At 36.0% G+C, this 60,948-nt stretch overlaps 1 protein-coding gene across 1 annotated transcript; it reads left to right on the forward strand.

Annotated features, from left to right (window-relative positions):
- The first annotated feature begins 7,342 nt into the window (after positions 1-7,342).
- On the forward strand, positions 7,343-60,594 carry LOC133534825 (acyl-CoA Delta-9 desaturase). The gene is made up of 7 exons (XM_061874114.1): positions 7,343-7,501; positions 30,387-30,703; positions 38,193-38,323; positions 44,455-44,666; positions 54,977-55,162; positions 55,981-56,150; positions 57,885-60,594. Exons 2-7 carry the CDS (start codon positions 30,388-30,390, stop codon positions 57,995-57,997), a joined length of 1,128 nt encoding a protein of 375 aa, XP_061730098.1. The 5' UTR covers positions 7,343-7,501; position 30,387; the 3' UTR covers positions 57,998-60,594.
- Positions 60,595-60,948: the final 354 nt, after the last annotated feature.

Below are 60,948 nucleotides of genomic sequence, written 5' to 3' on the forward strand. Positions count from 1 at the left end.
TAATATCATTAAATTTTATTTTATTTCATTCAATTCAATTTCGTTTAATTTAGTTTAGTTTAGTATCGTTTCGTTTCGTGTCATGTCGTGTCGTGTCGTGTCGTGTCGTGTCATTTCATTTTATTTTATTTATTCATTTTAGGCATAATAAACAACTATACAATACCTATAATATTACATTTACGAGTAGTAGTGCAATTAAAATTAACGTAATGCATAGCCAACGACATTATCCACGATATACAACAATAATATGCAATGGTTGGCACAAAAAGAACAGTTAATTATTTGATGTAGGTGCTTATTTAAACAGGGGAAAAAGTATTATATGTGTATATATAAGTTATGTATATATTAATTACGTCATGCCTTATATAACAAACAGGTAATGAAAAGAAATTAAGTGTTTGCTGAGATAAGTATGTGCATTCGTGGAACATTCTTGCCAAATTCAGATGCAGATTCAATCTTTAACTTAAGCTCATTTGCTGTTTAAAAAATTAAAATTACCAATTAACTTAACCTGAATTTCTATTAGGGGTTTTTAAAGGAATCTAAGACACTATATAACATATTTTATTGACAAGCTGTGCACAGTCCAATTTATTGTCACAAAGTCCGTGGAAGATTGCTTGAAGGAAATAGCGTCTATTTTTTAAAGAGATTAATCCATATTTGGATGTTAAGTTACTGTACTGTACGTTAATTCGCTGTTTCGGAACAGTTTATAATTGTCATTTTTATAGAACTTATATTGTATTCTTTCAATAGCTTCTATATATTTATTGTAAAAGGGATCCCAGATGGTGCTTGCATATTCAAGCTGAGGGCGAACTAGGCTGTTAAACAAATAATTATATGTAGCGGCATTTTTAAAGTCTGTAGCTGCCCTTATAACAAAGTGGAACATTTTGTAACCTTTGGAGATGATCACATCAACATGTTGGTCTAAGTGTAACTTAGAGTCGATTATATGACTTAACTTGGACTACTTACATTACTTGACTTAATGATTAACTTAGAGTGCTGTATATTTGCTAATATATTATTTGTTAATTGGGCTGGAAGGTCAGATGGCTGTCGTTTTCGTAAAAACTAGTGCCTACGCCAATTCTTGGGATTAGTTGCCAAGCGGACCCCAGACTCCCATGAGCCGTGGAAAAATGCCGGGACAACGCGATGAATAAGAAGTATTATTTGTTAATATTGTATATCATGCAGGAAAATCCTTAAACTATACAATTTACAAATCACAAAATAGTTGTTTACCTATTTTGTGATTTGTAAATTGTATAGTAACATAAATATTAATCACACTTTTAAGCTTCGTGTCACAAATTTTAACAAAACGGGAATTGATTACATACCTACATTTAGGTACTTACTTATCCTTACGTTTTGCGTAGCAGGAAAAATAACTAGTTTTTTCTGTGTATCTATTTGACAATATTAGAGTCATGCGTAAATTTTTTCTGTTTAAATTATTAAACCAACTAATCGAGTCGCAATATCTTATTAGCAATATTTCATATAATTCCCGAACTAGATCAAAAGCGTTATTCGCGATTCCACTCTGTCGTAAAAGTATAGTACATTTCACGAGTACCGAGATATCGGGACGAGTGAAGAGTGACATTTCCGCACGTGTGTCGAACGACGTTTTTTAATACAGTTGCGAAAAAATAAGAAAAATAACAAGTATTTTTTATGTATGTTCTATAAGACAGAAACAATTGTAAATATAAAATATTATACTATGATTACCTAAGTGTGCCTAAGTATTGTTATTTACGATTATTTGTTTATCGTATATTTAAATTGTGTGAAAACAATATCGAATGTTGCCTTTGGAAACTTAAAACATTCTTGCAGTAAGATAAAGCGCCTCTGCTTTGCCAGGCGTTTCGGCAGCTATTCCGTTCCATTCAGGCAACTTATTAAGAACAGTTTTTCAATATTAAAAAAAAACGTGTTATAATGATGAAGAGGTAAGTAATAAAATATGATTATATTTATTATTTTTAAATTAACAGTAAGTTTTTATGTTGATTACGAGTTTTAAAGGAAACTAACATTAACACTCATTAATAAGTAGTCATGAATTGGAACAAGTGGAAAAGTAAAAAGCACTAGTTCGCGAAATCGTACTTTCCGCACGCTAAACAGCTACGTAAAGTAGCAGTTTTTGAGCAACTGTATTAAAAAAACTCATATCTAGTTAGAGCATGCTCAATGTATAAGTCTAAATATGCCAATTTTGATATGTTCAGTATGAAGCTCGGTAAATGATTTAGCTGAATTAAAAAAAAACCGGCCAAGTGCGAGTCGGACTCGCACAGGAAGGGTTCCGTACCATTATCTATAAAAACGGTCACCCATCCAAGTACTGACCCCGCCCGACGTTGCTTAACTTCGGTGAGATTGTGATCTGTTTGTTTTCCAATAAAAAAATAAATTTAAAAAAAAAATGTTTCCGTAAATCATTACGTATTTGATGTGCGATTCCATATTTTTTATATATGTATGTGTCAAGTTCAAGGTTTAAAGTATAACTCCTTCATTCATCACATAAAACTTTACAAAACTAAATTAGTTAATTTATCTTTTAACCCTTCTTACATATACACAAGTAAAAATGACGGATTAAGCCTAATAATAATTTAATATCGATTAGATCGTGTCATTCACAAAGACTCATGCCTTGTCTGGTATCGTAATGTTATTAAAGGTTAGATTTGTCAAATCTGCGCGTCATCGTGGATGACACGTTAGCTAGTTTAGTCTTGTAGTGCGTTTATAAATAACGCCATAAAAATAGGCATATTTATACTTTATTAAGTTATTGAAAATTCGAAACGTAGCAAAACTTTCTTGTTTATAATTAAGTTTTAACTATTGTGATTTTGTATCCTATTTTGCAATTATATGCCATAGACTAGGTGCAGAATTTTGTTTGGTCCCAAAACAATAGACTGTTTCACCTGTGTCTTATTTGAGTGGTTTCAGCCTTTAACTAATATTAATCTGTATATTAATCTAAAACTCTACTAACTCATTAACTAATAGAGTAAAACATAAACAACAGGTTACATAAAACAGCAAGTGCCGTTTTTGGTAAGCAATTGGGAGTTTACCCTATTTTCTCTTGCCGGTGAACCTCGTTTAAAGTGTTTTGTCACGGTACGGTAGAACGGCAGAATAAGCCATTAAATTGAATTTTGAGGCCAATTCTAAAGTAAGTACACTGACATCAAAATTCATGACTATCATATACCTAGGCAGTCAAACAATTATATTGGTCAAATGTGAATGTATACGTATATATATACATGTATATAAGTTATATATAGCCACTTAGCCTAGTCGGTAGTTTGACTAGTTACCCTGCCGACGAAGCAGGAGGTCACCGGACTTGCAATATTCAGATAAGATTAGTGTATACAATTACCTTCCCTGGTATTATTTATTTATAACTCTAATAGTTGACAACAAAAGTGATTATACGTAATATAAATATCAGACATATCAGTATGAGTAATATGAATAGACATCGGTACCCCTAGTGTAAATTTATTCGATAGCGAAACGTGACGTACGCGTTTCTGTTGTCTCAAAACGTCCCGCTTGGCGCGCTGTTTCTAAATCCTATACAATATGAGACAACGCAAACGCGTATGTCACGACACGCTTTCGAATAAATTTACACAAGGGGTACCGATGACTGTTGATATTACTCATAATGATATGACTGATAATGATATTATGCATAATCACTTTTGTTGTCAACTATTAGAGTTATAAATAATTAATACCAGGGAAGGTAATTGTAGGTATAAACTAATCTTATCTGAATATTGTAAGTCCGCGGCGACCTCCTGCTTCGTAGGCAGGGTCACTGCCGACTAGGCTAAGTGGCTGTATATAACTTATATACATGTTTGTATACATTCACATTAGGGGTTCGGATCTTTGGAGGTGAAAGTAAATGACAGGGAGTTCATATATCAATAGGTACCTACTAGGTGTGGCTCTCATCTTTATTTATTTATAACTCTAATAGTCAAAACAAAAGTGATTATGCGTAATATCAATATCAGACATATCAGTATGAGTAATATGAACAGACAGGGAGTTCATATATCAATAAGTACCTATTAGTTGTCGCTCTCATCTTTGTTTGGAAGTTTTTTTTTGTAAATAGTGAGAATATGCAATGAAACTGGTGCGTTATGAAACGGACACTATAGATATTTTTAACATTTCTGAAGATAAATATTAATGTATTTTGGTTGTTAATAGCAATATGTCCCTTATTTTGCATTCTTATTTAAATTTAACAATGCATACCCCCTAAATATAAAGATACTACGTCAAAACACCCTGAAAAAAAAAATCAGGGCATTCCTGTTACAGGAACCCGTGCCGACTTGCAATTGCAACTGAAATTCCCATACAACTTACTATGGAGAAATTTGGTCAGACATTCATTTGACAAATTTTCATTGGTTTTGTATTCACACCGAGAATTTTTGTTAAATAACGTTTATATGACAGTATTATACAAGGTCGATATGAAAGAAGAAATCAAAAGAAAAAATAAGATTTATACATTATATGGGAGAATCGCATGAAAGTCGGCACGGGTTACAGTTATAGGAATGACCTGAAATTTATTTTTAGTATTTTGGGATAAAAGAAACTGATTTAGGGGGTATGCGTTATTAATTTCTGAAAATCGTATCCATGGTTTATCTTTCGGACCGATAATTTCCGAAAATGTTAACTTTTTCAAAAGTGGTTGTCGAAGACTCCAATTCGTTTTGAAAGACCTATCCAACGTCACTCCTCACCATAGGGTTGAAAAGAAATGACGGGGGTATCTTATCCCAGTACCGCACTAAAGTTGAAAAACTACGGGGCTTAGCAAGCTCCGTAACGACACACCTTATTTATATCGATAAATGTCTATATCTTTATCGTACTCATAAAAAAATACAACTTCCGTACCAGCGAGTAATCACGTTTTTTATCCCCCCGCATTGAATGTTGACATCGTACGGGGCTCAGAAGCCAGTGAACGTGTTAAATTCACCCCAAAAAATTCGATGTCTGCATTCGTCTAAGGGCGTTAGACGAGTGCCTCGATTGCCCGCTCATTAGGTACTGGAGAGAAGTGGTTATTAGTAGGTCTAAGTCAGGTCTAAGTAGACATACTACCTCAGTTAAGGCTAAAATGTTACTAATAAAAAGTGGATCGCGTTTGATCTGAAATAGAGATGTATTTTTTCATTAGGTACTCATGTCCTTTATTCATTTTAAATCTTAGATTTATTTTTACGTTTTAATTTTTTGGGTGTCACGAAGAGCCTGACAGCTAACTGCAGGTCCAAAGAGCCGCATGCGGCTATCGACCCGCGGCTTACCGATCCCTAGAATTATATATAGGTATAGACAAGAAATTGATATACAGACCAATTCGAGCATACTGACATCAGAATGATAACTAAATAATGTCATTTAGTTATCGTTCTTTTCGCTCGTACTTGTCTGTACATGTATTGGCGTTAGAGAGACGCACAATAACTAAATTCCATTATTTAACTGTCTGATGTCAGTGTACGCCCAAATTGGCCTGATACTCATACGTAAACTTACATTAGGAAATCGGGAACGTAAATTTTGTAGTAACTTTACTTTCCAAGCATGTACAACATTAACATTATGCATTTCTTAAGGCTTGAGCGGCGTCGAAGTTAAAAACTATGTTAATTTTAATGTATGGTGTGAAGTGTGTCAAACACGTGTGGTGTTACGTGGTCAGGCAGTGATGTTATAGTAGAGCTCGCGTGGGCCGGCCGCGCCTCGCCGCCGCCGCCTGGTGACGATGACGCATCGCCCTGCATGGAACCGTTATCCCTGGATACGTCCCGAGACACGGTCAAGGTCACGTGTTACCTGTTTGTATATATACAAGCTTTACTATTAATATTAATTATACATTAATTAAGCGTTATTTGGGATTACTATAACTTGCTGCTGTTTATATAGTAAGAAATAAATCTTTTATTGCAGACTAATACTTTGTTGTTTGTGATTTTAGTACATAAAAAACAAACTTTAAGAAATAATTAATAGTTGTGGTAATTGAAATTTTGCATGGACCGTAATTTGTGTATAATTTTTAATGTGTTAAGAATTCATAGTAATATATTTTATAGTCTCATGTGTTGCTTATGCCTGCATAATTTAATAGTATGGTCATAATTTTATAGTATGGTATAGCATGGCAAAATAAAACTTGCGTAATAAAATGGTCAAGTTAATATAATGTTGAGGAGTATTTGTAAGACGTGCGCGTCTTAATAACATGTTTAGAGGCAGTGGTGCTCAGCAGTAGGAAATTAGAGATGTGTCGCGTGGGCCGCGCCCCGCCGCCGCCGCCGCCGTGGTGACGCAAGCCTCTGACTTGGAACGGTTTTTCTAAGATACGTCCTGAGATATGTTTAAGGCCGATTTAAATTATCAATCGAAATAAATCTTGATGACTATTGTTTTACGTTTTGCTAATCTAGCGTGTTTTTGTAAAGACGAAATGTCTTTATGGAACCAGTTGTATTTAAGTAGGTACAGAAGTCAAAATAAGAATTAAGTAGGTACTTATTTGTACGCTTTACATTCGTACCCACCTTTCGTAGTAATTACTTTGTTTGAGAGAAACAAGATAATTGATGTTTAAATTTAAATATTTAACGCTGTTAGGTACCTACACGATTCATGAGAAATCAAACTTAGGCACTAGGTAGGTACTTAATATATTTTTGACGTAATGAGAAGGCACATTCAAATATTGATAACATCAATATGATATTGATCTATTTTCGGCGCATTGTGAGTTTAATGTCAAATCAATGTCATGTTTTCAATGTCTGAAATCGTCTTGCGGTCGAATTATGTCCGGCGAAAAATTCAAGGCCGCGGCGCTATTTCTAGACAGCTCTACAATTTACATGTTTTGTTTCAGTGAATTGGGAATGTTAATTAGGTTAGCCAAGTATTCTGTGGTATAAAATACTAAAACTGTGATAAGATAACAACGTCGTATTTAAAATTTATTTTTGTCACCGAGTGAAGACGTTGTATTTTTACAATGCATACATTTTAAACCTAAAGAAGATCACATCGATCGATGATTTAAATTTGATCGTTATACCTGGGTAAATTCACCGCATATCCGAAGACGTATCCGTGATTTAGAGTCGCGTGCCGTAGGTTGAATAGCTAGGTTTATCGCATAGTGATGTTTGTACGGCTCCGACCCCATCCCATCAGTTCGACGCTGCACGGCCCGAGCAGCCGATTCAGTCCACCATAGTACGTCGCGAGCGCTGGTTCGACCACCACGCCGCCCCGCCGAAACCCCACCGCGCGAGCTGTGCAAACAGATACACCACAGTGAATGTCACACGACTCGTCTAGTGTATTCCGCCTGTAAAAATATTTCGTAAGTAAACCATGAGGATTTCCTAACTCGTTGCTTATAATATGTTGTACTGTGTGTCAGGTTGACATTCGGCATTTCTAAATTTTGTTTATGCCGGCTCCAAGGCTAGGTAAACAACGATGGTGTCATAGGTACTTACGTCAGAATGCGAAGATACTTCCTTTTTAATGATATTATAAGTAGCAAATACTTAGTAAATTTGGTGTTTATTTTACTAACTACGTTGTTTTCGAAGCTTTTTACTTAAAATGTAGGAAATGAAATTTGTAACACGTATAAAACTGATGATGTTTGTACGGCTATAAGAGTTCCTGAGTATGTTTTATTTTAGTAAGTAGGCAACCTACCTAAACGAATATAAGGTAGGTATAGATTATGCCTTTTTTTTTGTGCCAATCCTATATTTTTCTATGTTTCGCACCTCAACTTACTACCTATTTTAATCTGAAAACCACTAAGGCTTTTTTATGGATTCAAGCATATCGGTCAACACCTAGAAGTTTAGACTGGAGTCGAGTCGTTTCCAGAAGATTTTACCAGTACATTTGACTATATTTGGGCCAACTAACAATTACTATTTATTAAATAAACTTTCTTATACACACTTACATGCTCCTTACGTCCGCTGTCTCTTTCTGACAGTCATTGGATTTTAATATGATTCTGTAAAAGATTAAAGATGTAAATAGTGCACACGGTTTCTGTACAAAGTCCGTAGTAATGTGATGTCATTTAAAATAGAGCTTCAACCGATTTCAATTAGACCAGATTGAGATCCATTTCGAAATAAATTGATAGCAGTGTCGTATTTTGCGTCACCAGAGGGCCTAATGGGGCACTATTTGGTGTTTAATACGTGCCATCACCATGATATCGTTAGTTCTAGAATCTAGACTATCACTCCGCCCGTACCGCGCTTGGAAAATTTTCCGTGAAATATACCTAGGTACACCTGCCATGTTTTGGTAATTAAGTTGTTTTAGCCCAGTTATTTTACGGACCGCAAAAGTGGTGAATTGGAAATAATTTACAATACTTCGCAGATATTTTTAATGTTAAAGTATTAGATTGTAGTATTATGTACAAACAAAAATCGAACAAAATATTGTTATGCTTATTGGTATATTGCACATATTACAAACGTTGTTTTGTGTAGGATCTTTATGAAAATATATATTTTTAGGATGTTTAGTTGGTATCTAAACTTATTACTATTTGTTTCTAGCAAATTAATACATGTATCAACCGCGCCATACATTTGTAGATCAAGTGACAATAATATAACCCAATTTTTGTCAAAAAATTGACAGTAAATCTGAAAAGCTTGCAGTAAAGCAATAATTATTATGACATAAAACTATTTTAACGGATAATATCGCATGTAATATCGAAATATCGCTGTAACGGATAAATGTAAAATACATCACGTCATTTCGAAACCTTTACCGAACGCTGGTCGAAGGGAGACTGAGAAAAAAAACAACGGGTTGCACTGTGCCTGTGCTGGAGTGCCGGCAGAAGTGAAAACTTGAATATTAACGTTGTGCATTTTTGATATTTTGGAGAAATTGAGTAGCAGTTTTAAAAAAAGAAATAATTCTCTATTATACCTACGTAATAAATTTGAGTGTGGAAGATATTTTGAAATGCGAATTTTAGTGTTAATATATAACATATACAGAGTAATTCATGAGACGTGAGCAGGAGCAGGAGGAGGACAACAGCCTACACAATCAGTAAATGTTAATGAATCGTTCACCATCATATTAAGTAAAACAATCACGCTTCTTTTCTGTTTTTTAACTTTTTGGTAAGGAAAAATTTGAGTATCTAGAATCATGGACACCCAACAACACAAAGATATAATACAACACAATTAACCTCTTTAACCGTTATGACAGCACTTTGATTATGAAGAAATTAAAATGTCACGCTTGAATGAGATACGATTTTCCAAAAGTAACCAGGCTTCGATGACATTCAATTTGTACGTCACCATGATGTCTCGTGTCCGTCTTACGAATTTTCAATCTGACGGTCACGTGACCTGACGCGAGTTTAACATTTTTTCCCCATCACAAAAAGTGCACAGCGCCGCTAAAGAAGTTTTCACTTCAAAAATAATATAATTATATATACTAATAAACGTAATACACTTCTTTGCGTAGCGCAGTAGGGTAAATAGGACCGACGTTGTTTTTATTTGCTCTCTTTGAAAACCGGTCTGGCCTAGTGGGTAATGAATGATTCTATGAAGCCAATGGTCCTGGGTTCGCGTCCCGATAAGGGCATAATTTATGTGATGAGCACAGATATTTGTTCCTGAGTCAGGGGTGTTTCCTATATATATAAATAAGTATTTGTATATTATATACATGTCTGAGTATCCACAACATAAGCCTTCTTGTGCTTATTGTGAGGCTTAGTCAATTTGCGTACAAACCTCCTTTAAAATTTTTATTTTACTTATTTATTCTCTACATAATTTTGAACTACCATGTTTGCGCTTATGTGCCTATTAATATGTTGCAAAAACATATTTCCAGAAATATATTCTCGTACATATACTAGAGAATGTAAAAAAATAAACTTCGAAGTTAGATAAAGCTTATGTAGCTAAGTACAGAAGTACCTAACCAAGATTCTACAATTCTAATGAAAATACCCCTCCAACAAAAAGAGCTGAGCCAATTCTATGGCTCACGATACCTATTGCAAAAAACTCTGTCCTGTTACTTCAAGTAGCTTAAAAAAGTGATAAGTCACTTAGTATCAGTAAACATCTATTAAATTTATACTTTGATTTAAGTAAATAGTACAATTCCTCGTTTCAAATAACACCATCAACTCAAATGGAGCGGTCGGCCCTAAATCGTCATAGCGTAAATAAAACTCCGTAAAAATTTGATGATGGCGTGCCACTGACGTACTCAATTACTTTTATGACATTTATGTGGAATTTCCCCGCATTTGGAATTCATGGTTTTCTTTCAAAGGTACCGAAAGGAAACGATTTTTCACGATGGGCGTGTAAAGTGCACAAGTAAATGTCAAGTGTATCAAGAAAGTCATGGTTAGATTGGATAGCTCTAAGATTGGGCGTTTAACATTAATTGATTGATAGGCCATAATTATTCACTTATTATTCGTTATGAAACGTAAATAAAAATTCATTAAATAGCATACATTGTTGTTCCTGTTTCCAGACAAGTTCAGCAGTTTATAAAATATATTTTCTGGCGTTTAAAATGACGTACTTATGCTTAAATTACCCTTGCGTTACCACTGTATATAATTATGCTGTCCACAAAAAAAAATACCATCGCTTTATCACAAATGCGGATTCATCGTTATCTGTTATAGTTTGTTTGTTGTGTACGAAAAATTGTAGCACTAAGAGCTATATATATTATTATATATTCGTCAATTTTAATCATTCGGAGAAGTGATTTAAATCATTTGCGCATTAGCAAATCGCAGCAAACACCCAGTCAGTTTTGGGACTGGGAACAACTTGCTACGCAGTAGAACAATTTATGGAGTAGGTATTCCTGCACAAACAGCGCGCAGCGCTCAGAGCGGGCTAAACTAGTATCCTGAATTAGATATAGTTAACAAACAACAAATAAAAAAAATTGGCCAAGCCTGAGTCACGACTCCGATGATAAGTGCTCCGTACCATCATACGTATCTTTATGACTGGTCTAATTTTAGGAATTTGCCTGGCTGGAGGTAGCCGAAGCAAAACTCGCAAAGACAAATCAAATAGGTACTCATTGGTACTAAAGAATCAAAACACAATGAAATTGTTTACGAAAACACAGGTTTAGCAAAAACAAGCTAATGTTCGGAACAAAACAATGTAAGGTATATTGGGGTTATTCTGTAAATAGAGTTATTACCAATACGTGTCGTTGACAAGTTTCTTCTGGTCTTCATCAGCAGTTTCACATCAATAAGTGGCCTATTTTGAATGCAAATATTGTTTTTGGTTAATAACAGTAACTCTATATAAATATCAGTAACAATATATAAAAATCTCTGTAAAATAAAATTTAAAGTGTCCTCGATTCTTCATGGATCTCACCATCACAACTGGATTTTCACAAAACTGAAAGTACTTATGAATACTCGTATATTCATTTAAACAAAAAAAAAAAACGATTCAAAAATGACCAGAGTTTTAAGGTAACAAATATTAAAAACTAGCTGCTGCCCACGACTTCATTTCCAAAGTTTCAACTCTCTCAATCTTATAAAAATCGGTCTCTATACAAACTGTCGATGCCCTCTCAACCCCCTTACAGAATTCACTTCTTTCTCGATACAAAGTTTCAACACCTTTTTGTAACGATGTGACTTTCTTCGAAGTTTCAAGTCCCTCAAAAAATGTTTTGTCCCCGATATAAATTTTCAACCTCTTTTTAGCCCTATTAGAGGACGAATTTTAATAAGTACTGAAATTGCTTTCCTTGCATTGTAATATTCTCTTTCTACGAATTTCAAGTCCCTCACCTACCTACTCAAATCGTTGCCGTTACAAACTTACAACACACTTTTAACCCCCTTAGGGGAAAAAGTTCGAAACACTGAAGTAACTTTTCTTGTATTATAATGTTGTGTCTTCCTACGAAGTTTCAAGTTCCTCACAAAAATGTTCGTTCCCGGTACAGATTTTTAACCCCTTTTTCACCGCCTTAGGAGATGAATTTTCAAAGACGCTGAAATCACTTTTCTTGTATTTTATTAAAATGTATTTTCACAAAGTTTCAAGTTCATAACAAAAATAAAACTTAAACCCCATAGAAAATTTCATCCCCTTTTTAACCCTCTTAGGGGTTGAATTTCTCAAAATCGCTTCTTATTTCTTGTACACAATATAATAGAATGAACACGATGTGCTAATTTCAACTTTCTAGCTTTTGTAGCTTCGGCTCTGCGTTGATGACGTTGATGTGTCAGTCAGTCAGTCAGGACACACGCATTTAAATATTACTACTTAGATAATATATATAAAAAAAAAATTAAGAACCGCCTCCTTTTGAAGTAAGTTATAGTTAAAAATAACCACATCCGTCAAATATAGACCTGTTTCTTAAAAAAATAGTCAGGTAGGTAATAAAGCGGTAATATAACCTCGTCAAATACACACACACGAACGTCAGTTTACTCTTTCTAATTCTGCGAGATAATTCGTTTAGTATAAGTTTTGCCTACCTAAATCGTTCAGTCACGAATAATTTAAGAGCCCGCAGCAAGCTTGGCCGAATTTCACCTTCCCATACAAACTGAGTTTCGTTCTCATTTTAAAACTACGTGTTGAATTGTAATGAAACTTTGCACTTATAATGACATGAGGTCTATCTATGCCTGTAATTAGTTTAAATAGCTCCACCTTATAAAAAAACGAAGTACTTAGAGCAAACGAGTTTTGTACGAAAAACCTCGCCGTATATCTTTTAACTATGGTATCTGAAGCTACATAATCTAATTACTTACAGGCATAGCGTAACTACGAGTATGTTTATATGAAGAACTGAGTTTGCTGCGACGAGTAAAGACAGGATAATTATGAATTTAAAGTTATTTTTATGAGTCTTATTGCGACGATGCATGTGTCAATTATAAAGATGACAATAAAGTTAATTTTAAACGACGCAACTTATGCTTCCACGCGTGTATAAGGATAATAGGTACCTATTATTAATGGGGACTGTAAGGGAGTCCCCACTGAAAAATACCTATTATCCGTATGCATCTTGGAGACCCATGGAGAAGTCGATTTCGCTAATACCTAATTAATATTTATAATAACAAAATAATAAATATATGGGAAACTAAGGGTCAAGCGGGATAACTTTAGACAGCTAAAAGTAGTTCAAGATGCACAGGTTATAAACGGTATGGTGTTGTCAGAAAATTTCCTAATATTCAGCAGTATTTGCTATAAAGTATATTTTGTAGAAATGTAAAATTGTAACGGGATTGATTCCATATTATATTATTTTGAATCTAAAATCATGTTTATATTTTTAATAATTGTTTTCATTGAAAATATTCTACTGCATCTGTACATAACCATAAAAACCCTGAAGAAATTAAAAACATTTTTTTAAGTTATGGAAACCACTGATTTTCTATAATGAAAGGATAGCGACCCCTAAAACTTTTCAAAATTAACGCTGCATGACAACAATATTGACAAACCGGCCATTGATTGACTGATCGATAGCGTATTACAATATGCCAATTATACTTTATTTTAGGACTTTATTTTATAAATATTTATACATATACAATATAGGTATTATAAATAAACTGTCCATGCAAAATTTATAAAGAGCGCAAATTAGCAGACCTTGACGACTTGACGACTCCAGTACCTACCGCCGTATTGTTTTAAAATGATGTCACGAGCACGAACGGGCGGCGTACATAGCACCAACTGTGTGCACTTTACTTTCATTTTAGTTAAAAACTAGGTATTTTATATTCCTTGTAATCAATTTATCTGCCCCAGCGGCGGCGTCATGGTTCCACTTTTATCACTATGCATACATACTTGTTAGAACGTGACAGGCATGGTGACAAATGATAAAGAGCCAACCATCTTAGCCCTACTGTAGGGCTGTCACTATGTCTGTCACGTTCTAACAAGTCTATCTATGCTCTCCTGACCGTTTTCGGCCACGGCGACTGCTTCAACTCCTTTTTTGGCGTTCATGTGCTCTCGTGTGGCTGTCGTAGCCGATCTTGTTGGCAAAGACCCGTGCGCACAACGGGCACGAGAGGACACCATCAATATAATTATAGCTGATCACCGCTGGTGGTCGGGCTTCCAGCTCATCCCTCTTGTCCTCCAGATCTGTTTGACGACGGGATTCAAAAATATCCGTATGTTTCTTAATCAAAGTATGTAAGCCCAAAACTGACGGGCATAGTGACAAGTGATAAAAATGGAACCATGATGCCACCGCTGATTTTACAAACTGTGAAATACGCAGACAGATGTATTCAAAAAAAGGTTCACCAAATATCATTTGCACTATTTTCTCGTCTTGTTGTGCAATATAATATACGTCATCAGCGATATCTAAGGTAGAATCAAATCGTTTTTTTCAGAACGCTTTGAAATTTTCGTTTTTATCCGTATTTTTCAGTTTTTTTGGGAAAGAAATGAAACTTTAATACTAATTATTACATTTATTAATCACTGTCACTGCCATCATCTAAATCTATCATACCCGAATCAATAACCTCGTCGACAGTGGAACTGTTAATTTGCAAGTGCAAATTAGATTGAATATAAATAAGTTTATTCAGCCGTTCTGGCAAAAGCCGGTTCCTATCCTTGGTGTGGGTGCGACCAAACAACGACCAGTTCCTCTCTGATGCAGCAGATGACGGAGAGATACTAAGTAACCTTACGGCAATAGTTGACAGAAGTTTTGTTCCACACAATCCTTTCCACCAATTCAGAGGACTAATGGTCATTGCAGGCTGCCATATGAATTCGTTGGCCCAGAAACCGCCTTTTGCTTCGTATTCAGCAAACTGACCCATTAAGTCACAGGTATTAATGTGCATTACAAAACACACGACTAAGCAGGTGTAAACTATGGATTAAATATAAATGGAAAAATTGACAAGTTCTTTTCAAAATGCGTTTTTTTCCGTTTATTTACGATTTTTTTGTTTTTTTCGGAAAAATACATAAACTAAGTGACATTGTTTTTTTCCCAATAAAACTTAAAAAACATGGCTTTTAGAAAAAAACGGGAATTTTTCCGGGTTTTTTCAACCCTACCGCTCACAGGCACAACAATAGACGGGTGTCATGAACCAGAAATCGCAGCAGAAATTGGGACTATTCTAAAAAAAAAGTGAACAGCATAACGGTCTATGGATTGAAGTTTGGGGGGACAATGAGACTGGGTTATTGCAAAGACATCCGAACACCTGCCATAACAATGTGTTCTCTAGTTATCGAGGCAGGCGGTGACTTGCCACCCACTAGATGGGCCCCTGAAATTGCCGTCGTGAAAACGACCAGAAACAACACTGGTGAGTGGTGAGCAGCTCAGGGGTGTCGAGAGGTGTACGCCGCTTTCCACCCAGTGGCTGATAACAGCCATTGTGCCAACTCGCGTCTTATGTATGTTTCACTTCCACCCCTGAAGTATATACCTCTAACGCTCCTCTCTAGACGGCCAATGAAGGCAAGCCAGATCTGTGAGTCCTGCGGGTCTCTTTGGGGTCCACTCCGAACGACGAAGACACGCCGGAGACGAAGACCCTGATCGACTCTCGGGAGTACTCGGGTCCGTCGGGTTGTTACTCCCCAATAGCTCGCCATAAGCTGCCCTGCCATCATAATTATTATTAAAGTTATAAAAACATCACACAAAGTTTCAAATGGATTAGAAAATTGTGCAACTATATCAAGTCGGCCTTGTGACGATTGGTCGAACACCGCAAGATTTCTCTTGATAGTGTTTTCCACTATGACCCTTCGGTCAATGACAATAATTTATTTAGTACATTCATATTGAGGCCACCGATGTCATAATATTATGTCAATGAGACAATAATACAGTCATGCAAAGGTACAATTAAAACATAACAATAACATGCGACGTTCAAACACGGGACAGATATATCGAGGTGTGGGTGGTCAAACCCGATAACTCAAGCAAAATGGTGTTTGAAATTGGAACTATATGTGACATACATGGAATTCTATTTTGACTGAAAAAATATTTTCCCAGCCTTCGATATTATTTCATGCGGTGTAGGAAATCATTGGTGATTAACTACTACACAGTTGATGTCCGATGAACGATGATGTCAATTTTGGAAGTTGTCAACAACGAACTAGAGTCTGACTAGAAGTCATAAATGACTTTACGAGTCTCACGACCCATGTGTATTGTGCCGCGAGCGACTCAACTGTAGGCACTGCGCGCAGCTTGACAACATCAAATGTGTCCGTCCGCATCAAAACGTCCCACTTTGTCGCTTGCAATAAAGACACCTTAACAGGTTATTAGTATAAAGATACAAGCAAATCTCGTCCTTATGGTAAGCGACAAAATGGAACCTTTGACTAGATTACGACACGAAAGTATTATAATGCCGTGCTAGATGTTTGACATATAGAATTTTGTTTTAACCAATCAATACTTCTAGTGACCATTTGACCACTCACATTTTTTTAACAGCGGGAAATTCTGTATTGGGTTATATTCAAAGCTGGCGGGATGTATTTATGGAGAAGAGATAATTGTCAGTTATATATTTACGCCAATGAATCTTAGTCTTGAGGACCATGTTTTGAAATCAAAAATGTACTAAGAGCTTTGTCAATATATATTAGGGCGTGAATCTGACTCGTGCTTGGGCGTATTTTTAGGTAGGTACCTTTTCTGCCGTGTCTATAAAACGCCGATTAATTAAATAGTTGACTCGGTTGCCGGTTCTCTAAAACGCCAGTAAAGCCTCACTTTTTGGTTAATTATGTCGTTAGAGTAGTAGTTAAATAGTGGTTTATGGTTCAATAAAATTAGTCTCATGTTGTTGATCCACTGTTGATCGAGTAAATTCAACGCTAACAGATAATGGGGTCGTCACCAGCAGCAACTTTATTGCGGGACCCGACTGGCATATAAAGGATTATTACATCTATCCTTTCGCCGGATACTCTCTGATACCATAGAGAAATAAGTAATCATAGAGTGCTCACTCCATCCATACATGAGTTTTCGTACCAAATCATTTATTATTTTCGTAGTCGACACCTTGCGTCAATTAGCGGTTTTATCGACCCGCGTAGCCAACATGCCTATCGTTCACGCTCCGTGGCGAACGAAACGTAACTGTCACAGTCGCACTAATATGGAAGAGTGATAGAGAGAGATGACTATGCCAGGGATCGGAAACCGGTATTTTTTGTATGGGAACGAAAACGGTATTTTTTCGTTCTTCGTTAATTACTTCATTTCTAATTAGGCAATCTAATAATACGAAGTCGTTATCTGAAAACACAACTGAGTCCTACATTTGGAGTATAAAATAAACCAAAATATAAAATATTTCGAAGTTCACAAAAAACCGGTTCAGATCCTTGGACTATGCTACGTCACGGAGCGTTAACGTTGGCTACGCGGCTACTTCACAATAGATGTCACGACAAACGAAAAGTCTAATGCTCCACAATTTTCAGCCAAGTTCTTTAATAAATAATTACAGTACATATGGTGCTACTTTACCGCACTAGTGCGAAAATTAGCATATTACGTTACTGTGTCGAACATTTAAACAGCCATATGTACTGTAAAACGTTGTACGATACATGTGCGAATAGGTAATTCGCAACTCGTGTCGATTTAAAACACTCCCTTTGGTCGTGTTTTAATTTATCGCCACTCGTTTCGAATTTCCTATTTTTCGCACTTGTATCGTAATGTACTATTATATGTCGATTAGTATTTCAGTAAACTTTCTTAAGTGATCAAAAATATTAAAACCGGTGCACGTACAATAAATAAATATTCAAGGAGAATTTAAAGTTTGGATGAAATTATTAATTATAAACTCAATTAATTGTGACGTTATCTATGAAACCTGGATTTTTTTATGGAGGGCGCTTACGCGGCATTGCGTAGCTCAGCGTTGTATTTATATAGGAGCATCGTTGATAATGGCTTAAGCGCCGTCAACAACAATGTACCTTTCAATAAATAACGTGAAATAATGTCACAATTATACGAACGAACAAAGAAATGAGTCAAAGACTGACTATTTTTGATCACTTTTAATTAATTATTGTTTTAAACTATATACTGTTTTTATTAGTATTGAACGCTAATCAAATTTTGGTGGTAAGTAACTACTGGGAAAAAAATTGCCAGTAGTTTTCACCAAACTAAGTTGGTGTAGTAGGATTTTTTCTCCCCGTACCTACACTGGGAAAAGGTGAAAAAATTTTTTGTCAAGTAGCGGTACTGATAAATCCGCCGCCGAACGTGTCCTAAAAAGGATAGTATAACTCCTAAACACGGTTTAATAAATCGAAAATATCGCATTTTAGGCTGCTGTTTACGTACATCATCCGTGAACCGACTATTGATGTTTTACTGTTGCAGTTTTTTTTTTCACTTCAGGCCATTTTATTTATTCATGTATTCATTTAAAGATATTTATTATTACTTTAGGTAAGTATACAACGTGTCTCATTTCTCTGGATATTGACCGAGATCCCGAGTAGAGTCCCTTCTCAGGAATGTTTGTGGAATTTTGATTTTATTTCAATGAATCAAATTTGAAATTTAAATGACATAATCGGTCGGGAGTCGACGGCCTTCCAAGGGTTAATACTGTGGCGGTTGGAATGAGACTTTGTACATTGGTTAGAAATACCCTAATTGACACGTCCTATTTATCTTTGTCCAGAGGGTAGAGACACGTTGTAGATTTTAATTACTTTTTATTTAGCTGGAAGAGATCCCTTATACTTTCGCTTAGGAGTTTTCCTTATACTTAGGGATAAGTTCGGCTTTGTACTTTCAATTACACATCTGCTGTAACCTTTCCTTGTTAGAATAAAGCGTTTATTACTTACGTACTTGTTTACTGCTATAGCTTGTTAAATAAATTAAACAGGATAGATTAACTTTACCTATTACGGAGCTACCTAACTGCCTACGTGATTGGTTTTTTTACTCTATTAGTCATAAAGTACTTTATGCCTAACGATTCAAGGTGAAAAACATTGATTTAGTACTCTCTAAACAAAAACAAGTGCCTTCTTAAGTTTATAAGAATAATTGCATTTGAATATTTTAAAGATCTTTAAAATAAATTTGGAGTAGCGATAATGCATAATCGTCAGCCCAATCTTAACATGGGTCCAAGAAGAAGTTTAAAAATGTTGTAGCATGTGGCTGTTACCTAAATGAAAAATAAATTAGGAAGCATTAAATTAAAAAGTTCTTGTGAATACGACACGAGAGATAAACATAAATAAATAAATAAATATTATAGGACATTATTACACAAATTGACTAAGTCCCACAGTAAGCTCAATAAGGCTTGTGTTGAGGGTACTTAGACAACGATATATATAATGTATAAATATTTATAAATACTTAAATACTTACATAGAAAACACCCATGACTCAGGAACAAATATCCATGCTCATCACACGAATAAATGCCCTTACCAGGATTTGAACCCGGGACCAGCAGCTTCGTAGGCAGGGTCACTACGCACTAGGCCAAACCGGTCGTCAATAACATTATAATATCACCAATTGGTGTACGTGCATCTTACTGTCTCTTATTTAGTGTTTCTTAATCAGACGCTGTTTGTTCTCGACACAGACTGGTGGTCTGTGGTCCTCAATGAAATGCCAACGGCATGACATAAAGATATTATTGCGATTTGCGTGTGTCACCGTAAAATTATAAACACTCGTCAGTTAACAATCTCGCTAAGTAGTTACCTATGCAAAATACCATTTAGGGTCGGCAACGCGCATGTGACTCCTCTGGAGTTGCAGGCGTACATAGGCTACGGAGACTGCTTACCATCAGGCGGGCCGTATGCTTGTTTGCCTCCGACGTAGTATAAAAAAAAATCTACGTTAGATTGTAAACTAACAGGTGCACAATCTTACCGTGTCACATGCTGAATACAGGATGTTTATTTAGTCACCTGCAATAATTTACGTGGTGAATATATAGGTCATACTGAGCAACTTTTACTATGGGACCAACCCCGAAATCGCGAAAAAAAAATTTAACTCTCCTATAGAAAATGTCAAGATCAGACAGCCAAAATGTATGACACAGCCAATATTTTTTTCGCGATTTCGGGGTTGGTCCCATAATAAAAGTTGATTAGTATGACCTATATATTCACCACGTAAATTATTGCAGGTGACTAAATAAACATCCAGTATTCAGCATGTGACACGGTAAGATTGTGCACCCGTTAGTTTACAATCTAACGTAGTTTTTTTTTTATACTACGTGGAGGTAGGTGGTAGAGGTGACTAAATAAACAGACTGTATAACACAATTCCATGATAAAATTTCAAGAAATAGGTAATGAGACTAATGAGTAACTATATTTCGTTTTCTCGTTTAAATCACAATAGGTAGTTTAAGAAAGATTGATTGCCTACACATCAAATTAATCATTGACTCACTAGCAGATGTTGGCTGGTGTGTTTTATGACCCAAGAGATGGCGCAAAGATAATGAATAGTGAAGTGTTAAATACAAAATTACCAACCCAGTAACCCGAAATGGCTGATGATATCATGTATTACGTAATTACTTCCCCTTATAATCTTGCTTCAGATAGATATGTATTAAAGTAGGTACCTAAATTATAGACGTGTGAACTTAGTGTCTTCTATGTATAAAAAGCAAACGTGTTCTTAGCTACTATTAAGGTATATACATTTCATTTAGGATAGAGTTCAATTAAACTAAGAGACAATTGTCAAACCGATTGACCCATATCAAACGGGGCCATCCCAAAAAGTTCCGCTTCGACGCCACTTGACGTTTATGGGGTTCCATTTATTTCTCAACTATAGTTAAGATATATATAAATGCTTACCTCCTTATAGTTCGTGTCATCCGCGATGACGCGCAGATTTGTCAAATCTAAACTTTAATGCCATAACAATACGAGTCAAGGCACGCGTCATCGTGAATGACATGATCTATATTCATAAAACTTTACAGGCCTTAGTTACTTTATGTTTTATTCTTTCTTACGAGTACATACACATTATTCAAAATGGCAGATTACTACCTAATTGAGCCTTGTACTATGTTTATGAAAAACGCTATTAGTCTGCAACTATCTACTATGATTTTTGATGTACAACAGTTAAAACGGCCAATTCGAGATTTAAAAAATCCATTTTAATCGGTTATTATCGAACCACGATTGGAATGAGGTTGAGAACATTATATGTCGCTTTTGAACAATAATGTGTGCCTTGTCGTATCCTCATGCCTGAGGGACGTGACGACTGTGGACACTTCACCAGTGCTCTCCAAACCGCTCTATCTAGGGTCCGGTGCATGCTACCCTGAAATGTGGTCTTTGTCTCTGAAGTTATTCTGTCCGCCCAACGCATGGCCATACGTCCATCCCTACGCTTCCTTGGCAAGCGTCCAGTGATTATGAGCTTTTTCAAACTATCTGGACCTGTCCTGCTCAGATGGCCGAAGAAACAAAGTACACGTTGGGTGTAAACAGTGGAGAGCCTCGTTTTAATGTTACGGTGTTCAATCAACGAGATCCGGAGCATTCTCCGCCACCACCACATCTCGAACGCATCTTTCCTACGACGGGTTTCGATTTTAATGGTCCAGGTTTCGGACGCGTACAGATAGATCGAGAAAACAAGGGTCCACATTAGTCTGATCTTTGTTTTGCGGTGTATGGTTCTGTTCTCCCATATTTTCTCGTGTCCTGCACCGCAACTTTGGCCATCTGGGCTCTTCTAACCACCTCTTGGTCGCAGTCACCATCGTTGCGTATTTGAGATCCCAAGTACACAAACTTGTGTACCACCTTATGATCGTGCAACTCGTTGGTTCTATCCATTTTACCAGGACGATCGATAAACATTAACTTCATCTTGCTTCTGTTGCTCTAAAGACCATATTCATCGCTGTAGTCAAAGTAGGTACCTACAGGATAATAATTAAATCGTCATAATTTCTGAATATTATTCGGAAATACCATGGAAAATCAATCGCCTATAATCAATAAATAATAATAACATCCTCTTATAATATTTTACCACAATAAATATTTTCTAAAAAGATATTTTACCTATTTTAATGGCACAACGACTTGATAACGTGAAAAATGTGTGTCAGATTTATTTCATAAATACTCGTATAACAACTGACACATTATTTGCCTTTGCGATAAGATTGATTAAGAAGAAGAGTTGAAATAAGTACTGGTTGTTTTTGGTGAATCATGTTTTCTAAATCGATTAGATTTACATTTCTGCAGTATCGGCACTTAAAGAGATATCATTGTCTGACTAGTGAATATCAAAACGTCATCGATAAATTCAAGTACTGGCTAACTACTTTTTCGTATACAAATTATGGACTTGTAAATAAGTGCTCCCAGGACGTTCCGAAAGGTGTGCATACAAGTTTTAATATTTTTCAGTTTTTTTACTTGTAGATGGAAAACGGTACGTCTGACGGCAAATTTGTTCTAATCACATGAATTCTTGGTCGAAGTTGTAAAAAATGGCCGCCATTTTGAATTTCTTTAATTTTGGTATGCTTATGTTAAAAACCCGAAAACGCAATTTCACCAGTGTTTGATCCACCAAACCTTAACTAGTGCTATTGTAATTGATGGTGGTTTCCTTCTACATCGAGTGGTTTGGCAATCCAAGGAAAAATGTATTCCCTAAGGTTCCAAAATTTATGGACACATCCTGGGATTGCGCAAACTCGGAGTTAGGACCAAATGAAGGTATTTAAACGATTTCCAGCTAGTTGGGAATTAATTCCTCAAAACACTTTTTCTGGAACTTATTTGAGTGGCTTATAAGATCAAGTAGATAATCTTCAAAAAATCAAACTAAATCAGAATTTAAAAGTGCACCTGTGGCAATATGCAATTTTTAACTAGCGACATTTCCTCGTTGGTTTGTCAGGTTGATGCATTGAGCGAGGAAGCTGCCAGTCCTTCAGTATTTTGTGGCGTCTCCGAGTGTCTTGAACCATAGCGACGCTGAATGGAAAAAGTATTCGTCGCCGAAACCACTGTATTTTCCATTTGTTAGTAAATTGCTATCACTCAACGTGGGTTATTACTATGGGGTATCACTATGGGTTAGTATCTGTCGTTGAATATCTGCCACCATCAAAATATAAGTAGGTAGCCATATACGCGCGGCGGGCTTGAGCCCCTGTACCCGGCTATTTTCTACCGAGCCGCTGTTCCCTCTTTGACCTTACTTACCTATAAGTGTGGGCGACATGCTTAGATATCTATAAAATAAGATTTTTAATGGTCAAAAGGGCCTCCAGATAACTAAAATTAACCATGACCAGAGACCAGTAAATATTAAAGACGAACAACTTCTTTCACTGGCGGACACTATGTTCATCGCGTGCCTTTTTACTATTTTTACGTATTAGTTTTATAGTATAATGTCACCTACTGCTATTTATTACTTCTAGTAAAATCCGAATTCTCTGGCCGCTGTTACAAAAGTACAATTGAGGAAAAATAAAAGCATTTTAGGCAAACTCAAACTTGTAATGAAATGTTGACATGACTTACTTCAAATTAGGTCCGGAAATACCACATATCAGGTGCGATGAGTGAAGATGATATGTAAAGAAATTTTATACAGCCTTACACACACCTAGGCCTGTAAGGCAACCTTCTTTTGTTTTTAAACGTCAAATTGTGACACGTCTTGGCATTCAACCATAAAAAACCTATAAGCAAAATTCTGCCATTATGCTTTTTTTTGTCTTATTGCGTTTTATTTTCTTTCTTGTGATTGTTTAATATTACTTCGTGGTTTCAAAGGGGAGCAAAACTTTTATTATTTTTGCGTTTTGCGTGACATTTTTACCTTGTTGCCACAAATGGATTTTTGTGAAAAAAATATATTTCATACAATATTGTATTGTGCATTAAATACCTAAAAATTGAGGTTGTCGCCCTCTTGTAAATAATATAAAAAAAAAATTATAACAAAAAAAAATTTTTAGGCCTTTGTAAATAAGTTATAACCTTGATTTTTTTTTGAAAATGTATTGCTATTAGTGCCATGTAAAATCCGAATTTCAAAGAAATCTAGCTATTAGTTTAGCTTAGAAAAATTAAAAAAGATTTTTATATATATTTTTTTTATCCAAACCAAAGGGATTCCAGGCTTGAAATATTGTAAAATGATATGACGGCTAGACCCTTTAAATTGAAAAGAATATGTATATTGTTTTAATATTACATTCCACATCTCTCTTGCCCTTACATTATTTAATGACGCCATCTAGTTTTAAGATTTTTAAACCATTTCTAAGGACTCAGAATCATTTATTTATGCTTAAAACTACTTTTGTAACTATAACTGTCGTCAGTCGATTTTTAAAATTTACGTATTAAATTATTAAAGGCCCATAAAATAAAAGCATATTTTTATTTGTGTGTGTGATGTTTATACGTTATCTATATGAAATCTGCATAGTATTTATTGTTTCGTATTAATATCTCTTACCACGTACAAGAAATTTTAATATTAAAGTTAAGATAAAGGCCCATGTACAATTTTACGTTTTTAATTACAGTAGGATGGCAATTTCCGTACGCAAATAACTAAGACGAAAAATAATATTTAATGGCATCTAAACTGGTCCAAACCAGAAACTGTAAAAACAAGTAGCAATTAAAACATTGAATGATTTTACATACACATAATAGTATGTGTATGTAAAATCATTGTATAGGTGAGACAGCTCTGGTAAGAAATCACATCAAATATTTTTGTAGGTATAGCAATCTGTCAGATTTATATAATGTATATTCTCATTTCTTTATTAATTTTATTTTTCTTTTCCTTTTGTAAGAATTCGATATGTTTTCTGAAAGAACTATGTATTTGTAAGATTTGATATGATATCTATATTTTTTATCAAATTTCTAAAAAGAAAAGTTGCTACTGTATGTAATTGCATGATTTCTATAGTACCTAATCTAAATTGTATTTTTTTCCTTATTTAATGCATGTTAATTATAAGATGTAAACTGAAAAAAATAGATAGCCGAACTGGTTTTGTAACTTTACTAAATAACTAAACTACGGTTATAAGAAAATAAACTTTGCATAAATTTACAAACTTATTTTGTAGTGTATACCCAGTACCTGAACACTGGTAGCCAAACACGGTTTTGTAACATATAACACATAGTTCGCAAGTCCCAATTTTTGTGTAAACAGTAACCAAAATTTTGTTACAGTTATGCAAACATTTCTTTCAGTGTAATGTTTTGAAAAGATATGTCCCACCGAGTTTCTTGCCGGTCCTTATATTGGGATACCCTCATTCAATTGGGCGGGGAGGAAGGGGGGAATTATTGTGAATGTTCGGTAATATTTATTATTATCATAGCGAATCTGCTGTAGTTTTTTTTGTAATCTGTTATTGCGGGGTGTTATGTTTGACCGCTGATGCCGAAAATTTGGAACAGTTGTAGCAATTACCACTATTAACATTGAATAAATCATAACCGCTTATTTCCTTTGACCACATCCCGCAGTGTACGAGATAAGGCACTATAATGTGTTAGGAAATACCTACAAAATATCTTAACTATAATTTAACGACTGCGATTGTGATAAGAATAAATACAATAGCGTTAACTTGATAACCAGACTGCGTACAAATATTGACTTTTCCAGCAAAATTGCATTAAAATCCACACGTGACCGAAGTAAAATGTTCGTAGCTCGAGATAGAAGTATTACGGGGTGATTTTGTTATATGACTGGCCATACTCTGAGGGGTCAATATGTAAGTCATACTGAAAATTTTTACTATGGGCCAAACAAAATCTGCTGTTATATCCACATAATTATGATTCCCCGAATTGCATGATACTTACGCCATTTTTAACCTCCAACGCAAAAAGAGTCCCCATACGTTTGACGCTAATGTCTACGTGTCTGTCTGTGGCATCGCAGCTCTCAAAAGGATGGACCGATTTCGATGAGGTTTTTTTTGAAAGCGAGTTTTATTGCGGTGGTTCTTAGCTATGACTGTTAAAAATCGATCTAGCAGTTTGACGAGTAACAGCTCTTTTCCAAAATAATGTAACGCACTTTTCGGCATAATGGCGTAGGATGTTATTTATTGTTTAAATTTAATAGTTATTTTATTTCGGGGTATAATATACTAGTATAAATTATTCAGCATGATTACGTTGAGTATTCAACCCTCATACTGGCCAGATAAAACAAAATCAGTCTTTATTTTTATATTTTACTTGTGATATTTAACCCTGGGACCAATGTGATAAAAACTAACTGTACATTATATTGAGTTATAATCCAAGTTTAATTAAAAATACCTAATAACAGTTTTTTTTTTAATGTTTACTGTTAGTTTTATTTAACATACCATTTACCAACACCATGATATCTTTTAGATAGCGCTGCATATGCTCGATCGTTGATAAGTATGCTATGTTTACTCGATAACAGTCCCATACCCATGAGTTTGTGTGACTCACCGTTTGACCACGTTATAGGTAGTTTCCTAGCAGTGGAATATCTTAAGGGATGTTTACAGCCAGGCGAAGTCGAAGTATTTATTATATTTCGCGTTTCTTTTCTGTTATCTTGCCTATGAAGCCGATGGTCCCGGGTTCAAATCCTGGTAAGGACATTTATTTGTGTGATCAGCTCGGATATTTGTTTCTGAGTCTTTGCTGTTTTCTATGTAAGAGTATTTAGGTATTTATATATTCTATATATCGTTATCTAATTACTTACAACACAAGCCTTAATTAATCTTACTGCAGGCCTTAGTTGATTTTTGTAATGATGTCCTTATAATATTTATTTAGATCTTTGCTCTATTATCATAGTAGTTCTCACTATAATAATTTAACGGTTTCAGTTCCGTATTTTTAATTACAAGTTCTGTAGCCTTATCACGAGTTTGACACTGAGAAACTCGCTAACGTCTGCGTAAGAGCTGTTATGCACTGTCGACTAGTCACCGGCGACTTGGTCTCTCGGCGACCAAAACATAGACAACAAGAAGCGTGAGTGTTAGGAGATCAAGCTAAGCGCAAGCATCACTAAAACATGTTGTATTCTTTAGAACCAGTGTTTGCTGAATATTATTGAGAATTGACCATATTGAAACCTAATCATTACAAATTGAACCGTAAACCGTCCCGGACGGTTACAGTTTCAATTTGTAATGGTAAAGTTTCAATATGGTCAATTCTAATTAACATTTGGCCAACACTGTTCAGAACTATGTTTGAGAGAGATATGGATCCAATTTTGTCGTCTCGACCGTTTCTCGCACTGTGGACGCTTCCATTTGAACCCGTGTTCCTGGTGGTCGCTGGCGATCAGTAGTCGCTTGTGCGTCGCCACTACGTAGCGAGTCGCCGAGTCACTCGGGCGACTGACGACTATAGAAAGTCACAGTCGACCAGCCGACAGTGCGTAATAGCTCTAAGTTACTTTTTATACATCTCGCTCGCATTAATATGCCATTTTATAGAAAGTAAGTTACGCACACGCTAGCGAATATGTCAGTGTCAAACTCGTGGTAAGGTTATTAGTATTTGTAGTTAAAAGTTCCTTCGCGTGTACGTAAGGTGCGCGGCGCGGTGTCGCGGCCGATGCTCAAAAATTGAGATCTAGGCTCTCCAAAACAAAACATGACACGCGACAGTGACTAAAAGTGTAAGTAATATAGGGTATTTGACTGTATTTAAAATAAATTATTTCACACCATGCACAAAAGAAAGAAGAAAGATAGAACTATAAAGAGTAGGTAACTTGACTGTGACATCATTTGCTAGTGTTTCATATAAATTCCATAGTAGAAAATCGTTGTGACAGTTCGAAAAACGAAACTGATTTGACTAGTAGTCAAATACCCTATTATTATAGTGTTAATGTGACTCACGAAAGTTAAATTATATCACAGGTGTTTTGTTTATCTTATTTCTGTGAAAAGCTTATCAGGCGTTATTTGCAGATAAGGATACTATGAAGTATCTATTAGGAGTACGATAAACGGGACACCTGTGTTAACCGGAAAGGAATGGGGCAACTAATGTCTAGTCAGTGTGGTGGGCGCGTCGGAGGAATGATTCACGCCGCGTTTGACCGTCTCACCTCTACTTAACTTTCCTCCTTATTCATGAAACTTTACTAACCAAAATAATATAATTTTTTTGCTGTTTTTTCATTGCGCCACCTACTGTATTTTCTAATTTTATTTTCTCCGATACCCAAAGGTTGTCTGGAAGAGATCGCTCTTAAGCAATAACACCGCCTGTTGTTACCTTTATCAAATTTAATTTGTTTGTTTCTGTATATATATTGTAAACTATGTGACGTGTGCAATAAAGAGTATTGTATTGTATTATTGTATAAGGATGATTTATGTTTTATCCGTTTCTTACATACCTACACATAAGTCACAATAACAAATTAAGATAAACGATTTTAGTATTAGCAAATTGAATTGAGTATAGAGGCGTATTGTCAAAGTAAGTTTTGTAGTCAGCTAAATTTACTGCCATCTTTCGACACAGGACTAAAACTTTTAGAATGACATATGGTTATTTCACCCATGTTTTTTCATTGATGTGTTAAATATCAAACGGTGTCGACATCTACTCGAGTATATTATGCCAAAGGTATATCGCCATTTATTCGAGCATACATTTCTCTTCATTTTTCAAGGCACGTTCTTTTCTTAGCCTTTATTCATCTTATACGGAGTTATATATATCTTTGGTATTAGCTAATTGAGGCTTGTAGCGCGTTTATGAATAACGCCATTATCACTTTTTATCGGCTATAGCAGAGTTTCCCAAACTGTGCTTCACGGCGCCCCATTTATACAGGACGTCAAAATGGCGGGGAGCCGTTAAATCATATTCGGTATCGTGTTTGCAGATTTAAAAAAAAGGTGAAGAAAAAAAAAAATTACGCGAAATTTTTTTGATCCTTGTAGCTTTTATTTACGAGCACGATGTTCGTTCGAACTTTGTATCGTTTCAAACAGAGTAGTGTACTATACTATCACAGGTTAAAATCGCATCGCAAGTTCCTAAATTTAGCACTTCTAAGTATTCTAGTTAATCAGCGGTCGCAGCATGGTTCCATTTTTATGACTTGTCACTATGCCCGTCACTTTCGCGCTTACATACTTGTTAGAACGTGACAGGCACGGTGACAAATGATAAATATCCGACCATCTTAGCCTTACAGATATTAACATTGTTGGTTATAAAATTGTCTTGAACAGGATCTCCAAAGAAACTTCCATCATCAAACAAACTTTTTTAGTAATTGCGTTCATCACATCTGATAATAATAACTATGTATTAACCTAGCAATCAAGAATATGCGTGGATGTTGACTTCACCGACAACAGAATTGTGATCTAAACGGATGCTAAGTTCTTTCGATAGATTAGCTGACAACTTAGGATTCGATATAGAGATTTTTCTAGCACGAACGAGGCAACGCTAGTGACTTCCTTCTAATATTTAGTTCATCAATATCTTTTAACTGTCATAATAATGTTATATACAAATGTGGCTTATTTGTAAATAAATGAACGAGAATAACGAAACTATCAATTTATTAATAATTTAACTACATATTAAAAAAAACTACATCGCATACATAAGTACAACAAGAATATTTTTCAAATCGTCATCGCTAATAAAACCATCATACAGATTTTCTTATATGATTCTCGAAGTAAACTATCTTTTTTTTTTTTCATATGTATTTTCGGGTGTCAAACTTCTTTGCATCTTTAAAAAAAAACATAAATCGAATAAAATATTTTTCAACTTCTACTGATGTAATAACGGAAATATGGAAAATGATTAACGTTAAACTGGAACAAGATTGCTAATGTTTTTATTTTGTCACGCACTAACAACATGACGTTCGGGCTAGGAAAATCTCTACAGACGTAGAGATTTTCCTAGCACGAACGTCATGTTATATCCTAAGTAGACACTTAGGATAAATTTAATGACAGTGATAACAATCTATATATGTATATTGGTGTACTTATCAGTCTCTTTTAATTTCAGAATGGCGCCCGCGCAAAAGAACGTCGACGCCGACGTGTGCGACACCGACCTGCCTTCACAAATCAAAATGAGGCTTATTGCTATAGACAATAAGAGCCAAAACCGAGAACATTGTGATAACAATAATTCCGTGGACAATATTAGTGAGAAAGTGAACGTGGATACAGGGTTCGACTTGGAAAAATACGAGTCTATGGAGTTCAAATCGAAGTTTAGATGGCCCGATCTGACTGTACAAGTGTTGTTGCATTTAGTTTCTATATACGGACTGTACCTGATAGTTACATTTAAAGTGACATTCTTAACAACGATTTTTGGTAAGTGTTTTATATGATAATTTTTAATCTAGGTATTTTACGAGTTAACATTTTTGAATTCTCGGAAAGTTGAAGCAAGATGGAGATTGTAAGTGACACTTCGAGCAAAACGCCGCAGAGTGGTGTGCTCGCACGAGTGTTAATGTCACTAAGAAATAGTACATTTCGATGCTAGTGCGGAAAGTATGTCATTACATGACATTTTCGCACGTGTATCGAACGACGTTTTTTAGTACAATTGCGGAAAAAAAAAACAACAAGTACTTTTTTATGCATGTTCAGACAGAAACAATTGTAAATATAAAATATTATACTATTATTACCTAAGTATCGTTATTTACGATTATTTGTGCATCATATATTTAAATTGTATGAAAACAATATCGAATGTTGCCTTTGGAAACTTAAAACGTTCTTGCAGTAAGAAAAAACGCCTCTGCTTTGACAGACGTTTCGGCACTTTCGGCAGCTATTCCGTTCCATTCAGACAACTTATTAAGAACGGTTTTTCAATATTAAAAAAATAACGTGGTATAATTATGAAGAGGTAAGTAATAAAATATGAAATATGCTTATATTTATTATTTTTACATTAACAGTAGGTTTTTATGTTGATTACGACTTTTAAAGGAAACTAACATTAACACTCATCAATAAGTATAGGTAGAAAGGTAAAGTAAAAAGCACTAGTTCGCGAAATCAAACTTTCCGCACGCTAAACAGCTACACGCAACGCAAAGGTGCCCATCACAATCGCTGCGTTTCCGCGTTGAACCTTTGCGCTAGGAACGACCCGGAGCGGGGGTCGAGACCCCCTAGAGGTTAACAACAACCTCTAGGGTTAATCTGTCTATCCGTTCGTGGCTTTGCTCCGTGATCGTTAGTACTAGAAAGCTGCAATTAGGCATGGATATGGTATAAATCAATCAGGGCGATAAAGTGGTAAAATAAAAACTCTTTTTATTTTAACCCTATAGTTTGGGGTATCGCTGGATAGATTTTTGAAAACGAATGGAGGTTTATAACGACTATTTTTAAAGTAAATATTATCGGAAATAATCGCTCGCGCTCTGAAAGAAAAAAATCTATGCTCCTCCCCTAACCGTTTAACCATGGGTCTAAGTCCAAACATCTGAAAAAAATCGGGAAATAAAAGCTTCAACTGGCTTAGTACAAGGAAGGCCTAAAATAATTTTCATATGTATCTATTATTTCATTTATTTCTATAACGCGATAACAATTTCTACGTGAACGAAACCGCGGGCAATCCCTAGTATAGTAATAAATAATGGTAGGGTAGTAATGTATCAGTATACTAACAACAAAATAACTATTTTCTAATGATATTAATTGCGGATTTTTTGATGGACCGTAGACGCAGTCAAGGGCACCCCGGTCCCCGCTACCGTTGATCGCTGCCTCCTGCCACAGGGCGCGGCGCGCGCAATCTTGCCGCGCGTTTGAAACGTAACGTATTTATATAAGCAAGGAATGCATATATCAGAAATGAGTGTCGCCGTGATTTTATATTTCCAAAGTTTTGTTTAGTAACTGAGATCATTGTTGATGATCGTTTATTATTAACTCTACAAACTTTAATTCAATATTGGCTTTACTGCTTAACCTGAAATCAATATCTAGATAAGCACATTGTCTACATGTCTAACTTTTTACTAGTATACTAAGTTGATCGATAATATCGTAATTTTGCAATATCAGCTCTACAGCATACTCTAATTCTATATTTACAAAATAATTCGTGTTTTTACGTTCACCAGAAAGCAGCTGTTCCAGATTTCTAAAAACCGAAAATTGTAAATAAATTGAAGTGTTATTCGATATGATAAAGTTTTTTGTAACATTAATTCTATATTTACTTAGTTATTAGGAAAAATTAAAATATTTAAATATAACCGAACGCTCAACTTTAAAATTTCTAACTTTTTACAACAGTATTATTTAACTTGCTCCCAAGGACATATCAAAAAAGAAAAGACTTTAATATTATCGAAACCAATTTTTGTTCAACCCCTGGTCTATAGGTAGGTGTCTCCACACCCACACTCATAGTTTCAGCGAGAGGATGCTTGTGCCTAGCAATAATTAATTGTGTCACAAGGGAGCAAAATTGCATACATATACACCATGGGAGTAAATTGAATCCTGAACCTGGTCGTTTTAGCATTGTGAGAGGGCTTTAAGTGTTAACGGACATGTGACTTACTCATACTATGACACCGACTCCACATTGAAATGGCAGCCTAATTTCAAGATCACTACAAGTTCATTTTGTTTCACGCTCACAGCAAAATCGAATTTTACTCACTGTTGTTTGCTGTAAATGAGTACACTTGTTTGAGCTGCTATAGTTATTTGCACAACGTTGTAGTGCTTATTTAGAGTCCCGTGCAAGCGAAAGATTCTATTATTTTGCTCAGTGTTTTTAAGCATCCAAGTACCCTTCTTCGATCTGCTGAGGTGAAAAGGTTATTTCAGTCGGTAGTGATCCCCAGATGAAATTTAATTACATGCAAGTAAAAGAAAAGTCAGTCGTATATTTCTAGCAATTTTTTATGATTTATTAGGAGGCAAGCGAGCAGACGACTCGCCTGATGGTAAGCGATTACCGTCGCCCACGAACACCAGAGGAGTTATAAGTGTGCTGCCGGCCATTAAGATTCGAATACTCTCTTTTCTTGAAGGTTTGAATTGTGGTTTAGTGACTAATATTCTAATTAAAAGTAAAAAAAAAAAACATGCATTCAAGCGAACATTTTTCAGTGTTATAATATGCAACGAGTTTAAATGTGTCAGTGCACATGGAAAAGTACCTTGTTGCAGGTATTGAGTTATGCATAGTTCCAAAAAGTACATTAAATTTGCTATCAATACAAAAAAGAATAATGACTGTAGGTGGAACCACTATTTTTAATTTTTGAATTTTCTACTTCCGAAATGCACAAGTTGAGAAAATTGCATTTAAAGTTTATAGTGGTAAAAAACACACTTCTACTTCGAAGTTACATAGTGAAGGGTATAATCATAATCTTTGGATGTTAAAGAATTATAATAAAGGTGAATTGTCTAAAAATACATGTTAATTATTCTGATTTCGTAGGTTGAACATGCCAGGGTGGAAGAAACACGAAACTGTTAATTATACCCAATTCATAAAATAATGAGATTGAAACTGTTAGTTTCTGATCATAGTTACATATTCTATGGCATTTTGGTACAATTGAATGAAAGAAAACTCCATAATCATAAAGAAATTTAATAATTACCGCATTTTTAACAATTACAAAAAAGATCACTAATAATATTAAAAATCAACAAAATTATTAGTAAATTCATGCTATATCACAAGATCAAATGGTATCGAGCGTGGTGTACCACAATGGTATAATAGAAATGGTGTTAAAGCAGTTTTTTTTAACAATAAAGTTTAGTGAGTCGGTCGAAACTTTTGTATGGAAACGTAACTAGGGTACCTTGTCACGACATTTACTAAACTTTAGTAACTTAAACTCGAAGATCACTATTTTAGTACCTATAATGCAAGAAATATCTGTAACAAAATGTTATTTAGGATAATTATAGCGGAAATCAATGTATTCTTATTTATAAAAACTTCTGTTTTAGTCGTGTAAGACATAAAGTTTAGCATTTTACTAAACTGGGTACCTTGTCACGCTCAGTCATTATCTTACATAAATGGAGTAAAACTAGAAAAAATAATTCAATTGTGTACATAACTGCACCTAATTTATGATTTATCAGTCTTTCAATCAATATTATATAAAAAAAATAAAAAATAATAAAAAAAGTAAAAAATAATATAATACTAATTAATTATACGTCAAACACCTAAAACCACAGCTAAATTTTTCATTGACAATTCGAGATCAACAAATTAATTATTATTAATACAGAAACACCTCGTGACGCGACCTTGGTGTGGTTTTAGTAGGAGAAATATACCTAATCGGTATTTTCCCTCAATCTATCCTCAGCATGGTCGCGTCACGACACACGATAGTGAAGGTGCAATTCTGTTTCGATATCGATCAAATAGGCTTGGTGAAATGTTCCGGGAATGGTAAATGGTAAATACTTTGTTTTAGTACAAAACAAAATAAGTAAATCTAATGTCGAGGTCTGTAATTATAGAATTATTGGATTTTTTTAATATGACACAACGGCAGCCGACTGCAGACTAATATCGCGCACGGCGCGCGGCGCACGAGTCGCGTCACATTCCCCTTCCCCGCCCCATCCCCCGGCCCCTCGGCACTTTCACCTTCAGCACCTCTCCAGCCTCTGATCTAAGTAATGGCAAACGTATTAAATTAAAATAAATAGTTATTTCATACATAGTCATGCAAGTTGAATGTTTTGTTATAAAAAACATTAAGTATTTTTTTTTGGTTCAAAAAATCATTTTGCTATAGACCGATTCTATACCCTATCTTAGAAAGAGGTAGTTGACTACCCACGATGGAAATATTGACAAAATTATTCAAAATTTAAAGGCCTTTAAGACATGGCGTGACAAGGTACCCTGACTACTAAACTTTATAGTCGGAGAAATATACTAAAAAAACATAATTTTACTGATATTCTTGTACACACGTGTTCCATAGGATGTAAATAACCCAATTATAACACAAGCCCATTTTGGCAATTTTTCACCAGCTTCCACAAAAACTCATGTAACTCGGTAACTAAATGTCGTGACTAGGTACCTTTCTAGATGCACTGACACAAATACTGGCCTCGTTCACTGAGTTAGGTATATTAACACTGCAATGATTATATAAAGACAACGCTAAATCGGGTCTTAGAAATCTCGGAGCTTAAAAATAGAGACCTATCTATAGGGCTACCACCATTTTGACACTGACATATTCGCTGGCGCAAGTGCTCGCGCTAATATTGGCGAGCGAGATGCATAGAAAGTAAGTTGCGCAGACGTTAGCGAATATTTCAGTTTGACTCTCCTGTGGCAGTCGTGGTAAGGCTACAGGGCTCTCCAAAACCACACATGTCAAAACACACGTGAAAAAAACAGTAAAAGAAATTAAAGCATTGTCGAAAATTGTGTGACGAGACCAAACCCTCGGGGCGCGAGTCCGGCTCACTTTTGACTTTTGGATTACTTAGTTAATACAATTAATTACTAGTACGTATATGTATGTACATATTTGATCCTTCTAAATATAGGATCAAGGAATAAACAACATCAAGTAGGGTTGTCAGTTTAGAGCAACGTTTTCAAGGATCCTAAGGATAGGTAGGTACTTACCCTTGACATCAAACGTGCCTACTCGTTAGGGTATCGAAAAATATCTACAGCATAAAGTGAAATTGCTTTTATGTTAACTAAATCACTCTCAATGCCTGTGTTTTCTTTAAATTATACGACATGGATTCGATATTCGATATCTCTTAAACTGAAATTCACTGCAAAGCGCGTGGCGGGGGAAGCTGAAACGATCACAGCGCTCGCTACGGCTAAAAATGAAACCAATGATGCTAGTACGAGCGACAGCTTCATACATCTGACAAGATGTATGGTTTTGCTATAATAAAAATATAAGTATACAGTGATTGATTTTGAGATAAATATGGTCCTTTTTTTTATTTTATACCACGACGGTGGCAAACAAGCATACGGCCCGCCTGATGGTAAGCAGTCACCGCAGCCTATGGACGCCTGCAACTCCAGAGGTGTTACATGCGCGTTGCCGACCCTTTAAAAACCTGTACACTCCTTTTTTGAAGAACCCCATACTGTAGACCCTCGGTAAAACCTCGGAAGGGAGCTCATTCCACAGCCGGAGCGTCCGCGGGAGGAAATTCCTCTTGAACCGCACAGTACGTGACCATTTTGGTTCTAAGGTGTGAGGATGAACTCCCTGCCGACGGCGAGCGGTGCGGTGATAGAAAGTGGCCGTTGGCATCATGTCAAACAATTCCTCAGAACACAGCCCATTGTACAAGCGGTAGAACACACACAAGGAGGCAAAGTCTCTCCTTCGACTTAAAGGTTCAATACCGCTTGTGAGTTTGGGATCGTCAACGATTCGCACAGCGCGCCTTTGGACTGAGTCAAGGTCCTAACAAGGCGTCTCTGTTAACAAATATAAGTTGACACAGCGTTCATATTTCGCAAACTATAGACGCTAGAAGTATGAGGCCCAAGAAAAAAATGCTTCTTTTTTAGGGTTCCGTAGCCAAATGGCAAAAAACGGAACCCTTATGGATTCGTCATGTCTGTCTAATGTCATAGATTCAGTTCTAAGTATGGGGGTTCCCCATAAATCTCAAAAGTTTTTTTTGATCAAACCCATACGTGTGGGGTATCCATGGATAGGTGTTCAAAAATGATATTGAGGTTTCTAAACTGAATAGTTTGCGCAAGAGACACTTCCAAAGTGGTAAAATGTGTGTCCCCCCCCCCCCCTGTAACTTCTAAAATAAGCGAATGATAAAACTAAAAAAAATATGATGTACATCCATGCAAACTTCCACCGAAAATTAGTTTGAACGAGATCTAGTAAGTAGTTTAATACGTCATAAATAGTACGGAACCCTTCATGGGCGAGTCTGACTCGCACTTGGCCGCTTTTTTCATTCTAACTAACATCATACATGCTTTAGGCCTCAGATGAGCAGTTGAGGTTTTACAGCGGTTAGAGCTAAAATATTGCAAAGATTTTCGACATTTTTGCAAGGCCTTTTCTTTATCAGTTTTGACCCCCGGAGTTATACACAATGTTTTTCATCAAACTTCTAAAAAAAATGGCGAAATAATTCTTAAATACGGTGACATATCAAACATTCGTCCGCCATTTTGTAATTTCTTGACAGGTCAGGCATCGAAGGCACAGAGCTATTCGGCATTCAGCCACGATTGAAAAATATGTAAAAATATTTTAAACGGCTGTTAAATTAATAAAATTAAATAATTTTAAACATAAACAAAAGTATTAAATTATAAACATCAGTATTTTAAATTACCACCCTCGCTTCCAAAATTTCACTTACCCCCCTCGTTGCACAACACAATGTACTATTTCGACCAAGTGTGATGAAAAGTAATTTAAGTTACCGATACAGTAAAGGGAATACGTCCTTTCATGTGGGTGCCCCACTAATAGTGTGTATAATTATACCCACCATATATATAATAGCCAGTGTAAAGAATGACCCACGTTAGGAACGGTGATCACGTGATGCTTGCTATACGAGTAGAAAACTGAAGTGTCAGACGCCTCGGCCCGGACACGGATCGCTCTAGCGGGAGTCATCCTTAGAGGTCATCCCAATATTCCCGCGCGAGGTGCGCAATGGATTCTAAATTCAAACTGGTGCCATCGCGGCTGTCATGCGTGATGAAGCACCGATGGTAGTGGTAGCTGTGACACTCGTCACATCTCTCAGCTATCATACGGCTAAGCTGAACGGTGTTCATGTGTTATTGCAGCATTCCTGACAATTTACACATCGGGCTTCGGCATCACAGCGGGCGTGCACCGGCTGTGGTCACACCGTGCGTACCAAGCCCGTACACCGCTACGGGTGCTACTGGCGCTGCTCTTTACCATCACCGGACAGGTATGTAGTATATACTGAGAATATTTAAACAGACATTATTTGTATCATAGTGCGATGCGTGTAGTGAATCACTTGGACGACTATTCTGGAAAAATATTTGGGGTTTGTCTCCGATTGATATCTAATACTGCGTAAAGTGTCACGTAACTCTATGGGGTGTTGCTGTATTCCTCATCAATTTGAAGTGTGCGCGTTTAAACATAGACCAAGGGCTAGATTCTACCTAATAGTAAAACTTACTCGTAAGCCACCGTGACGCCCCGTATCATGGCACGCTGTACTCATCTTCAACGTGAAAATCAAATGAGCAAAAGGTATTAGAGCCCTTTTGCTTCTCTTTATACTAGATTCTATATTACCATCTTCATCTTATTGCCTTTGATGAATATTTTCCTTGAAAAAACGGCGAAACGTCTTTAATGGGACTTCTTTAAAATTACAATTTTAGGGATCAACGTCTCTGTTTCAAATCTATGGGTTACTTAAGAAACAGATATATAAACTTACATAAAATACATAAATAACTTTGTCCTGGTCTGTCCCTTTGTTTAGTAACATAGGTAAACATACTGGTTACAGTGGTTACACAGATATGATTGTGACCATTTCTCTAGGAATTCTACAGCGGTATCTATATACGGGACAATAACGGGACATATTCAAATACGGGACGTGATCCTTCAATACGGGACGTATGGCAACCCTAGCTAGGGTGCTAAGCTAATAGTTTTGCCGGCAATACAAAACTATTTTATACGTATAAAGATGTAATTTGAAGAATGGTTTTGCTCGAGGTTTGTTGACCTTTAGTTCTCTTGTGTTTAGCTAAATGTGAAACAAGTCGGTTGCATGTTCTCTGGCTATAAGTGTCAGTCTAGCTAGTGGGAGCACCCAGCTGTATTTTATGGCAAGCAGGGTTTAATTAAAAAAGCTGTTGCTGGCTAAATTGTATTTATGTGTAATTGTAAAACTGAAACAGGAACTATTCAAATCTAAATCTGTATATGGCTCTTTTACAGAGCGATTTCATGGTTCCATAAGATATCGTACTCATTATTATTTTTCTGCTATATGTGAGGAAAAATAACGACTTTAAAGACATGTTGTGGTTCAGGTAACGGTGCCAAAGCCAAAGGTAATTAATATACTCGTACTCACGACCCGCCCCGGCTCCGCTCCAGCTCCGAAAATGGTATCTTCTGTGGAATCATTATCAATATTGGAAACTGAAATAGAGGGAAAGTTAGCGCGGGAATTTGGAGAACGGTACCCACGAAGACGAAGTTACATATTTCAAATAAATTAATATAAGAAGAATTCATATACATCAGTGTTTGTGAGTTTATTTTGTGTCTACAGCGTGTATTTATGTTATAACCGTAATCGTAGCTAAATATTCAGAAACAGAAAAAAACAATTAGAACCTAATAGTAGACCATGAAACATGACCCTAAAACGGTGTGCAATTTTTTTGGGAGAGTTAAGCTATTTTTGTTAAAGGTAGGAGATTCAGTGAAGGTAAAATATAACCACATATTTGTGAAATAAATCAAGATTGACCTATTAAGTCCACCACCAGGCAACCTGACTTTATATTGAGCGTAATTCATTCTAGAGATAGGTACACAGATTTTTATTAAAGGTTTACTTACAGATGTACATACACTGAAGGCACAATACATTTACATACTAAAGTGCGCTATTAATGCAAGATTTTATAGGTCCACCAGTCATCCTGACGTCATAATGGCGTTTTTAATTTTTAATAAATCGGTTTGGGGAGAGTTACACTGGTTTCTATTAAAGGTACACTGAGGTACTCAGAAGGTATGTTTATAAATAGTTTGTTGAAATTAGCTGAGGTCCACTCGTCATCCTGACGCTCGCTCACCCACATTCCACATCGAACGAATGAAGCTTATGAAGGCTTTTATTATGTACAAATATTTTTAATTTTTAGTACTAGTATTTTCATGGATAATATATACATTAAGCTTAAAATAAATTTCCGATACAAATAATAATTAATAAATAATTTTCCGAATATATACATTTTCGGTCCTCGGGAAGTTATTAATTATTTTAATAATTTGGACTTCTATAAAAATTATTTTAGTTAGTCTGTTATGTTGCTATACCCTCGCAGGGTTCATGTTGAGACCGTACTTAACCTTAAGATCCTCTGTACATATGAAATGCAATAAAATATTTGAGTATTGTATTCAACATTCAAAGAATTCGTAAATTGTTTTAACTTCCAAGCATGTCCGCTAGATGAATCTAGTATGGGGCACGAGTAACATTTAAGGTTGTCGACCTTAAAAGCCCTTCGTTACTTTCTAAAGATGGTACTCCTAGGCTTATGTGTAGGATGAGATTTCGAGAGACATTTTGTATGATATTACGCTAGACCACCTATTAGAATAGAACCGAACTACATCATTATACCTACCTTTTTGTAGCTGTATTTTAACGTAAGTACTTAAACTCAATTCAATTTACAAGTACCTATGTTTTACTTAATAAAACGAGTGATATTCAGCGACGCATTACTGCCACGATTTAAATATGATTAATTGATTATGAGGAATTTGACAGATACAGTGGAGGTAACAAAGACGCCGCAACAGAACAGTAATGCAGCTGCAGATCTGAATTTCACTAAAGTTTTCGCCTTTTTGGCTAAATGTATGGCATAGAGTAATGTGAGTAACTATGCATAAGGACCTACAATATTAAAACGGGGCTCTATATAATCACACATTCAAAGTGGCCCGCAACTTTGACCTCCAACCTCCACCGATGAACCACTGATCGGCAGGATAATATTTCACACTCTACAAGTTACCTGCTCTATCCTGGATGATTTCGGCATTTTTGTGGTTTCCAAAATATTCATAGGTAGTTGTCGCCTGTGGTTTATATTTCCGCAATATGAGGCGATGTGTTTTCTAATGAAAAAATACAGGCGCTCTGCTTTTTTTACGTAGTAACTATTTATTAATCTGTGTTTTTACAAATATGTTTTTTACTTGGGTTATTTTTATTACAATGACTTCATTCATAAAGTGGCCGTGCGATTTTGCGACTAGGTGTACCCTAAGTACCTTTACAATTATTTTTACCAGCTCAAAAGCTTTGCTGGCCTGTCACTCTTGACTTTCAGGAAAGTGAATTTGAAATAGAGGTGTATTGTAGCCCAGACAAGTAAGTAAGTAAGTAAATATTCTTTATTGCACCAACAATTATACATTTTACATACATGTAAAACTACAAATGAATTTTAAAGGAAAATAGAACCAGGTAACAACACACAAGGTATTTAACCTTAGAACAAAATCGCTTATACTACATGAATACATTTGAACAACATCGTTTATATATATTATGGGTACCTGCCATGTGCCGATTTTATTATTAGTAATTCTCTTGATGTAAGTAGGTATAAGCTGTTATGTTTCCATTAAAATTTTCATCTCTTGTGTTGGCACTTGGTTGTATGTCTACTTTGTTTTGTACTTACGGTCTAAATTTAATTCGTCATGTAAAAACATTTCGAGTAATTAGATATCATACACGTTTCTGCTGAGCTAAATTTATTCTTTCCAACCCTAATGACACCATTATTTTAAATCCGTATAACTGGGGTGACTATAGAAAAAAATGGGGTTACTATGATAATATAAAAATGACCTGAACATCAACATAACACTTTATTTACTGAAACTGTTCGAGTTAAAGTTTGTCATATTTACCCACTACAGAAATTTCTGGGTAAAAAAATATTATAATTTAAAAACTATGATTTCAAAAACTCCTCTGCATTAATAGCCACCCCGGTTTACGATATCTACTCTGTAATATCGTCAACCCAAAATGAATTCACCACGCAAATGCACACAGTATATTTATTTCATACCATTGAACAAAATGAAATACATACTTAATTTGCACTGTCTATCACAACTAGGGTTAATTGATCTTTTTGACCCAGGTGTTATTAACAATACCGAGAACGTTAACACAGGCGGACCAGTTTGATTGTGATTTTCGATTATGCATTGTTATTCCAGCCAGTAGGACTAAGATGATTGGCTCTTCATCATTTGTCACCATGCCTGTCACGTTGTAACAAGTATGTAAGCGCAAAAGTGACGGGCATAGTGAAAAGTGATAAAAATGGAACCATGCTGCCACCGCAGGTCAAAATAAGCTGCATGCGTTGGCGGTTGTGATGAAATGTTTTGTGAATTAGGTAGTAGCCTTGACGAACTATTTATCAAGCAATGCTTCGATCGTTATTCAAAACGCCTGCATTGGCAACAATTTCGACAAACATCTAATTAGCTAGGGACATAGTAAGTAGCTTGCAAAAATTTGATTCTATGGACTAATTTTGAGTTCATTTTACGTGCAGTAGTTTGATTAAGAAGTGCATTTAAAGTTTCAAGTTTTCAACACAAAATATTATTTTCTATCCATAATAATAGTAGTTCTATCCATAGTAATAGTTTAGTCCATTTTAAATTTCCACTGAAGGTGGAAATCTGATAAATTTGCCGAGAGATACATCGAAGAATCTGAAATAATAAGAAGCAAATATTTCAATAATCAAATATACAAAAGTTTTCGATATAAATGCTTACAACAAGCTATTCACCTCTAATCGCGGGACTGAATTCAGAGAATTCATATTCAATTTTACGCCATTCACGAGAACCAAACACAGCCTTTTACGACATTCCTACATTTATGTACAGTCGCCATAAGATATATATAGTAGCGGCCAAGGTTTTCACAAATATCTGAACAAAGCCTCTAAAAATATTAAAACGAATTCACTACAAAATTATAATAATCCTAACTTTTATAATTAAAAAAAAAAAAAACAAATTAAGTGGCATAGCCATAAATAAGTACATGTTATTACTGGCATAGCTGTGGTTGTCATATATGATACATCGAATTGTGTAAAAAAATACATATAAGTATGTATTATCTACATAGGGAAGTGGGGACTACGTTTGTATGGAAAGGCTTTTGTCTTAAACAGGTCCTCGAAATACATGACTTCAGCAATCCGAAAAAAAAAAGTTATTTCAGGTCCGGACAGAATTTCATGGAATATTTATTAGCCACATCCACACCGAACATATCAGGAGGCCAATTCTGATTTAACGATTTGAAAAGGGTTTCGTCTTATTTTATACGACCTCACCTCACCATAATGACCAAATCTGATTTCTAATTTTACGGGACAATTGCATTGAAAATACGGGATTCGATGTTAAAATACAATATGCCGTATTAAAAATATTAAATCTTAACATTATTTATTTTTATTACTTGGCATAATCTATATAAAGTAATATATTCAGTTAACTACGGAACCCTAAAAAACACTGTGTGCGGGAAAAGAAATATTGTCATAATATCTAGACTTCTTATCATTAAATGCCATTGCATCATATAATTACGGGACAATGTACTGGCCCGTATTGGTTTCGCCAAATTACGGGACACTGAAATATTCGTGCCTGAAATACGGGACGTCCCGTAAAATACGGGACATCTGGTCATCCTATCTCACTCCTCACGAAAACGTGCGAGTGAGATGCTTTTTGAGACGACATCTGATTGCATTTAGGGAGTCCTAATCAGCGTTAGCTATCGCTGATTGGTGCAGCGGCGCACACTGACTCAAGGTATCAAAATAACATAAAAAGTATTAAAATCATACCAAATCGTTACAACAGAATCGGTCTCTATTAATAAATTCTCTATTAATAATTAAAAGTATCGAAAAAAATAGATTTGATTACTTAATAAACATCAAATTCGGTAAAACTATTTTCTATGGAAAAGCGATCAGTACCCCTAGTGTAAATAATTTCGATTTCGAAACGTGACGTACGCGTTTGCGTTAAGTCTCATTTTGTATGGGTTTTTGAACAGCGCGCCAAGCGAGACGTTTTGGAAAGTCAAAAATCTCATACAAAATGACACTTAACGCAAACGCGTACGTCACGTTTCGCTGTCGAAAATATTTACACTAGGGGTACTGGTGACTTTGTCTCCCTTTCCTTTTAAGGCGCTGTCAAGTGAAAGCTAAAGCGTTGATTTGGTTTCAGCGTGATATCTACACGTGGGCGCTAGACCACCGCGTGCACCACAAGTACACGGAGACGGCGGCGGATCCGCACGACATCCGGCGCGGCTTCTGGTTCGCGCACGTGGGATGGCTCGTTCTCACGCCGCACCCGGCCGTCGAGGACCGTCGCGCCGCGTTCAGGCTCACCTCGAGGGACCTCGACTCGGATCCTGTAGTTGCTTGGCAGAAAAAGTAAGATTACATTGATATGTCTATGGAAATTTCTTAGTTGAGTGATGATGCAATGCATTGCGTTTCAAAGACAATTAGACTTTTCCTCATTAGGTATTTAATATGTCCCGTATCGTGTCACACCACCACCATAGTAGGTACCACCTTCACGTTTATTGGTTGGCATTGAGAACGAGAAGTGTGGAAGTGTGGTATCTTCTCGAGGCATATGCCTCGCCCACTTTTAAATTGGATACTTTGTTACATTATTGGAATTTAAAACGTCAGGGACTCATGGAAGCTATGACATTATTATGTAGTACGGTGCTACAATTAAAAAATAAACCCGGTCAAGAATGAGTTCGTGTGTCCTTTCAGTTATCTCACGCAACTATAAACAAGAAAGATTTTTGATCAGAAGTATAGTTACTAAGCATACAGCGCCATCTACACTAATCACAGTGTATACGCTCGTAAGGGCCTTATAAGATAAAAATAAATTATTGATTATCTCCGAAAAGGAGTTAATTAGAATACCGGTGTCTTTGAGAAAGTTACTCCACTTAACACTAACTTAGTTACGGCCGACTCTGTTCGGTATTTGCGCTATAGTGTCGGATATCTAAAACGAACATTATATAAAATAAAAATTAAACTGAAATATTATGTACAAAAAAATATACTTTGAAATAAAATAATGAAGAATATAATTTTCTTTAATAATACAAGGAAATTACGAGTAAAGTAAGCGTACTTATTTTAGAATGTAAACGTAATGCCGCATTTGGAGAAAAAAATATTTATTTTACTGACAACATTTATAATCAATGGCGGCTGATGAAGCTTTGGATTTTTGTATTTACAATTACGTAGAAATATCATATTAAAGTCGATGCTTATGCGTAGAATGTAATGTCAGGTGATTTGTTTTTATTTAGTGATGAATTGTAATATCCATTCACCGCACAAACAGCCATCTTTCCTGTATTTTTTAATTTACAGAATAGAATAGAATAGAATAGAATAAAACTTTATTTTTTATAATTAAAGTTACAGAGTTATGGCCTGCCAAGCGCAAGCAGTATTATTTTACATATATGTCTTAGGTATCAAAAAGATCTAATGTAAAGTAAATGGGGCTCAGTTCAGGTATGAACTGGCTCACGCTAAAGCTATGTATACATTTAAATGACAGGGATACGAGGTGGGGCCATTCGCTTGGAGAGTGGTTTTCCTCTTTCTTGTTTACACACATAGTCAATTTCACCAGTACGCAGACCAGGTAACATAGGATTATGGTGGTTCGGTTTATTATATCTATCCCCGGGTTGCGTAAGACCCGGAATTTGCTGATCCCTTAACTTACGGAGCATGTCTTCATGGAGGTCTCTAGCACGTATGTACCATGGGTCTTCATCAAGCATCTCCCAAATGATTTCTGAACTCGTGTTACGCGGAAAATTAGCAGCTGTTTTCAATGCCATGCGGTATTGTCTCTCTAATTCAGTCAACCTAGATTTACTCATTCTAGGGTAGAGTTGAACTATGCCATAATCTATTATTGGTAACAGAGTCGCTTTTATCACTTTGATTTTTTTCTCCAGTGAGACCTTACTATACCATCCTATAATTGGTGCCAGCATACCGCGTACCTGTTTAACCTTTTTGACTGTATTTTTTGCATGTTCTTTCATAACTAATCTTTGGTCAAGGTGTACGCCAAGATATTTAATACTAGATTTTATTGGTAGGTTTTCATGTTGGAGGCTTATGGTCCGGCTGTATTTCCGTTTGTTAGTGAACATGGCGCAGTCCGTTTTACTAACGTTGCACTTCAGACCCCATTCCTTATAATAGTTTATTACCATTTTGGCAGCCCATGCTGCACGTCGCGATGCAGTATCTGGACGACAAGCTTCATTAAGAATGCATAAATCATCAGCATACTGTGATAGCGTTAAACCAGCTATGTTATTTTTTGGTATGTCACTCACATAAAGATTAAATAAGATTGGTCCCAGAATGGAGCCTTGTGGAACCCCATGCGGAACTGGAATTGTTTTTCCGTACATCGTGCGAAGTTTGCCACGCACTTCTCGGCCTGAAAGGTAATTCTCAATTAGTATTATTACATTATTAGCCATTCCAGCGTCGAACAGTTTCTTACTTAGCCCCGCATGATTAATGGAATCAAACGCTTTACTAAGATCAGTCGAGACCATTGCTACACTGTTTCCCTGTGCTAGAGCATCGGTAATCACTTTTCCAGTCCGTAAGATTTGAGTACCCGTTCCTTTACTTTTTGTGAAGCCATGTTGATATTCTGGAATGAGTTCTAGTCGATTAACTTCAGAAAGAATTCGCCTGTACATGATCCGCTCGCAGAGTTTTCCCATGATACTTAGTAAGGTAATCGGACGATACGAAGCAGCCTCGGTATGGGATTTGCCCGGTTTATGCAGAAAAATACAGTCACCTAGCTTCCATCTCTTCGGATAATAGCCTGTGCTTAAAGTATAGTTTATAATACATGCCAAGCCGTTAAGGTACGCTGGACCAGCAAGTTTCAATGCATCTGCCCTTAATTGATCAGGACCTGGCGCTTTCTTGTTTTTGAAGAGGCGAAGAGCTCGTACTACCTCCTCCACGTCAGTCTGCGGTAGTGGTTGGTATGGTGTAAATATTTCAGAGTTTTTATGATCATTATCTATATTCGCTTCCTTAACAACTGCTGTATCAACCAACGCGTTAACTGTATCTTCTTCAGTCAATATTCCCGGTAGGTCAGGAAGAAGCTGTGGCTTAGCTTTAAGTGAACGTTGAATTTTCCATAATTTAGAGAAATTATTATCAGGACTTTCAATGACGGTATTCCATTGAAGCTCTCGATATTCTTGTAGTGCTCTTTTCAGAATATTTTTCGCAGTATTGTATATATGACGTAAAATATGTCCTCGCGGTGCATTTTTTGCTCTTAGTTTACTGCGGTTGCGATGTAGTATCATATACTCGATGTTCATCGGTAGTTCTTCTCTCCGCCTTGTCTCTCGCAGAGGTGCCATTTCGTCCAATGCCTCAGTCAGCATTCCTTCCATTTTATTGACGTATGAGTCAGCTTCAGCATCAGTACTTGGTTCTGGAAGTGGCAGATTAGCTTCAATAAGGTTTTGAAATTTGATTCGGGACTCTTTAGATTCAGTGATGTTCCGCATGGTTCGTCTAAGTTGGATATGTTCGGACGTTTCCATGTCTACCTCTAACTGCCATGGATAATGATCCGATGAGATAGAATCAAGCTGTTTAGTTCGATAAGTTAATTCCATAGCCTCCTGAGTAACTAGTGCAACATCGAGTATTCCATCTCCTCGGTGACATGGACGCGATGGCAAATTGGTATGCACTAGTTTTGCCTCTCTATTGTTGATGGCTTATCTTACTAAGTTGCCAGCTGCCTGTGTTTGAGTATGTCCAAGTTCCTGCATCCTCAAATTCAAATCCCCAACGTTAATTGAAGTAGTGTTATCTTCCAATAATGCTTCCCAATCTGCTCGGATTTGATTAAAGCGTAGATGTGGATTATACAGACCGCGTAAAATTATACCGTCGTTTAATGTTTCCAACTTAATGGCCACACCCTGTCTACATCTTCTACTCCTGGGATCACTGTAGTAAGATTCCAGCGAAGACCTTTTTTAATATACATAGCTGTAACAAGATGAGCTGCCCTGGCATCATAGATCTTATTGAATCCCGGTATATTATATTTGCTTTTAGTGAAATCAATCTTACACTCATTTAATATTATAATATCCGGTTCGTGTTTTAGCGCCAACTGTTTAAGTTCAATATATTTGTTTCGAATACCTTGAATATTACAGTGCACAATCCTCAAGCACTGTTTTCTTTTTCGTAACACGTTGGGCAACTTATCCATTAATAAGTTCCAACACGAAATCAAGAATCGTTTCTGCGGCATATCCCTTTGCTTGTAAACTCTTCATGAGATCCTTAGCCTTGGAGAGTAAATCAGATGATGTATTGATTTTATTTACTTCCCTCTCGCCAGATTTACTCATGGTATCAGGTTTGTTTGTTATTCCTGCTGTAACTGCTACATAACTAGCGCCATTCTTTGTAGCCTTAGAATCGTTTAGATAATCACGTTTACGTGGCTGCTGTTTCATCTGTTGGACATTTTTAGCGAATGCCTGACGCTTGTTCTTTTGTTTTTGGACCTCTAGCTGAAACAATGGGCATTTTGCTTGTCTAGCTGTATGTCCGATTTCGTGACAGTTATAACAAACATGCCAAACTTCTCCATTTTCATGTTGTTCTACAGATTCTGGTTGTTGAGGTCTACGGCAGTGAGATTGTACATGGCCAAATTGCCAGCACCTTTTGCACTGAGTTATCGCTGTATCTTGAACTTTATATTTCTCTAAAGTTGCTCGTTGACATAAGATATACTTAATGTCTCGAGCCACCCTCATGTCAGTCTCTCCAGGAAAAATGAGAATTAAAGTCGAATTTTTCATAACAATCACTCTTTCTAATTTAAGGCCGTACCTTGTAAGAATATCCATCTGCATGGAATTCATTTTGTGGAATTACTTGCACAAATAATGGACCTGAGCACTCGCACAGAGGGCCCTTGCCTTGTTTAAGTTTATTTATACTAGTTAAGTAGTGCACATACCTAGTTTTCAACACTACAGAGCCGTCCGAGGTTCTTTCTAATTCACTATGAATAAATATTTTCACAGCACTAACTTGTCCACATACACACTTGTGGTTCTTGCACATAGAATGATCGCCAATCCAGTCATAAAAGTTTGATTCTTCAGATGAAATTTCACAAAAGTAGCACTGCACTACGTCTTGTCCGTTTTGGGCATTTATAGGGGCATTGATTGCCTCAATTCTTTTTAGTGGTGGCTTATCACCCGCTTTACACTCCTTATCAACCTCCATTTTACACTTTTAACAAAAATCTCGCACAGAACCGCAACAATACGCGGCACACGCAATATACGTAGACCTGGTGCTGCCTCACGCAGCCCCGCACGTAGCGGGGCATCAATAGAGTAACAGCCTCTTATACGCACGTGCGTTCGCCTAGACTGTCAGTGCGCGACCTCTTTAATTTACAACCGGGAGGTGTACACAAACCGACTCTACCTTGAGTACTGCGAGGGCCGTTCGAACGAGTGCGACATAATGTCGCAGCTGAAGTGGCTTCACTAAGGATGTACGGACTAGTAATCTATGCTTTTTAAATCTATGATCTAGAAAATCAAATACTTACCTTAATAAAGAGCTCTTCCAGTGGACGCCGATTAATAAGCTGATAATAACGCTGCAATATGTAACAACACAGTGCATAGCTAAAAAGTCAGTTTACATTAATCAAAGCCTTGATGAAGAAGCATATAAATTTACAACCAAGCATACATAATAACATATACAGTACATAATTATGTACTGTGTATAGTAAGGCCGCTTCGCCTTAGCCGCTAAATTAAGACTATGATTAAGCTGTACCTAAAGTGGATAAGACTAATTACTCCGGAAGTGTTATAACATATTATAATAAATATTCCATGAAAAGCTAACGCGCGGTCAATTGTCAAAAAAAAACAGTTTTCAGATTTTACGCCTAATAAATTCATGCCAAATATCAAGTTTCAAGGTCATCTAGAAGTGGGGTAGGTTTTTGGTCTGTAAGTCTTAATTAATCTAATAATTATCTGTATGATTATCAATATATAAAAAAAAAAACAGATTTTTTCCTCTATACATATACATTTAATAGCCTACCTTGATGCCAAATATCATATTTTCAGGTCGGATGACCTGAAATGGCCTTATAGCCATAAGACTTAAGTAATCTAATGATTATCAGCATGTGATTTTTTCCATTGAATTATCGAATAATTTTTAGGTCTTCAGATTTTTTCCTCTATAAGTGTACCTTGATGCCAAGTATCAAGTTTCAAGGACATCTGGAAGTGGGTTAGGTTTTTGATGAATCTAATAATTATCAATACATATTTAGAATTAGATTTTTAGTTTTATTGTAGTTTTAGTTTAGTTAATTGTAGTTTATTGGTATAATTTATATTATTACGCTTAATTTTATCAATATAGTGATTCATTTCCATCGAATTACCAATAATTTTCAGTTTTCAGATTTATTCCTTTATACACCCAGTAGCCATCATGCCAAATTTCAAGTTTCTAGGTCATCTGTAAGTGGGTTAGGTTTTTGATCTATAAGTCAGTCAGTCACAAAAATGCCGGTTTAAAACGTTAATTTATCAATAACTGTTTGAGCAACGTATATGAAAGTTTAAATTTTTTAAATGTCTCAATTTTTATGTACCTATGTAGGTTAAAAAGGTTTCAACTCACTTTCAAGATGTGAATGGGAAAAAGTAGCTCGAAGTGGTTTGTATAATATTACACACGGTTGCTGCGTCGCCAGTTCCATTTCTTTGAACTTGGCTACCACGTGTCTAGATGTACATCGTATTACGAGTAGCATCGTGTGTGCGAAATTTCAGCTTTGTTGTGAATACTAACGATAAGTAACTGAGCTAAGGTGAACATAGCGAAACAATATTTTAAAATGCAACAATTGCTTTTCACGCGCTAATTGGACGACGCTCAACCAATTTCCATGCGCAAAACATTTTGGCCGTTCATTAGGTATTTTATGATTGTTTTTCCTGCTTTTAATCCAGGAAACATTCTGGGCACGTAAACTTGTTAAAAATTAATGGCGAATTTTTATTTTCGATACACGCGTTTGCCTGGTCGTAAGCGGTCATCAAAATCTATGGACGCCTGCAACTCTAATATGCACGTTTCTGGTCCTTTAAAAATCTTAGTCTTATTTTTAGGCTTTCGTAGTCACTTAGAAACCCTTATAGTTTCGCCATGTCCGTCTGTCCGTCCGTCTGTGGCGTTTGTCTCCGTGATAGTTAGTGCTAGAAAGTTGCAATTTGGCACGGATATATAATTCATGCATGGCCACAGAACGGTAGAAAAAAATGCACAAAAATGTTTTGCTTTGACACAATAGTGTGGGATATCGTTGGATAGGTCATTCAAAACAAATAAGGATCCCCAAAAACTATTTTTTGATAAGTTAATATATTCGGAAATAGTCGCTCCGAAAGACAAAAATATGTATCCCCCCTCTAACATCGAAAAAAATCGTGAAACATAAACTTAGTAAATACTTTCAATTACAACTATAGCGAACATAATCGGTTCAGTCATTTTTGAGTTAATGCAAGAAATCTTCTTTTCTTAGTAAAAGACGCACAAAGCGCTGCGAAGGTACTCCCTTATGCTTGTTATTATGTACCTACATGATACTTACTAATTAATAGCCCCAATTTAGCTTATTCTGGCAGAATGGTAGATATGAAACCCTACACTGAGCATGGCCTGACATGCTGTTGGCCGATTTATTTTAAGAACTTTATACTTAATAAACTAGGGAACAAATCAAACTATTTTATGAAATATTATTTGATTTGTTTTTTTTTTTAATTAGTCACACTCCTATATAGTCACACTACTATGTAGTCACATTACTAAATATAGGGGGTCGACTTGGCTACTTTTTCTTTGGTGTATGATATCTATTTCCGTTTTAAACTCCATACTTTCACATTTTTTACATTATAAAGCGGGCAAAATGATACAATTTAGATTTAATTTTTTTTATCGGTAATACAGGTATTTAGTTTGGTTTTATAAACAGGTTCATTGCAAAATTGAACAATTCTAGTGAGAAAATTAATATTCTTACGCCTCGCTTACGGAAATTGCGGAAAGCGTCCGCAAACTTGTTCTTTACCTTGAGTGATTAATTAGGGAAGGTGCCTAAAATTGTTATCTCCTATAAAATAATAACAAAGTGAAAAGTGAAAACTTTAATTAATCTCTGAGTGAAAGCTTGATGAAATGCCGCGACTGAATACCCTTTAATGGACCTAATATGTCTTCGATAGCCTCCCCTAACGGATCAGCCATGTAAACTTTATTTTTTAACAGACTTAAATTCCAAGAAGGAGAAGGATCTGTACCTATTCGCTTGTGGCTATTGTTTTATGTATGTTCACCGATTATTTCGAGCGCCGTGGTCCGATTTAAGTACTTATTTTTCATTTTTTTTTGTAAGGAGTTACATTCAATGTGGTCCTATATTAATTTGATTTTGATCTGATTCTAGAGTCCATGAGTAATTAAATGAACTCCTCAATTTTTAAAGGCACATTTATGGTGATTTGGCTGTTTTCTTAACCAACCCAATCATTTTCTCTCCAAAATTACCAATTTGATGGAGTGGACCTGATGATGAAGAGCACAGATGATATATTATTTAGAACTTTCTTTACATGAGTGTGTATATTATGATTTTGGATGTAGGTAGTAAGTAGTAGTGGAAATGCCTACGAGACTGAGAGGTGAGGGGCAGGTGAGGAGTTGATGCGTCGGGGACTGAGGGGTCGGGGGTTAGGAGTTAATTCGTATGGAGTTGAGGGGTTGGGGATTGTAGGTTAAGGAGTTGGGGGTTCGAGGTCGAGGGGTGCAGTGATCAGAGGATGGATTTAGTGATACGAATGTTTACTTACAGACAAACTCAAGGAAAATCCTGAATTAGGAATGTGTACCAATTCGGGATTAAACATAATGTTTTGCATTAATGCGTCACGCATCACTCATAAGCTGAAACAATACCTACCTTAAAACTGAAAATGAAAGATAAAATGTTTTTACAAAAAATACCGACCTCGAATAGGATAAAATAAAATATTATCCTATTCAAAGTGGAGTTCAATAGAAAAGACAAATAATGTAAACAAACCAATTTACTTTCATTTCTGCGTAATCTCACGCTTTCTGTGGACAACTTAGAGGATTTAACAACTGGAGTCGCCTTTAAGAGCTTACCCGTCTGTCGAAAACCTCGGCCAATGGTCATATCCATATGTAATGTAACCGACGTTCATCTGACATGGCTATTTGTACGTTACGTACAATTAGCTATACATTTGACGTGCCCCTTCCCCGCAAAAATCGGCAGACTGTTTTATACAGAAAATTACAGATAAGGCGTATTCAGTTGTTAAATCCTTTGAGGTGGACAAACATGATTTTACCAACTGTTTATACATATACTTATATCTTTTATTTATATTAATTTCAGTTAAAATATTTGTTCATAATTAAAATTTCAATGTAAACAACCACCGTAAAACTTTTTGGTTATACGTCAAATAAATGCTAACAAAAATTGTCATATTTGTATACATTATTTGTCCTTTCTATCGAACTTCACTTTAATTATAGGGAGCGTGCATGAACTGTAGGAGGCAGCGCAGGAGCCGTCAGATTTTTGACGCGAAGCGTAAATGTGATGTTTACTGTTCCGATGTAGCCCACAAGATGGCACAACCTACTATGCACAAGAAAACACTTGACGTGTAAATGTGCATGTTTATGGTTCCGATTCAGACCACAAAGATGGCAGACCCTCCAACGCGCACGGTCCCTATATGCATTACCAACTGATATGTTTGAAGTATAATTTTGGCCTACAGCAAATTAATCTACCGAAAACTGATAATATCAGATTGTTTGAGTTTTCTCATTTTTATTGCATTTTTATTTTTTCGTAACTTTTTGTACAACACAATTTGACAATTTTATCCTGCCGTTTTCCACAATGCCACACTTGAATTTCAATTTTCATAACTAGTTGTATGCTTTTAGGAATATCATCTTACGAGTAAATTATACTCTATTATACCAATGAACTGGAGTTAATCTTCTGTAGTCAGGAAGTCTCTCATAACATAGGACAATTTAATAATGTATTGAGTAGCTTATCAAACTTAAAGAAAAAACTATGTTTATGAGAAACACTTCATAAATTCTCTCAGAAGACGCTGTTCAAAAAGTCTTAGGATACATGTAATATAAAAGGCGAACACTTCCATTCGCCTTTTTATTGTAAATACGAATGTATTTAATTGTATAGAATAGTAGGTATGTACGGATTCCTACAAAAATGCGCTACTTAAAAAATATCACCAAATAAAATGAAAAATCCACATAATGTTCTGCTACTTTTTTTCTGAACCACTCCTTAGTTTAACTGTCAATGTAAGTTGGTGAATAAATGAAGTAAAATATGTCATTTATCTCGTAAAATATGTACATCGTGAATTGATTGTCCCCGATTTAATACAGCAGAAATGAAATTAAGAAAAATGTGACATGACATTTTACTAATTATGAATGTTTACTTTCAGATACTTCATCCCTTTGTTCGCGCTGCTGAATGTGATCCTACCCGTATGGATCCCGTGGTACTGCTGGGACGAGTTGCTGGTGAACAGCTTTGTGGTCAGCTTCGTCACGAGATTCACCATCACGCTCAACATCGCATTCTGCGTCAACAGCTTTGCGCACCTTTGGGGGAACAAGCCTTACGACAGGTAACGCTCCGAGTAGCAAGAGTAGTTTTTCTTCATGCCATGTCCATAGTATTGACGAAATCTGTATGAGATTACATTCACCAATTTCACCATCATGCTCAACTTCGCATTCTGTATCAACACCTTCGCGCACCTTTGGGGTGACAAGCCCTATCATAAATAAGTAGACTCCGAGTAGTGACTTGCGTTTTACCATTTTCAACATCATATTGCACAAACGAACGATGGAGGCTGGCAATGATATATCTTTATAACACCTATTGGTATATACGTTTATTTACAATAACAATATACCAAATGGATATATACAGATGATTACTATAACTAGCTTAAATCAAAAATAGGCTCCTAGGCATGCTGGCGGCATTTCCTCGTTGTATCGCAATATGTACTGATACGTTGTGCGAGGAAGCCGCCAGCTCTTCGGTCACCAGTTACGTCAACCAGAGATTCACGATTTCTGCAATTAACTTGTGTACGCTGGGCCCCTATGGACCTAGAATTTCAATGCCAACTGGTACAAAATGGTACTCTCTACGGAGGATCTTATATTTATTGCGTTTCAAATTTTCGGCGCTTTCCGCCGCTCCGCCCGTTTAAACTTATTAAATTATATATTATTTTGTGACAAGATGGTATTATGAGATCAATCGTTAGGTGATATCCATCGTGTATCCAAATTCTGGCTCATGTTAAACTTGCACAGAAGAGGGGCTATACCCTGATCGTGTTCAATATGCTTCCTGCTAACGCTATTTCTATGAAATGGAGGGTACGGCCAGTGGCATCGCATCTGCTAAAATTAAAGTTTATTACAGGTTCATAAAGTCGACAGAGAACGTGATGGTAAGCTTGGCTGCCCTGGGTGAGGGCTGGCATAACTACCACCACGTGTTCCCGTGGGACTACAGGACCTCCGAGCTCGGGCGCATCAACATCTCCACAGGCTTCATTGACGCTTTTGCTAAAATTGGATGGGCTTATAATTGTAAGTGTAGTGGAGAGAAAGCTACTTGGTTTGATCTTATTTTATTACAAACTACCCTCTAGTAGGACGTTAGACTGTAGAATTCATTATTTTCCATATTTTACTTATCTGTAATTAAATAAATATACACCTTGACCTTGACCTTGTTATCATTGACCGAATTTTAACATACCTGTAATATATGGCATAATGGATGGCTTCTTCCTTTGGTTGTTTGTGGTCAACGTTGCCTCAAAAACGTCTAATTTTGTGGTCAACTACCTGAGTTTTTACCCCTACCCTTATTCTATCCGATCGGTGGCAGTCATTAACCCGATGATCGACACACCTCCTGGCATTGCGCAAACTCGGTTTACACGCATTTAGGCCCAAATGAAGGAAGGAATGTCTTAATAAACGATTTGCAGCTTGCTGGGCATTAATTCCTCAAAACGCTTCTTTGTACCTAATTTGATATTTTGATCTAATTGGCATTTTGAACATTCCGTCCTCGCGTTGCTAATCGAACTGAGATTATGTTAAGGCCCATGTTTTTCTCTCACTCTCACTAAGCCTGAGCGTGAGCGAGATGGAAGGGCGTGCCCGGAAACGCGGATATCATGTTTTTTCGATTTTTTTTGTACGTGTCAATAAAAAAAGAAATCAGTGCGTTCCCTAATCATGATACCTAGTGCCGATCTTTAAAAGCAATTATCATATTTATAGCTTTTCTGCATAATTCGTAACTTCTTAAAGTGCATTTTAGACTTACGTTCGTAATTTTTAGGGTTCTGTACTTACTAAAAAGGTACAAAACCCTTATGGTGCGACTGCGTCCGTCCGTCTATCTGTCTTATCGCTAAATATCTCGAGAATCACTTAAGTTATTGATTTGAAATTTGGAATAGAACATTGAAAGTATTTTTTTTTGTTGGTACTATGGAAAATAGGAGATATGAAGAGGGGGCAAAATTTCAAAGTATATTAGTGACTAGGTCAATTGGGATATCATTTGAAAGAGCTCAAATTGTAAATTCCAATTTTTTTCTTTAAAAAAAAATGTTTTAAGGGAAATGTGAAAATACCTTCTCCCCCCCCCCTTATCTCCGAAGTTTAGCGAATAAAAATTATGATTTTTTTCATTGATCATGCCAAATTTGGCATAATTAAAGACATTTCGGAGATGGGTAGCGGTGAGTTTTTACAATTGTACAATTACGAAAAAAATGTCCCTAGAATTTTGCACTTTTTTTGTTTGTTCGTTTTGTTACGGTCTGAATAAGGTTGTATAGAAAACTTAAGCAAATGGAATAAAAACTTGGAGATTGTTTTTGTTCTGTAGAATTTTTAAAAGCTCGTTATAATATAAATAACATAAGAATTCGCCATTCTAACACAAGAAGTTGAAAATACAACTTTAAAAGGAAATACCCTTTTATCAGATTGAGTAACACACATTTAATTACACATTTTTACGAGTAGGTAAATTTATTTATTTTTTATATTCAATATTAATTAGTACTTATTATTTATTCCTATATTAACCAGTGATTACTTCTGCGCACCTAATGTAGCTTATTTTTTGTGTATTACTCGAGGCCAATTCCAGCTTTTATTGTGACATTTAGATATAATTTCGACGCCACTATGTTAGTTTGAATAAATAGTCATTTAGTATATTTACCCACTGTGTGTGTGAGAGTGAGAAAATATTCATGTTTTAATAATTTTAATATTTATTTTTGTTAATTTCAGTAAAAACAGCAACAAATGCCATGATTATTAGCCGAGCGAAGCGAAGCGGGGACGGCACCTTGGGGGACAAAGAGGAGCCCGATCCTACGCTGAAAAACGAAGGCATCGAATGAGGCGGCAACTAGGATACTAAATAGGCCCTCACACCCGACGCTGGAAAGCGGCAATTACAATTCGACATTTCGGCAAAACATTCCTTTTGAGACATTTTCATTTTGTGCTCTAAATTTAATTTGTGAAATGACTGCTAGATTTTTGTAGTTTTTTTTAAATGATGTTATTAAAAAAAGGGACCTCACAGTCGAATCTTACCAGCGTAAGTTACCAGTGTTAACGATTATTGCATTTGTACAAATGCAATCCGATGTGATGTTATCGCTAATCGCCATAGAGTATTTTTTTATCCGAAAACGGCACTTATGTAATAATAATTACGTTAAATGCGTTAGTGTCTGAAAAATGTATTTACAGTACATATGGTGCTACTTTACCGCACTAGTGCGAAAATTAGCATATTACGTTACTGTATCGAACATTTTAAGGGCCTATATGTACATTAAAACGTTGTACAATACATGTGCGAATAGGTAATTCGCAACTCGTGTCGATTTAAAACACTCCCTTCGGTCGTGTTTTAAGTTATCGCAACTCGTTTCGAATTTCTTATTTTTCGCACTTGTATCATAATGTACTATTAGCTTATCGTTGTCTTGAAATGTATATAGGAATACAGAGTGATTTTGTTACGTGCGACCAATATGAAGATCATACTGAACAACTTTAACTTCCTGCCTACTTGTATTTTTAAGTTGAACTATATACTCCATACATACAGGTGGTATATGTCCTATGGCATATATATGTGGTGTGGTATATGTGGTGGTATATGTCAGCACACAGGCACAAGGTTATATGGGACCCCGAAAACGTAAAAAAACATCTGCTGTCTCATACGTTTTGGCGAATCATACGTCGATATTTTCTATGGGGCAGCAGATTTTTTCCGCGATTTCGGTGTTGGCCATAGGGCCAATATATATAGATATATCGCACTATAACGCACAGTTGAGGACTACCAACCACCTAAGTGGTGAGGATAGGAATGTTGTTGCGTAGGGCGATGGCGAAACGAAGCGGCAGGGATTAATCCGAACAATTCCTCGGAGCACTCCCCGTTATATATGCGACCGAAAATGCAGAGCGAGGCCACGCAGCGCCAAGGAGTCAAGTCGATCCGAAATACGCTGGCAGTCAACAATTCGAGTCGCTCTTCGTTGGATGCGGTCCAGAGAGAGAAGCTGATACTGGGGTGCCCCTGCCCAATCTGCCCATAAATGAGAACAGTATTCCATGTGTGGGCGCACCTGCGCCTTATAAAGCTGTAGGCGGTGGCCGGTGTGAAATACTGTCTCGATCTGTTGTCCTATAAGTAGTAAAAGTTGTTTAATATGATATCCATCCCTCAGAGTATGATCAGAGATAACGACATCACCCCGTATATTTTGAGATTAAGCTTATTATACTAGTTTAAGTCAAAGCGTGATATTGGTTTTGTATCGAGATACAGGTACAGAGTCCTTCTAAGCTAACTTTGTAAACGTCATATTTTCATAGAAATTTTACCTTAATTATGAAATTACTACGCTTTGTCATTGCAGATACCATGCAGTGTTAGCCTGGTCCGACTCTAGTAATAAAATAAATCAACATATAATTGTGTATCTTTTATTTAGTCATAAGCTGATTTTTTTCACAATATAACTCTGTTAATTTACTTAGGTATGTATTGTACATCTCAATTAATTCATTTTAGGTTATTAAGAAAAATTTTATTTGTTTTTTAAGTTTTTATTTTTATTTTTTTTTAGTATAATAAATTTTTTATTTATAATTTATATTATTTACAATGTTAGTGGGGGAAGTAAGTGCAGAAATAATGTATGGAGCAGTATGCACTTTTCACTCAGGCCACGCCCCTTGGCACGATTGTTCCTTGGCTCATGCTTAGCTGATCGAATGGCCTAGCCAAAGATTAACTCCGTGTTCCGACTCATAAAGTTCATCTCATACGCAGGGCATTCGTTCAGCGGCATCGTCTGACACAAAACGGTACATTCAGGGCACTTGCTTCCCTAGTATGTTACACTCATTATAAATTAGTACCAATCATCTGGAAATTTAACTTTACTTGTTGGTGTTACAGTCAGCGTCAAATACTTCGTAGCAGTCAAAGTAGCCAAATAGTTCGGTACACCATATATTTAGTATGGTGTACCGAACTATTTGGCCACTTTGACTGCTACAAAGTATTTGACGCTGACTGTACATAATCATGCTTTATACCAAAGCAAAACTTTTGAAATAACTCAATAGACCTAGAAATGAACGAACGTAGGAATGTCTAGGGATTCTAATTCAATTTTTATTGCTGACAAGTTAAATGCTTTCATCATTCGAGATTCAAGATTTCATCGACCTTACATATTTTTACCTGTAGAAAAAATAAACCTAATTGACTAGATAATTGTGCAAACACAGTTCCAGACTCGCTAGGTTTTATGCCTCGCGTATCATATTTGGGTACCTATGAAATAAAATGTATCATTTGTAATTTTTATAAGTAATACTGTTTTATTTATTATATTAGGTTAAATATTGTAATAAAGTTATCACTCTGCCAGTGTGAATAAAATTTTACCTCATTTTGCAAGCGGTGTTTTCTTATAATTATAATTAATTTATGTTGTAGTCATTCCCCGCAATTCTGGTGCTCGGCGCTCCTATACCAGTCCTAATCAATACCAAAATATAGTCTCAGCCAGAAGTAGGAAATATTGAGGTTAGCACAATGGAATTCGGACAAAGAACAGTTCTGAAATTTGGTAAGTATGTATGTAAATTAAAGGTATCTATTTCATGTCCGCACCATTTGACCTCAAGGAACCGCAGCCATCTTGGAAAATGTGTATTATCCTGGGTAAATTTGTGTTTTACTCTGAATCTACGAACTGCATGAGAATAATGTATGAGGCAACATTAAAGCTTATTAAATTCCAAACAAAAA

Source organism: Cydia pomonella, chromosome 2 (genome assembly GCF_033807575.1).
Source record: "Cydia pomonella isolate Wapato2018A chromosome 2, ilCydPomo1, whole genome shotgun sequence".
In the NCBI taxonomy this organism is placed as follows: domain Eukaryota; kingdom Metazoa; phylum Arthropoda; class Insecta; order Lepidoptera; family Tortricidae; genus Cydia; species Cydia pomonella.

Excerpts from the sequence above, each read along its gene's own strand:
- LOC133534825 (XM_061874114.1), top strand. The coding sequence starts at position 30,388 with ATGGCGCCCGCGCAAAAGAACGTCGACGCCGACGTGTGCGACACCGAC. Across the intron at positions 30,704-38,192 it reads ATTCTTAACAACGATTTTTG|CATTCCTGACAATTTACACA; the intron begins GTAAGTGTTTTA and ends GTGTTATTGCAG. Across the intron at positions 55,163-55,980 it reads GGGAACAAGCCTTACGACAG|GTTCATAAAGTCGACAGAGA; the intron begins GTAACGCTCCGA and ends AGTTTATTACAG.